A 54,281-nucleotide genomic window follows, 5' to 3' on the forward strand; every position below is an offset into this window, starting at 1 on the left:
GACATTTGTGTCACGAACAAAGTGGATGGTGAGCAAAGGTGGTGGCCACGTTTTGGAGCAGCACCTGGGTTTTGCAGATGGCTATGTATTTTTGTGAGGATAAATCCAGAGGACACAACATAATGCACTGCAAAACGTCCTAAAACAGGAGAAATGGTGAAGATGCACTGTCCCAACATTGGAAGACTATTTTTAACTGTTATACACACAATGTTTTAAATAAAGAATTTGATATTTTGTAATTAGTGTGTCTGTTTTAATTGAATGCCAGTAGTACCTATGTAGAGTAAAAATAAAATGAATTCTACATAAAAATGATCAAATCTAATGAAATTTATATTAAAATGATTGAATTAAAAATAATCAAATTCATCAGTATACTACTGTACAGTAATTTACTGTAAAACAGTACAGTTTGCAACTGTAAATCAAATACAGTTTGCTACTGTAAATCTTAATTCCAGTAACTTACTGGCAACATGAAAGAATGAAAATTCTGTCGTTAATTACTCACAGTCATGTCGTTCCAAACTCGTAAGACCTTCGTTCATCTTCGGAATACAAATTAAGATATTTTTGATGAAATCCGACGCATGCGTCATAGTACGGTCGTGAATGTGCATCGAAGACTGATACGGAAGAGAAGAAGTTGTTGAATAAATGTACTTTTGTTTTCTTTGCACACAAAAAATATTCTCGTAGCTTCATAAAACTGCGGTTGAACCACTGATGCCACATAGACTACTTTAGCGATGTCCTTACTACCTTTCTGGGCCTTGAGGTCTAAATTTGAAGTTGAACTAGGGTCTTACGGGTTTGGAATGACATGAGGTTGAGTAATTAATAACAGAATTTTCATTTTTGGGTGAACTATACGTTTTATATCCGCTGTCTGTTAGAATATCTACAAGGTTGCAGTGTTGAGAGAGAGTTTCTCTCTTTGTACAATGCTGGTTTGTGCTCTGCTTTTTGTGTCCGGGGAGGAGACGACAACTTGGATAACTCCAAGGTCAAGGATCATGACCTCCATCCCGAGTCAATGCATGAAGTGTCGTCTGATTTTAAAGACTCTCTGGCCCTCACATTCTCTGTGTGACAGTAGAGCATGAAACAAGTGTCTCTCTCACACACACATAATTAACCTGAACCCGACACCAACATTTTCATTGCTGACAGAAAGACAAACCAGAGATGCATGAATTATGAGGATGTCAGGACAGGCAATGCACGAGCATGTACTGGAATGTATGTGCGCGTGCAATGGAATGATTGAGAAATGCTGTGATATCTGAAACTGATTTCACAATGCATAAATGCTCAAACTAAAATGTTATCATGGAATGACTGATGCACAGCCTGTGCGCAAATCATTTGATTCCTTAAAACTCAGGTTTAAAGGGATAGTTCAACCAAAAATTAACATTGTTATCATTTACACACCCTCATGTTGTTCCAAAGTTGACTTTCTTTTTTTTGGTGGAAAATTTACTGAATATATAGTTAGGCGAATGCAATACATCATGACTCACTTTGATGCTTAATAAAGCACCCCAGAGTTTCGCACCTAATTTTCCAAGTGCTTTCAACAGTTTTGGTGTAAAAACTCTTGCTATATTTGATCAGTTTTAACAAAAAAAAAAAAAATCCTTATCTTTTATTTTGTTGTTTTAATGCTAGTTGGCAAACCAATGAAAAGGAGCATTTCTTCAAGTCTTAACACATTAAAATGATTTTCCCCATTCTTCTGCTAAATGAACATGTTATTAATTTAGCAGGGGAATGAGAAAAATCACAAGAAAATCATGCTATTGTTTAAATGTTTTGGGGTTGGTAATATATTTTGATATTTTTGAAAGAGGTGTATGCTCAAGGCTGCATTTATTTAATCAAAAATACAGTAACAATATTGTGAAAAAGTATTACAGTTTAAAATAAAATTTGTATATTTTAAAATGTAATGTATGGCAAAGCTGACTTTTCAGAAATCATTGTTTCAGTCTTCAGTGTCACATAATCCTTCAGAAATCATTCTAATAGGCTAATCTGATGCTTAAGAAACATTTCTTATTATCAGTGTTGAAAACAATTGTGCGGTTTAATATTTTTGTGCAAATAATTTGTTTTTCATAACTCTCTCTAAAACATCAGTACATATTCCAATGTCTTTCCTCCAAACCCACGGCCCCCAGTGAATCTCTGCTATAGGTTAAAGACCACAAATAGCTGCCAAGTAATGTTTGCCCTCAGTTTCTATTCAAAAGACAGAGAACACACACAAACACAAAAGAATTTCACTCCCTTTGAGCGCCACACCAAACAAACTGAATGGTGATGTGAGAGCCGAGGCATTTCTTTCATATCTGAATCCCATAGAGGTGTGCAGTGTGTGTCCTTGGGGCCGGCCATGATCTCAATGGCTTCTGGGGCCTGCTATGATGTGTTTGTGTGAATGTATTCACGAGCATGCAGCTTCTGTTTGTGCTGGCACATGTGTTAATGAGAACGCAGTGTGTGTGTCTGTGTGTCCATGACCGTGCAGTGTGGGATTTCGGTTTGAATGGAGCGATGAATAGTGGATTATGCTGAAAGAAGAGAATTGAGAAAGAAAAAGAGGCAAGACAGCGGGTGAGAGCAACAGACAATATAGCCACCAGCCCACTTCCTGTTTTTAACTGATCAACCAAGCAGACAATTGCACAGCGAGATACAGAAAGAGAGAGATCAGCTTGTCAGATGTCCTGTCTCGCTTTTCTCTAGCTGCGATGAGCATTTAGTTCCAGACGGTCTTTGTTAAGCTTCAAAAGCAGATAATTAAACCATTAACCATAAACCATCTGGGGCAAGGCATCACCTCTACATCCCCTCGTTCTGCCTTTCTCTTTTCAGGACGTCCCCTTTCTCACCCATCACCATTTTCCTTCCCTCTCTCTTGCTCCTCAGGAGGCGGCTAATTGAGAACACATTGGTTTGTCTTTGCTGTGGTTGTTCATTCTGCCTACTGATTTATTAGAGCGAGGGTCGCTTGACAGGGCGGTAAGTGAATCGACGGGTGTTAGCTGGTGAAGGAAGGGGTGCATCTTTTTATGATTGACCTTTTTTATGTTCCATTCTGTTTTAATCCTCTCTGGCTTTCTCTCTCTCTGCCGTTCTCGTCTCTGCCTTGTTTGGGTATCTGAACTGCTGAAAGAAATGTGTTTTTGGGGGACAGCAGCGAGACATGATTGAGAGAGATGGGAGCCCACTAAACAGGCACCAAGCCAAATCCAGATCTCTGTATTTTCTTACAGATTTATCATAGCTGACACCAAACTGCAAAAACACCCTGCCAGGCTTTAACTTCACCCAGAGATTGTGTCATACTATTTCCTTTTATTTGCATTTATACTATTAGTCAAGTTTCTTGCTCCTAAAGCAGTAGTAATTTACTTCATAATCATATTCCAACCTCTCTCTGAACCTTAGAATTAAACTCCCTTTGCATGTCAATTGAATATAATTAGTGCTGCCAAATATAACTCCTTCAATAACTCCTTTTGCAAAGCCTGTGACAAAACTACTAACATTTCACACCGAAATTCATATTGAGCCGTTTTTGCAGTCTAACTTCAATAAATGGTCTTGATAGACTTTTTGAGTTATGTAATAAATTTTTCATAGTACAATAAATATAGATGATCTGATATTAAAATTCTAGCCATACAGAAAAGTCAATCATCATTTTCATGTTATGACTGTTAACCTCTAAATGGCAGATATTACAATTCTTTATTATTTTGTCTAAATAAATTAAAAATAAAATACTACAAGGTATTCGTTTTAAAATTAGGCATCACAACATTGTAATGCATCGTAACGTGCGCACTGTTGGCGTTGACAGCAGCGCGGATTGATAGAAATGGAAAGAAAATAGTGCCGATTAAAACTGAGGTATGAATTTTGTTCGGCGTGTTTTTTGTGATGTAAATTATTCAAGCTTTGAAACGCAAATAATTTTTTCACGTAAAAACGCACAGTTTTGAGGCCCCGGAAACTAACCGGGAGTACTATCTTGAAAAACTTCCAGCGGCCAGAACTCTGACCAGGGAGGTGACTAAAGGGTGGGTCAGTGTGTATGCACTATAGTGCTGGTAAGGATTGCATACAACTTCATGTCTTAAATGGGCGAACTAACCCTTTAAGATTAAACGAAGGCAAAACACTACAAGCAAAACTGTTGTTTTTTTTTTTATGCACTAGTCAATGTTGAGAGTTTATGTTTTCGACTAGTCTTTTAGACTACCTAGGAAAACATGCAAAGTATATATTATATATACAGTATATATAAGTTTTAATTCACATATTTAAGTTATTTTTACAAGACAAATAACAATTAAATATCCAGTATTGACCAATGGCAATACATTTTAAAAGATATATATATATATATATATATATATATATATATATATATATATATATATATATATATACACACATACACACACACACAGTGGGTAATGGAAAGTATTCAGACCCCTTAAATTTTTCACTCTTTGTTATATTGCAGCCATTTGCTAAAATCATTTAAGTTCTTTTTTTTTTTTTTCCTCAATGTACACACAGCACCCCATATTGACAGAAAAACACAGAATTGTTGACATTTTTGCAGATTTATTAAAAAAGAAAAACTGAAATATCACATGGTCCTAAGTATTCAGACCCTTTGCTGTGACACTCATATATTTAACTCAGGTGCTGTCCATTTCTTCTGATCATCCTTGAGATGGTTCTACACCTTCATTTGAGTCCAGCTGTGTTTGATTATACTGATTGGGCTTGATTAGGAAAGCCACACACCTGTCTATATAAGACCTTACAGCTCACAGTGCATGTCAGAGCAAATGAGAATCATGAGGTCAAAGGAACTGCCTGAAGAGCTCAGAGACAGAATTGTGGCAAGGCACAGATCTGGCCAAGGTTACAAAAATTTCTGCTGCACTTAAGGTTCCTAAGAGCACAGTGGCCTCCATAATCCTTAAATGGAAGGCGTTTGGGATGACCAGAACCCTTCCTAGAGCTGGCCGTCCGCCAAACTGAGCTATCGGGGAGAAGAGCCTTGGTGAGAGAGGTAAAGAAGAACCCAAAGATCACTGTGGCTGAGCTCCAGAGATGCAGTCGGGAGATGGGAGAAAGTTGTAGAAAGTCAACCATCACTGCAGCCCTCCACCAGTCGGGGCTTTATGGCAGAGTGGCCCGACGGAAGCCTCTCCTCAGTGCAAGACACATGAAAGCCCGCATGGAGTTTGCTAAAAACACCTGAATAAGATTCTCTGGTCTGATGAGACCAAGATAGAACTTTGGCCTTAATTCTAAGCGGTATGTGTGGAGAAAACCAGGCACTGCTCATCACCTGTCCAATACAGTCCCAACAGTGAAGCATGGTGGTGGCAGCATCATGCTGTGGGGGTGTTTTTCAGCTGCAGGGACAGGACGACTGGTTGCAATCGAGGGAAAGATGAATGCGGCCAAGTACAGGGATATCCTGGACAAAACCTTCTCCAGAGTGCTCAGGACCTCAGACTGGGCCGAAGGTTTACCTTCCAACAAGACAATGACCCTAAGCACACAGCTAAAATAACGAAGGAGTGGCTTCACAACTCCGTGACTGTTCTTGAATGGCCCAGCCAGAGCCCTGACTTAAACCCAATTGAGCATCTCTGGAGAGACCTAAAATGGCTGTCCACCAACGTTACCATCCAACCTGACAGAACTGGAGAGGATCTGCAAGGAGGAATGGCAGAGGATCCCCAAATCCAGGTGTGAAAAACTTGTTGCATCTTTCCCAAAAAGACTCATGGCTGTATTAGATCAAAAGGGTGCTTCTACTAAATACTGAGCAAAGGGTCTGAATACTTAGGACCATGTGATATTTCAGTTTTTCTTTTTTAATAAATCTGCAAAAATGTCAACAATTCTGTGTTTTCTGTCAATATGGGGTGCTGTGTGTACATTAATGAGGAAAAAAATGAACAAATGATTTTAGCAAATGGCTGCAATATAACAAATAGTGAAAAATTTAAGGGGTCCGAATACTTTCCATACCCACTGTATATGTATGTATATATATATATATATATATATATATATATATATATATATATATATATATATATATATATATATATATATATATATATATATATATAATTTTATTATATACACCGATAAACAATATATCATGCATCCCTACTAGCAGAACACCATTTTACTATTACATATTCTAGATGGTGAAAGAAACTCTTGAAATGCAACCAAAAACGGAATGTATTATTTCATACATGACATTCTCAGTAGAGGAAGATCTGAGATTATAAAGATACTATTCAGACAGTAACATTCCAGAACCCACTTCAAGATTTTAGTCTCCTGGGAAACTATAGTTTAATGACACAACACCTCATGAGAGCGAGAGAGAGCAAGAGAGAGCGAGAGAGAGAGAGAGAGAGAGTGTGTGTGTGTGTGTGTGTGATGGGCCCCTCACTGATCAGAGTAAAGCGGCACTACACGAGCTGATCGAGTAGGAGTGATGGAGGTCTGGAGAGGGAAGAATAATCGGGGCTTTTTTTGCTATTGAAAAACTGGCAGATGAGGAGGGATGGAGTGAATGAGAGAGAAAGGCTATGAATTCAGTTGAGAACCTCTTGACTAATGGTGAAGTGTGTACATTAGGTGGGTTGGTGTGTAGAATCAGGCTATAGAAACATACAGCACATGTGCAGTCTGACACTGACCGATAGCATTTAGAGAAAAAAAACAACTTCAGAAAGCCTCGGAGACCCTCAAACACAGTCTTCTAGTGAGCGCTCTTCTGAATCGTGCAAACATTCCAACACTTCCTACTAAAACAACAGAGCTGCTACCGTTAAGTTTTACAAAACCGTTAGAACAACCAATCACCAACTTCAACCCAAACTCCCATCTTACTTTATCACAGAGCAGCAGTGAAATCTGGGAAATTTTATCCTAATAGACACTAGAAAACATGTTTGCAATAGCTACTCATGCTATTTCTGCTGTATGCAGCATGCAGATTTTGTTCAAGCATGAACAAATTCTAGATTTGCCTAAACAATATAAATATTAATTCTTAATATCATGTTATATATGAACCATTTTAACATGCTTCTAATTCACGACTATTATTTGTAATAATAACAATAGAGATTAAAAATATTTATATTTAAAATATATTTTTATAAATAAAATCTTAATTATCATTATATGAACCATTTTTAACATTCTTCCAACTAAATATTTTATATTTCAAATTGGATTTAAATTACAAAATAATACTCATTCCTGACAACTAGATGCCTGAAATGCTGCTTCACTTTTTCTTTTTTTTTTTTTTTTATAAATAACAACAGAGTATGTTCTGTGCAGAATGCAGCATACTAGTATCTGTCAGGATAATAGGATAATAAGAAGCTGGGATACATATTACTTATCTTAAGTACATTATGTGCATTGTAAATGAGGGCTGAAGTTAACAGTTCTGTAAGCAGTGCTTCGACTTCACCAGCCATTCATTCTGAGAGCTGTGGCCATTTAAATTGGGATTATAGTGTAATTCCTGCAGATCTGTGATCAGGAACATGTGGCAGACATTACAGCCGGCCCGTCTCTGTTTGTTACTGTGATTATAGTCAGGCCTCTGACTGAAGGGAGATTACGTTTACACACATTAGAAATGTTTTCAACCTAAAAACTTTTAAAATTGTACAAAGGACTTGAACTTGAACGGTCTTTAAATATATGCAGAGAACTATGGGACAGAATGAGCCATAACACATGCTGTGGGTGTCAAGAGCTTAAAAAATTCTGGATTCACTTACGCATTAATATGGAGCTTTGGTCAAAATCAGAAATGCATACCAAAAAGCACCACCATTGTTTGTTTAGATAATGGTGGTAAGACGTCTGTAAATATGATGGGACGTGAATATGGTAATCATGCACTGCAATGGTATATTTATCAACTATTGGTGTTGCCATGACATACCATGGTAGCCATCCCTTACTTTTTTCTGTAACGGGCATGTGGGGACAATGGGGGGGGGGAAATAATCAATGCAAATTTAACTGCATCATGGTTTATTAGATCCAGGGAGTTTTCTAAATGCTCTGTCTTTGCTGCCGTCAAAATATTTAACTCCAAAACAACACACACAAATACACATAAGACAGGGTTGGTGCCAGGGTGAGGATTAAAAATCTGGGCTGGCAACCAAAGTCTTTGGTTTGAACCCTAAACTACAGAGTTGCTGAATTCCTCCATCTCCCTCAAGCACTCATTTAATAACTAGAAACGGACACAGCAAGACATATCCTACCTTCCGGCTGTGTAAATATAAAGAGAAACTCTGTCATGTATAGCCAAAAACATCTAGTATTGGATAAGAAACATCCTCCGGACTGAGAAAGAGATATGGGAGGGAAAAACATCCCACCACAATAACCGCTCAGCCTGCAGGGGCTCACCATGAAGCCAAGGGCAGACAAATAAGTGAGCTACTGACTCAGTTAAAACAAACAGAACAAAAGAACCGCTATTAATGCAATCATAATTACACAAACACAGAAAATTCAATTCGTATATCAAGGCAGGGTTTTTATAGTCTGGATAAGGCTGGTCATAAAGTTTGTTTTATCCTTGATGGCCTAGGAAGCGACGTATGCATTTCAAGGCTGCATTTGAAGAAGGCTTTGAAATGGGACAGCCTTAATTGCTACACTGTGATACATTCGGTCTTCGAATGCAGCCTGCAAAGGAGGCAGCCTCTGAATTGGGACACAGTCAAAGACTGAAAAAACAATACATACTATGTACCATATTTGAAATCTTTACTGTCTATTCCATGTTTACATGCTATTTTTCATAATAGCCAGGATTCAGTGTACTTTATACTAGTTTTCTATTCTGAACATAGTCCAATTCTAAGTGAGCATATACAAAATCAGACTGTTTGGATTTTATTCTTTTCTCACTGGTGAACATCAAATTGGTGAATTGCTGGATTTGTTGTTGCTTGCAGAACACACACACTGTTTCAGCACCCCGTCTCACCCTAATGCCCAGCCATAACACTCAAACGCTGACAGGAAATGTCACTTCTTTATAAGTGACCAAATATTCTCCAGCTCCATCACTCCCAAGAAACAACAGTTACATGGCAAAATGGTGGAGCAATGGAATGAGAAAATGACAGAGGACGGCAGAGAGGAGAGTCACTGGAATATATAGGTGTTGGCCATGTGTGTTTATCTGAGGGATGGAGGGAGAAAAGCGAAGCACAAGAGAGCGTGTTAAACACATTTCATCAAGTAAAGTGGCGACGCTATTAGCTCAAGTTGTTTGGTGACAGTTTTGCCCTTTTTACCCAGTTTACTCTTTGACCGATCACCTCCCCTGCCAGGGGCAGCTAATGGACTCATCCATTACTGTGACAACTGAGCAGAGCACTGCGGACCGGCCCACGAATGGAAGCATGGGGGAGGAAAGGTGAAATGAATTAATGGTTTTCAGCAGCATGCTAATTACCCCAAAAGTCTATTAGCCTCCGGCCCCCTGAACACATAAACACAAACACACTCTTCACACCCTGAGCCTGTAGTAATGTTTTCAGGCTTGCACAAACTCACACAACGTATCACTCACATCCCTCACACTAAGTAGTATCGCATTTCCTATCCAACACACTAAATCACAAGCAGGTGGAAATGCTCTCGTTTAATGTCCTTTCACTCTAATCCCATCCAGAGCCTTCTGTCTAAACACACTGATAACCACACACGAGCAGCCCCACTACTTGTATACTCTTTCATTAATGGGTATGACTTGGCAGTTCTGGCCCTCCTCATTCACCCTTACCACTATCTATTAAACAATCTCTCTTTCTCTGGATTGGACTATTTTACAGTCTTTTTACCCTTTTGCTCATTTTCCACATTATGCCAACAGAGACCTGGGGACTTCATGCGAGTCTGCAGGGAATTTAGTGAGACTGAAGAAAAATAGTTTTTAAATATATATATATATATATATATATATATATATATATAGTACTGATAATGCAAAACTATTACTAATTGTTTCCGGTAACTGAAATGAAATAAATATTAAATGCTGTATTTATAAACCACATAGGTTTTCCTTTTCAATATTTATTCAGGATTCAGTTGACACTTGTGTTAACAACTTTTAAACATTGTCATTGTTACCTACGACTATAACCAAAACAATTTAAAAGTGATATTCATTCATTAAAATAAAATATAATTAAAAATGCAACAAACACTATAATAATATATAAATAATACTACAACAACACTGCTTTTATATAGCTCATTGTTTAATATTTCAGACTTCAGAAAAAAAGTCTTTTGGCACTGGTGGCATTGAACTGACTTAGTTTATATATGATGGACAATGACAGACATCCTATTGAAACAATGCAGAGGCAAGCAAATATTATAGTCCAATAAATGATCTAACAGCCAATAAATCAATAAAAAAACGTGAAAATCTATGCTAAAAAATAAATTTGTTTTCTTTTGGGTGGGCACCCATTTGGATGGACACTGACCACTACTCACACCTTTACTTTGGGCCTGTGGTAAGGTGAGCCAGTTTGTGTTGTTTCCTTTTTCTAATTAATAGGTGAAAACAAAACAGAGCAGAGCTGTTTATCAGTTTGAAGATCTACTTTAAGATAAAAATTAAAAAAAAACTTATATAAGACTAATGTCCAAAAGCAACATGAACCAAAGTATAACAAAGATGTCTGAAGGATTTAATTTATGCTGTATTACTTTGCCAACTCAAATAGATTCACTGCTTCAAGCTGTGTTATACTTATGGCTGTTGATTCAACGTACCCCAGGCCTACTGGATCTTACCCAACTCCCAGCATTCAGATAACTTTCGTGTTTTCGTTTAGTTGTCGCATCACAGCTCATGAGAGCACCAACTAAGCTGTGGCTCATTTTACCCCAGTGTGACCTTAAACCTACTCAGATTTTTCTCCCTACTTCCTCTAATCTGCTTCTGCTTTTCATCTGCTTTTCACCCCCTGGCAATGATTTTCTGCTTTTTGGGTGTTTGTGTTTATTCTCAAATTCTGCTTTGCTCTTTAATCTTCCTTTATGAGCATGTCGTTCAGCATCTAGGCAGACTGAGACAGAGAGTAAAGACTTTTAATGATATTTGACCTGCCTAAGACCCAGACACCTACACCAAACCTGATCAAAGGGGGAATAATACAGAGCTTTCTTTCTTTCTCCCTCTCTCTCTCTAAAACACACACACACACACACACACACACACACACACAAACATACAGTGGCAATGGTCTCAGGTGACCTGTTGTGTTCTACTTCTTTCTCTGTGGGTCATTAGCAATGCAATCTTAACAGGATATAAAGCAATCTGCCCCCTGAGACAGCCAGAATATTGAAAATCCACATGCTATAATTGGCCATAAAACACTGTAACATAAAACTGGCTGGTGTTCTACATGCCACAAATGGCAAACCAGAATACCTAATAATAAAATAAAAAGCATTATAAACAAAGTTCATGATAGAAACACAAGAGCTAAATGAATCTGTCAAAGAGGATTTGGAGATTAAGTGTTCAAAGGACAAAAATATTCCAAACCTATGAAACAAAGAAATCTTTGAGGGAAATACCTTTCTTAAGTGGCTGCAAGTGAAATGGACACGAGTCTTTTAGACATGTGAGCTGGTACAGCTTTCACCAAAGCAGTGTATAGGCATTGGCCAAAATAAATATCACACATTTCTGTCTCGTATCATGTTTATAAATATGGAATGTTGAAGATCTCTATAGATACATTTCAGAAACTAGAAAATAGCTTTTTGTTCTTCTCTTCTGCTTTCCATCCTAAATGTACTTTTTTCATAATCAAACTAATTTAAATCTACAAATGATCACCATGTATTTGTATTTAAAGTCAAACAGGTTTGATCTAAAAATATTGGCAAGATCATTACTGTCCATTAAAAACAGCGAAGAGTAAACATCTCACAAAAGAGAGTGAATGTTCAGATATTGACTCTAAAAAGAGAAGTTCAGTATCACAGTACATGAGCTCTGATTTCTAAACATAATGATTTCATCCTTTGGCATTTGACCCCTTATTTTAGCAGTGCTAATTTAACATGGACTGGTCTGTCCCCTAGTGGACAGTGACCTGTATAACCTTTAACTTCAGCTTCAGTGCAACATTCATGGACATCTACAGTTTTGGCAAGAATGTCAAACACAATATGTGCAGACAAAAAAAAAGCATCTGATAAATATTTTCATATGCGTTTCTGAGAAATGTTGCATCAGTTTAAATGTTCTTTAAACCACAGAACGATGTTGAGGAAGCAGTCAGACTGAGTGTTGACTTTAGACAGCGAATGACCCTCATCACTGTACCACAATAACCTGAGGGACAGACAAAGAGAGAGAAAAAGAGAATGTGTGTGATAAAGACAGGAAAAAAGAAAGAGAAGGCTGTACACTTCAAAATAGTGATTAGTGGTTGACTGCAGTGGGTTTTTCAAAAGCAAAGAGCAAACATTGCCAAATGAAACCAATATTTATTTAACTTAAAACTTACTAAAACAACATACAGTTTCATAGATTTGGGGTCAGTAAGATTTATTTTTTATTATTAAAGTAATACCTTTATTCATCAAGGACGCATTAAATTGATTTTTTTTTTTATGATAGACATTTGTTACAAAATATGTCTATTTCAAATAAATGCTGTTCTTTTAAACTTTCTATTCATCAAAAAGTCCTAAAATATTTTAGAATATATTAAAATAGAACAGTTATTTTAATTTGTAAAAATATTTTTTTAAATGTTACTGTTTTAACTGTATTTTTGATCAAATAAATGCAGCCATGGTGAGCACAGTCGACTTCTTAAAAAAATCTTTCTGATCCCAAACTGTATCATACTCTGCAAAAGGAAAAGTTTATTATCCATTGACAAGGTTGTTGTAGATGCCATTATTGGCCAATACCAACAATCCCAAAATGTCCAAATTTAATCAGTCTAGTCTATCACTATAAGTAATATCAGTATAATATGGGTGTTTATTAAATGCAGGTGTTTGTGTGTGTACCTGACAGGTGTATTCCTGCTCTTGAGTGCTCTGTAGAGCTCCAGACCCTGGTGAGGTGATACTCTCCTGTCTCTCCCACCCAACATCAACAACACAGGAGCACGGATCTAAACACACATGTACACAAACCATATTAAGATTCACTATTTAGATATTAAGCTTATGCTACCCAAAGAAATACTATATACACTAAATCACTATTCCTGTGTTTGTGTGTGTATGAGTGAGTGTGCACCTATCTGACCATATTACGGGGATAAATTTGTACCCAGAAGTGAGTTATACCTAACAAAGCCTCCCAAAAACAGCTTTTGGAGATGTTCTCCTTTGTAAAACAAGGGTATAAAATAATAGGTTTGTTTTTTTAGGGGTTTTTTTATAAATGTACACGTTTTTCTGTTAGAGTTAGGGTTCAGTATTTATAACTAGCTGTGTATAAAAATAGAAGTCTATGCAATGTACACATTTAAATTAGGTTAGTAAACGTGTGTGTGTATACCTGTGCAGCGTGTATTATGGGTGACTTCTCCAGCATGGAAATGAGGGACTGTGATGTGGGCAGCCGGTCAAAAGCATACTGAATCCCCACAGAGGAATATCTCCTGTAGGGACAGCATAAGCACATAACAACATTGCAGTCACCTTCAGCCACTGCAAACACTTTTTCATCTTTAATAGCAGGGTTATTAACGAATGTAAATGTTAGTGTGTTACCAGTCTACAATATCACTGGTTCCAAGCAGCGTGGCTGCGTTGATCACAGGGTTCCTTGCTGCACAAGCTCTGTAGAAATCTGGATACTGACCAACCAGGTGGCAGGCCAGAAAACCACCATGAGAGCCACCCATCACTGCCACCCTATCAGGATCAAGGGTCGTCTCATTCTGCAAAGTGCACAACACTGCCCTCTGGACACAAAAAAAAGACAAATGAGCTAATTTTTCCTCAATATGCACACATTATTTGTGCATATACACACATGAACATCTTTGACGTCCTGACTGCCAACGTTTCCAAGTAGAGACTCTATGCCATCTTGACCAAAACCAGTGGAGCCCCTGTAGTTCACTGTGACACACAACGTCATACTTTAAATCAGTGCTCATTCTCTATTTTTTTGTTGTGACAGGAACTAGAATGCCACATATACACCCTACCCATCAGAACAGCAAATCCCAGTTTGGTTAAAGCAGCAGCTGTGGCGTTCCAGTCAGCAGCAAAATGAGCATGAGGACCACCTGCACAGACAAATACTTTACTGATCACTCACGTCTGAGAAATAATGACGTCATGAACAAAAAAAATAGTCAGTCTTACCATGTATATTCACCACTAGAGGACTTTTCCTTCTCTCTGGAAGATTGTATGGCTTCAACAAAATTGCTCCAAAATTCAGTCCAGCTATATAAAGTAGAGTGGAGGAAAGAATAAAATCACAAAGAAATATTGCTGGTAGCAGCTGTAAATCTGATGATATATCCATCTTACTCACAGAACTGATGGTTCTCCTCTTGAGAAGGGGGTGTGATCAACATGGGCTGCCAATCAAATCCCTCATACACATCTGCTCCGCCCACATTACAGAGGTGCATGTCCTCAGCCTGATCCACTGATGAGAGGAAGCCAACTTTCTTCAGAAAACAAACAGTGTTACATGTAACAGTTTCTTCAGTGACAGATGACTATTATAGAAAAGTGTGTGCATGTGTGAATGGTTGTACCAGGCAGGGAGGTTGATTTGGAGATGAGCAGCTCATCATCATCAGGTCTTTTTGTATTGTCAACAGCTGCACGCTTCCGAAATCATCTACCAAACACACACACACACACACACACACACACACACAGAATTAATGACTGTCACAATTGGCAAGAAACATAGTAATGATACTGACAGTAAAGTGACTAAATGGCCTTAGAATATCTTTCCTCCTTACGGAGTCAGAGAAGTCATGACATCACTCCATATTTACACTACCTAGTCTTAGCGCATCCAGTCCGCACGCTTGTGTGACTCTTCCTGTGGTTCTGTCAACTGAGAACACTGCCTAGAAGAACAGATGGTGCAAATCACAAAATCGTAACACTAAGGCCCAGTTTCACAGACAGGGCTTAGACTAAACCAGGATTAGGCCATAGTTCAATTAGGACATTTAAGTAATTTTTATAAACATGCTTAGAGAAAAAAAAAAAAAAAGACATTACTGGGGTTCATCTTGAGACAAAACAAAGGCACTGATATATTTTAAGATGAGTGCAAGTTTATTTCAGTTGAAACAGCTCAGACTTACATTTTAGTCTAGGACTAGGCTTAAGTTTTGTCTGTGAAACCGGGGGTAAGAATCAGAAATTCAGAATCCACACAGTGCACAAATGGGAGATATACAGGTTTTCTATGCAAGATATTTAACAGTGTCCCAATTTTTTTTCTTCACTATTTTGGTCAAGCACTGGTAATTTTTGTGTATGTGTATTAATGTTTTGTTTACCTTATTGTTTTCACAGGCACTGCTAAAGAAGATTCTCTCATTATCTGCAGACCAGCATTGAGATGGCAATGATTCATATACACCAGCAAACTGACCTGTGAAGGGACATGACATTGCACCTATGTCCACTGTGAAAAGCGCTATACAAATGAAACTGACTTCACGTCACTCTTCATTGTGTATGCATGTGTGTTTTCATCCAAGCACCTTTTTCTGCTCTCCTGACCACATCTACTAAGACCGAAGTGCTTCTGTTCTTCATGTCATACTACAAGACATAAAAAAAAGAGACAAAAGAGACAAAAAAAAAAAAAAAAATTGAAAGTAGTCTAATAAATAGTCTGATTTTAGGTCAGTAAGATTCATCTTATTCAAATATGTCTCTTATGCTCACCAAGGCTGCAATTGTTTGATTGAAAATACAGTAAAAACAGTAAAATTGTGAAGTATTATTCACTTTTATTTTAATGCGTTTTCTTGGCAAAGCTGAACTTTCAGTAGCCATCTGCAGTGTCACATGGTCCATCAGAAATCATTCTAACATACTGATTTGGTACTCAAATACATTTCTTATTACTATCCATTTTGAAAAAAGTTGTGCTCCTTAATATTCTTGTGGAAACCATGATACATTTTTTTCAAGGTTCTTAATGAATAAAGAGTTCAAAAGAACAGCATTTATTATGAAGCAATTTGTGTATGATATATTGAACTGTATATGTTCTCACCAGCATCATTCTCAGGCACTGACGATGTGGTCCAAACACCTGTCCCTGCAAGTATACGATCCAGCACGTGTCTGGACTCATTTGAGGGCTTGAAACAGACACACCTTCAGCTGACAAGCACTCTGGCCAAGACAGGTCATATTGGACAAAGAGAGGTTACAGGACCTACAGTTCTAGTTTCACAAAACTGTATACAAAACTGTATACCCTCCTATAAAGATATTTACCACAGTTTCCTTTCATATCCAGGTAGTAGAGAGCCGATCTGGAAAAAGAAAGAAAAAACAGAATTAATGATCTAATACAAGCATCTTATTAAACACTAGCACTTGAGAGATTGTGAGATTATTACTGAATCAATAGGAAAAAGGAAAAAATGATAGCCGTTGAAGCTATCTTTAACTCCGCCCCTCACCTACGATTAGAGCAGAATGTCAGGCCCAGTCTGAACGGCTCATTCCATTGGCCCACAAACACCACGCCCCTCCCATTAGGTGCCCACAGAGCCTTAAGAAAGAACAAGGAATATTTTATAATTCAGTTGAATTTGAGATTGCTGATATAACATCTACCATGTATGGCATAACATAATTGATTATCCATTAGACAAATGAGAATTGTAATATACATCTGACTCACCTGTCCTGGTGATATATGAGGAGGGATGCCAGCATATACGATAACTGCCCCTTTGTTGAGATCAGCCACACACAAGACAGGACAGCTCTTACCCACCAGACCTTCACCCCAGTCTTCAACATATATGTTCTTATCCTGAGAAATGCACACATGACTTCTTCAAAAACCTTGAACGCATATCTTCAAATATCTAGCCATAACGGTTACTGTATGAAAGCATATGTGGGAGAAGACATTTCACCTGTTCCTCAAGCAACACTAGTCCACCATCCTCATTGGCTGATGCAACTGATGAATGCGCTGATGGCTCCACCCTCTTTTTTTCAGCTACATAGAGCAACTTTTTTTCACATGGTGACCAGGCCAGACATGCAAACTGAGCTAATGATACACAAAGAAACAAAGTACACACAATCAGACAGATATCCTTAAACAAAGATCTGGGCTCCAGACTGAAAAAAAAGACCTGAAAGCCACTGACTACTAAAAAGAATCATTAGTTTCCAAATTACAGAATGACTCCCCACATAAATGTGTATCTTCAACTACACAACCATTCAAAAGTTTGGGGTCGGTAACATTTGTAAATATTTTTTTAAATAAGTCTCTCATGTTTAACAGCGCTGCATTTATTTAATCAAATATACAGTAAAACAGTAATATTGTGAAACATTATTTCCACTTAAAATAACTATTTTCAATTTCAAAATGCAAGTTATCTTGTGATGGCAAAGCTAAATTTTCAGCAGCCAATGCTTCAGTCATCAGTCATATAACACTGTATGACGATTTGGTGCTCTAGAAACATTTCTTATTGTTATCAATTTTGAAAATAATTGCTTTGCTTAATATTTTTGTGTAAACTGTGAAACATTTTTTGAAGATTCTTGGATGAATATAAAGTTCTAAAGAACAGAATTTATTTATATAAATTATATATGACTTTCTTGTCAATTTTGATCAATTTGATGCATGCATCCTTGTCTCGTGAACCTTAAGTAGACCTCAAAGTCAGTACAAGTTCTTGGTTCATTTCTATTAGACAGTTACTGATTTGAAACCCCTGGTGGACAACCCCATGGACAACAAAAAGTGTTTCTTACCATCTTCATACACTTTTCCATGTTTATTTAGAGCTGTAAGGTCCAAACTTTTCTCCAGACCATTTTGGCCCCAAACCTACCAAATTAAAAAAGGAGGATTAAGAATCATAAGTTAATAATTCAATATTTAAATATCAAAGATATCCATTACCTCCACGTACTGATGTCCTGCGTCCTCCCGGATGACAGCTTGCAGAGTCCCAGAAGGAGAATGGCTGCTGAGCAACCTGAAAGTGAGAGATGCATTTTGATGACAGGTATGTTGTTTACTTGTAATCTCTTGAGATACATGAATATCTGCATATCCGAATATCTGCATCTCCTACTCCTTCTCTATGTGTGAGCTTGTTCCAGACGGCAGCACATGCTCGATTGTGTCGTGTTTACACAGTAAAGTCCATCTCTGAGAGAAACGCCGTTTCACCCCTCTCTCCAAATCACACTGACTCCAACCTGCAGAGAAAGAGAGTTGAAAAGCAAGCATCATGAAGTCATATAACTAATTAAATAGAGAATGCACCATAAAACCACATAACAGGACTCTCCAATATACTTACGGGTCAATATGGTGATACAACGCTTTTCATTGGCAGTGTCCACCAGCTCATCAGCGACCACAGAGGCAGATATGGGCACTGGAAACCTGATACAGTGTCTGAACAGATCTCTGATTTCACTCTCCATTGCAATCTGAGACCACAAACATATACACTGAGTCAACATAAACAGAAAACAAGCATGAACCTGCCTTTCTTGTGGGCTCACACTGTAAATCAGCCCATTTCTGACACTTTAGAGTCCACTGACAAATATGAACTCATATATGAATCATATAAACTACTTAAGTAAGTTACTATCTCACGTACTATAAACTTTCCTTTTTCTTTTTTTTTTTTTGTATGTAACGTTAACGAAACTAATTAACAAATAGCTAGAGTTACACATTTAGTCACATTTAGCGATATAAAATAACCTATTTTTATTTCACTGGTGTTTCTAACGCTTTGATAACGATATTACGCTTCCAGTGAGCTCACTAAAAAGATGTATTCTGTCAATAATAAAGCAGCAACACGTTAAAAAAAGATTGTGATCAGACGTTAAAAAGTAGCACCGTTTACATTTGCACCTTAAAATAGATGTGGGTCAGCTGGGCGCAAATGAAATCTGGCTAAAACAACAACAACACAGACGCCACCGCAACGCATGTCACCAACAATAATCCACACCGGTCCAGTGAATTGAAGAGGACCGTCGTGACAGAAAAGTGAGATCGGAAAAAATCGCTGGAGTGTCGGTGAGAGCCGATGTTTCATCCGCGGACAAAGCACTTTCGGTGCGGACGCATCCATTCTGAGGCCTCTGAGGGGGGTGTTTCGGTTTATTCATCACACTTTCGACACTGTGATCTTTATTTACCTGCGTTAGTTTTGAAGAACTCTTGTGTTTACGCATAATACGTATCCATAGTATCATGTACAAAGTATTGGGTTTTGCTGTGTGTAAAATCACGTAATAATGTCCTTTCGTTTCCCGTCAGATTTAAGATATTGCGATTCCCTTTTGGCTGTATAAAGAATGTCTGCAACGTTTGTTACTATTTATCTTTAGATTGAAATTATTCAGGATTATTATTCATATTTATAAAAATTATTTATATTATTTTCCTATTATTTAAATATGTATAGAAGAAATATCTGAGACAAGTCAACAATAAAGGAATAGTTCCCCCATAAATCTGTCATTTACACACCATCACTGAAAACCTGCATGTTTGGAATAACATGAGACTAAATAAATGATGACAGAAACTTTTCTGTCAACCAAACCCCTTTGACATAAAAATATTTACCCCTGACATTTTAAGTTAATATTTTGATAATTTAACAACACATTTGCACATTCACAGTCCTCTGATGTCAGTAACTGGTCACATGACATGTAGGTAAACAAATAAATTACTTACTCGCTTTCTATTTTGTTTTTAATTTAACTCACAAACTCAATGCAGTTCCCTCATAAACCCTGCTCTAAAGAGTAAAAAATCTGCGAAACCTCCCAAAAGATGAACTTCTCTCACCTTCTGTTGTTGTCGCAAAGGGAGTCTCTGTTGTTTTGGGTTTTTCACCTGAGCAAAGGCAGGTTTCTCCTGGTTTGACACTTGATCTGGGTGCTTCCTTCTTAAATGCACCTGCAGATTCTTCCTGTGCAGCATTAAACCACAGAATGGACACAGATCTTGTGCATCGGATCTGGATTTTTGTGGGAGGGTGCTTTCAACAGATGTGTGTCCAGAGAACATCTCATTTACCAAAGTCTGTATGGCGACATCAGCCTCTATAGGATGAGGATTGGCAGCAGAATTTGTCTCTGTATCATTATGATCCACTACAGAGAGATCTGCCACTGAAGGATCTCCTTCATCCACTGGGGATATAGTTGGGTCATCTGTTCTCACCTGCTCCTCCATAGTCCCTCCTTCACCTGAGACTAAAGAGAGTAAGAATATCAAACACTCTGATCAGAGGACATGGATATGCACAAGACTCACTGCATTTCATAGTCTTGTTGTCAGCCAGACTGACAGAGAATCAGACTTTTGGCTGGAACACACTGCACGATAAAACAATAGGCTTTGTATATGTTTACATAGAATAACTGGACATCATACAATAAATGACTGAGGATCACAAATGACCAGACTTTCAAGCCGGTCTGAACGCCACAAACGAAACATGCATGACAATTGAAAACAATGTACTCTAAAATCGACTCAAATTATCAAACATGATTGAAATCCTGTGACTGGATGGAATGACAGCCTAAACTAATTTTGACTAAAATCATTTTTGTCACTATGATCAAATAATCACTGAATAAAAATATGTTTAAATCTGTGCCTGATAGTACTTAGGTCATTTGTCACATTGTAAATGAAAGGTCAAAGTCAAGCAAATTGCATTATGTAGAATATTTTCTGTTTGATGAGACTCACCTGTGGAGTTTTGGTCTGCAATCTCTGAATCACTGGGTCCCTGGCTCACTGTCTCCTCACTTACAGCCTGCAACAGCACAGGGTGAATAGAGATTTGTATGTTTATAATATCAATTTCTACAGCTTGTCACAAATTTTGACACAACAAGGCCCCAAAGATTCTTCCAGTCTTCAGTGTCACATGATCCTTCAGAAATTATTCTAATATGCTGATTTGGTGCTCAAGAAATATTTATTATCATTATCATGCTAAATATAAGCATTATTTATGTTTTTTAAACATTTTACTAACCTCAAACTTTTGAATAGTAGTGTATATAGATACATAAAAAAAGAGAAAAAATAAACTTACTCTTTTAGGGCACAAGTGTTGCTCAATGTTTGCTTTTCTTCTCCTGATTTCCTGAGCATCTTCAGAGATCAGATTCTTGTGTCCTTCACCGACAGGCATCTCATCAGTACTGCCAGCCTCAGATGCAGTCAGATGAAGATCTGGTGCAGGTGAACTCTCACCTGATTTCAACTCCACAACAGTTACCTTGGGTTTTTTGCTCTCGCACATGGCCAGGTGTTTTAGAAAACCATCTTTCCTCATAAAAGTGGATGTGCAGCTGACGCAGTGAAAGTGTGGAGCAGTTCGGCACTTTAAATGACATTTAAAAATGAAGAACTCTAGTGAAAAAAAAAAGGAAAAGGGTCCTCTGTTAGATATCCATTTGCTTCTATAAAATTCTATGTTTCAGTAAATTTTAATACTTGATTATTCTGTTCCTTCATTTATTCTTGTGACTTCATTCATTGCCTGGGATACTTTCAAGTAAAATATATACATTTAAATGCTTGTAATTTCTTACACACATTATTTAATACTTGCCCTTGTGCCTTATCGCTCTTCTTCTGTGACCTTGTAAATGTTTTAAACATTTGCTTTTGATGGTGGGTTTGAACATTTCAGGCCCACAGAAAGGACAGTGGTACAAGGAACAGCAGTCCTCACATCTCTGGAGAGATGGCTGCTCCTCTCCTCGCAAAATAGTTTTGTGTAGCTATGAAATACAAACGGGAAAAAAAACATCCACACCGTAAAACACCTTAACGTGTCTCCTGATGATAGGCATTTCAGACAAGCATTTTGTACATGAAAATCTTACTTATTGCCTCATTATGAGATTTTAAAAAGATAAACAAAGTATGACAATTACATCTGCCTACACCAAATCTATCTGAATCTGCATTCAAAAAAGGAATTTCAATGTCAAAATCTTTAAAGTGTCATTTATAGCGAAATTAGTGTCATTATGTGGCCAGGCCCAAAATATAATACGGGGGAGAGACAATTAATATTTTACAACACAAACGCTCTGAAATAACGGATCCATTGACGGACTCCTCCAGCCACGGGCCGATTAGCAGGTCTGCAGCTGGTCACGTTTTGACGCCGCATCAAACTGTCACTCACCTGTAGCGTTATAAACTCTGTATTTTGATAACCTTGCTTGTTCATTCATGACACAATGCGAGTTGATAGATCTGCCCTTATTGTTAAGTATGCAGAAATGTTATAATTTACCTCTGTATGTTGACTTGTATGGCTGAACATTTTAGCCAAACTTGCTATGAGTGTGTTTGGTCTAAAATCTCGCGAGATTACCCACAAAAGGAGATGGGCAGAAAGCGTTTCAAAATAAGAGTTACAAAACATGTGCATGACCCTAATGAAAGTTACTTATAATGGAATATAATAGCAAACGAACAATAAATGTACATGTTTAAACTGACTGTATCAAACAACACATTTTAACGATATGTAATCAAATAACCAGGCTGAGATTTGTAGTGCAGTTCTAGTCATCACACTTTCCTCATAATTTGTTTTTAATGAAAGCCATGTCTTACTACAAATACATTTGTGTCTGTCAAAAAGACTTCCAACTCTGTGAAGGATAATTACATAATTTATTTTGTGTTTTGTCTTCCAAAATCCTGCTGTTGCATACAGTACATTTGCTTCAAAGAAAACTTATGACATGGTTTTTCATATTTCAAAATAAATTCAAAAGTAATGTTGAAAGCATGATCTAAAAGGGCAGACACGAGCTTTCAGGGGTGAAGGTACAATGATGTAAGAACCATAGTTGACTGCATCACACTGAGCCAAAAAAATAAAAATAACCTTTTCAGAAGATCAGTAGAATTAATAACTAATAACTAACTCTGGCAACCTGCAGTCAAAGATGTATTTTCATTTGTTTGCATCAGCAGATCATAGGTGCATCAGCATAGTCCACTTATAAAATGCATATAGAAAAACTACAAAGAATTAATTTTTCTTGGCCTCTTTGTTTGTCACAGATCTGTAAAAAGTTGATGTTTCAATAATAAAAATTCTCTTTTTCCAAAAAACACTTGAGGAGGTAAAACAGGTTTCAACAGAAAAGCTGAATTCAGCCTTACAAGAGGTTGTTATATTTCATGTTGGTTTAATTGTAGGATTCCTAGCTTTCACAATGTGATGTTAAATAAAAACACAACACCGCATACACACGTGTGCACACACCCAGCCTTTCACACTCACACTCACTCAGACAGACAGTCACGCATGTCCATTGTCAAGTCACTGGCTTGGCAGTATGTCAAACTATAATTTCAAGTGAGCCGTGGGGATTTTAAGGATGTAGTGTTTCTCTCTGTCGCCTTCATCCTCACATCACATCGGCACGTTTGTCCCTCACTTTGTTCCTTAATTTAGTCCGGGCTTTGAATGCAGCAGAGTTAAACAGATGCTGTGAAGAGACAAATTAAAGTTATATAAATATGCACACAAAACCTTAATGAATGAAACAGTTCTGAGTTAATTTGCATTTTATGGCAGATTTTGACAAAATCAATTGAATCTGACTTAAAGCTGCAAAATAAGACTTCTTCATGTCAGTGTCACTGTTATTTATTACATTTATAAGCGAAAGGTTTAAGATTACCCTCTCTGTGCGGGAGATCCTGCTGGCTTTGACAGACGCATCCAGGATGAGAGGAGGTCCAAGTCCAAAAATATCCCTCAACAAAGGATTAAACTACAAAAAAAAAAATAAGACACAAAAACTCATTGTAACAAACACTACAGAACAGTGGTTCTCAAACATGGGGCGGGGGCCTGTACAGTGTGCTCAAAAAACCTCAAAGGGAGCCTCAAGATGACTTTAAATGATTTAAAACAAGTAAAAAAAAACCCACTAAAATAAGGAACAATAACTACAAATGGTCTACAAAAACACAATCTTAAAATACCATAAGTATTTTATAAAGAATATGTTTCTAGTAATGACAAGTTCTAAAATTTATTACAGTGGAAATTGAGAGCAATAAATACTTTTAAAATCTTTATCCAGTAAATCACTAACATCACACAAAATCATTGGTAAAATCTTGTGCATAGATTCAAATATCAATTATTTAAATGACTTAATTGACTGGGGAAAAATCTGAATTTTTATAGTACTACAGTGTTATTTATGCCAATCATGATGACAACGGTGAGCTGCAATTGGTCCTCCTAACCTGTAAGTGGTGTCTGACTCCAGACTCGAGCACTTCCTTAAAGGCATCATAAATCCTGCGGCGCATCCAGCCATCAATGTAGATGGCCTCAATCCCAAACTGAATCTTCTCCTCTGTGAAATCTTCATTCTGAAAATAGGAGGGAAAGTTTGGTCAGATGTCAGTATATTTTTAAACCATAATCATCTAAAACAGTCCTGGATCAACTTGGCTTATTAGCCCTGCATGCAAAGTTGCTATAAAATATTTGTATATAATAAACTGACATGTTATTTAAAAACAAAAAGGCATGACTTGTGGTTCTCCTTTCACCTCAATGTAGTGCAGCACCTCTCTGAAGACTGAGCGCTGTTTCCTGCGGTCATTTTTAGCACGATGTTTGTTTCCATCAGTGGCCAGGTTCTTTAGACTGTCACACAATGCCTCGCAGTCCTCATACTCAAACTCCTGAAACACCACACATATTACGTACACTGCCATCGTCCTGACACTCAAACCTATTCAGCATTACACAACACACACCTGATCAATGTCCCGTCCCAGTTCATACAGCAGGGCGATGGTCTCTCCCACAGCAATCCTGAAGTTCACCTCACTGCTTTCTAAACAGGCATGTAGACGTGGCAAGTGGCTAAAAGACAGACAAAGAGATAGATTATATTACAGACAAATAAGTCTATCTATTCAATCTGGGTGTTGTCACATGGCTTTTTTCTCACTCTGATGAAAGCATTACATAAAATATTATGTCTTTTGTATTCACTGTGGTTTAGATAACAAAACCTTTTTGGATTGTGGCTTTGTAACAACAAAAAGGCCCATACACTATAAAAGTGAAAATACAAGAAAAAAGAAGATGTGAAATAATAACCAAAGCTTCACAGAAGAATGGCAAACATTTTGGTCATAAGACCACCTTCAATGCCTAATTACTAAATAGCAGGTCATATTTACATTTAATTTAGCAGACACTCATCCAAAGTGGCTTACAAATGAGGAATACAAAAACAATTAATCTCAAGGAAGCAATAACATGAGAGGTGCTAGCAATACAAAGTTATAGAATAATAGTACAAGCTAGAACAAGGAGGGATATAAGAAATAATGAGAGCATAAAAAAAGTAGTTTTTAATTGTTTAAGTTCTTTTTTACAGATGTTCAGCAAGGAGATGTGGGTAGATTTGTGGGTCCAAACATTATCGAAACAAGCATTGTAGTCCTCAGTAAAGTTTTGTTTCTCTCGCATTTGCTTTTCTGTTGTCCTTTATCACCTTTATAGAGTGCAGGCCATTATTTTTTTTGCAACCTTTTGCCTATTTGGACAAAGATGTGTTTTTTTTTTTTTTTGCAATTCAAACTCACTGGTTCAGAATGGTGTTGATACGTGATGCAGGGCAAAGGGTGCAAAGCAGAGCCCAAGACTGAAGGGCGGCGCTATGGAGCGCAGGGATCCCGGCTTTGACAGACGGCAGAGTGCCATCACCCAGGGGATATGCACCCACAAACACACTCTCCAAATGACCAATAGATTTTAGCAGGTCCTGAAAAAGACAGGAGGAAAAAGATAGATGATACTACTACTATGAACATGCAGATCTATAAATATTCATATGAAATTTACAAGAGCTGATCATACCTCTGCGTCATCTGAGGCAGACACGTAGCAGCACATACCCAGAGCTCGAGCGCACTGACAAAAAGTGAGATAAGTAAACAATCCCATCTTAAGTGTTAATGGAATCAAACAAATAAAGGTTTATAGACATATACTGAGGCATCAACTTACACTCTGTCGAGCTGACAGGCTGGCACAGCTGTCAATCAAAATGGAACTGAGGACGGGGCGGAGTATCTTAAAGCCCTCCTCACCTTCAACTCCACCCCCGAGCTGCACACACAAGAGAGCGCACACTGTAGCAGCAGCAGCCTGCTCCTCTCCTCCACCTAAAGAAAAAGACACTTAATCAAGTCAGTTTATTTGCAAAGTAAGAGAAATCAGTCTTGAAATTTGATATAATATTTTAAAGGGTTTCTCCACCCCAAAATTAAAATTGTATCATTAATTACTCACCCTCATGTTGTTCCAAGCCCGTAAGACCTCTGTTCATCATTGGAACACAAATTAAGATATTTTTGATGCATTCTCAGAGCTGTCTGACCCTCCCATAGACAGCAATGGAATTAACACGATCAACGTCCAGAAATGTAGCAAGGAGATCAGTAAAATAATCCATGTGACATCAGGGGTTCAACCGTAATTTTACGAAGCTAGGAGAATACTTTTTGTACGCAAAGAAAACAAAAATAATATATCGTTTGGTGCGTCTGACACAGAACAGCATACAGTTTGCGTTCAGTGGTTACTTTCCAAAATGGCGCTATGGTGACACGGAGGAGACGAATTGTTGAATAAAATTGTTATTTTTGTTTTCTTTGCGCACAATAAGTAATCTCGTAGCTTTGTAAAATTACAGTTGAACCCCTGATGTCACATGGATTATTTTACAGAAACTCCTTGCTACGTTTCTGGACGTTGATCGTGTTAATTCCATTGCTGTCTATGGAAGGGTCAGAGAGCTCTCAGAATGCAACAAAAATATCTTAAATTGTTTTCCGAAGATGAAAGGAGGTCTTACGGGTTTGGAACGACATGAGGGTGAGTAATTAAATGACAAAATTTTCATTTTGGGGTGGATTAACCCTTTAATATAAAGTAATTGGATATAATGCAACATTTACTTTTGGACCACTGCCCTCAATCAAGTTTTATTTTTTACCCTATATGATAAATTTACAGTTTGCTTTTGAAAGAAGAGTGGTAATAAATTTCTGATAGCTTTGGAGTGTAGAAGCACGCAGACTAGTTTGTTTTTAGATCAAAACTCATGTTTTATTTTTGCCTTTCTTAGTTTTATTTATTTATTTTAATTCTATAAATGTTATACAAGTTATCTTTTGTGAATAAGTAATACATACATGTCAGAAACTAAGTACAAGCACTGTAGGAAAAATAAAAAATAAATAATCTATAAATACTTTTTATCCTTACAGAGCTTGTACTCTTACATGTATGGATTACTTACCTTTTTTAGATAACTCTCCCTCTCTCTATATCCAGCAGATTCACTTCAGTGCTCAGAGAAAACAAACACATGCAAGACTGCAAAACCGGTCTCTGTGCTCTTAGTTGTAACAATCTAAAAAGTGTCCCATTGACTTTAACTTTGACATGTGTGAACACAAAAATTAAGTCCTAATTCCCACCTTTCTTCAAGCTCCTTTCCAGACAGTCACTGATGGTGAAACGTCTCTCTAACAAAAACTCATACAGGACTCTGGAAGAAAACACTAAGCGCAGACTTTCTAGTGCAGCCAGACGGGTCTTAGCACTGAAAAACATATAAAAGATAAGAGTGAAACAGCTGCAAAGCTCATTTAGTTTTCAGTAACTGTGTGTGTGTGTGTGTGTGTGTGTGTGTGTATGTGTGTCTGCTTGCATTGCTCACTGCTGCGTGTCAGCGTATTGATACCTTTTGTCCATCAGATTGTCAATGCATTGCTTCAGTTTGTCTTCTGTTTCTTCCTGAGCAGTTTGTTCATCTACCACCTCCCCTGCACAGCACAGAGAGTCAGTGTGTGGATGGGTTTTTTTTAGTTTTTACTTTTTGCATGATATATATATTTGTGATAAGGTTTGTGCTTGTATGATGGGTACCTGTGCCCTCCTCTATGACTGATGCACTCTCACTGGCACTGCTGCAGTGACTGAGAACCTCCGATGCCAAATCATCATCACTCACACCAGACTCGCCTCTCACCCCATTTCTCCCTAAAACAGTGAGAGAAAGACATGATGAAGAGATACACAGTAAACATTAATTTAATGGTTTATTTAACTAAAGGATGGGAATGATCATATATTAGTCAGATGGATGTGTTATAGAGCGATTGTGTGTTTTAACTGTCCACAAAGTTCACACGTAGGATTGCAAAACCTTAGTTTTGGTAATTTGAAGAGTCTCCAATTGACTTTAACTTAAAGTGTGACTATACAGAAAACCAAATAAAAACCTCTTTCACGCTCACATATTCACTTCTCAGCAAACCAGCAACCCAGAAACCTAGATCTCTGAATTGGGTCAAAGTTCACTGTGGCCTCTCTCAAAGACATACATACATACATATAAACACACACACAAAGGCCCACCTGCTTCCCCCTGAGGTAACAGCAGACCTTTAGTTCAACATGAAAGTGTCAGTAATAGAAACATGAGGATTTGTAAATAGTATGCTTAAAAATGAAAAGGTAGTGAATAAAACAATTTTGATAATTAAAACCAGGAAGACAGATTAAGGTGGAGAAATATCCTCTCTGCACTGATCCACTCTGGATCATGAATCTACCGAATCAGATCTTTTCAGTGATCAGGTTAATCTGTGAAAGAGAGGTCATGCAGTTCATACATTTGAAAAGATTCAATCAAACCTTTTCAATCTATTGTGTTATATTTAAAACAGCCTAATTAGATATCGTCTAAAATGATATGATAAGTTTGATTCAATCATGATTTAACTCGATTAGTCTGCAAAGATGTGACTCATTTGTAAGTTGGTCTGCTTAACATATCTAATTGTTATCTAAGTCTGTTATGTTCACACATTTATTTGATCACAAATATAGTACAATCAGTAACACTGTAAAATATTATTACAACTTAAATATCAGTTTTCTGTTGTAAAATATTTTTGAATTTATTCCTGTGACGGCAAAGCTGAATTTTTAGCATTCATTATTCCAGTCTTCTGTCTCACATGATCCTTCAGAAATCATTCTAATATACTGATTTGGTGCTAAAAAAAAACATTTCTTATTATCCATGTTTAAAAAAAAAAATTTTTGTGGAAGGCATGATGCATTCTTTTTAGATTCTATTTAAAATACATAAATGTCTTCACTATCAATTTAATGCATCCTTGATAAATTTAAAGTAATAATGACCCCAAACTTTTCAAAAGCAGTACTAGTAAATATAAATAAATGACTAAACAAATGTTTCAAAAACTGGTTCACTGATTTGCAGATTTAAGAAAAAACTAATTCAGAATAAAGTCAGAAGACCATTATAGAACTAAAAAGGACTCAAACTAAGAGTTCATCAATATCTCATCAATATGAATGTGCCATCCCAATAGACATTAAAATGGCAGTACCAATACATGCATCAGCATAACAAGACATATCAGCAGGAATGAGATGGGAAGCAGCAGTGCATTCAGCAGAGGATGAATACCATGTGGAGGAGGGGTCTGGAATGGTCGTAAATTTATAAAAAAACAAATCTGAGACAATCAACAGTAGCCTCATACTTTGCAGAGTCAAAATGTGGATAGAAACAGTTAGTCCAAATATTTTGACTGAGTTCCAGTACTTTCCAGAAGCCTCATCACTCAGTAGAGCTGAACCTGCAACAGACTGGACACATGTGATTCCCAAGCAGCAGGGGGGACTTTAGTATTTAAATTCCACCATGAAAAGGTCAAATGACTACTTTTGTTAAACATCCCAGTTTCTCTATGATTGCTCAAAGAACAATGAATGACAACTTTAGCTACCTTAGTGAAAAAGCTTCTTGGCGAGACAATAACAGCCTCAAATCATAATGATTAATGATTTCCAGTTTAATAGAGGAGTAAAAAGGAGCACATTTATGGTTTAGTACCAATGAAGTAGTAGTTGACCTTTACTGATGGGACTGTGGATGTACTTTTGACCAAAGAAAAAAAAAAGTTAGGAAACACTGATCTAGAAGTCTGCTTTCACAAAAAAGCAGAAGTGATAGATGCTTCTAGGGCATTTTGGTTCTCGAGTCATGAAAGGCATTAGACAAATGAGAGATGTAAACAAATACACATGAATGCATATTCACATGCAGTTCATTAAATATTAATGGGGTGAGAGGCATGAGGTCACAATCAAGATCAGGTCACGCTACCTGCACGTGACAGGGCAGTCTTTGACAACTGCAGCTGAAGCACTTCCTGTCGAAGTGAGCCTGCTCAGTGAACAGGAGGAAGAGACAGATTAAATCAGGTCTTATATCAGATCAGTTTGACTTTTCAAACATTTAACTGTAGGACAAAGCCAGCTGACAAGAAATGCTACTCATGCGCTTTGAAGTTGCCTCAAATGACTCTTCCAAAGGTGCGTTTCCCAAAAGCAAATATGGTCGCAAGTTCAATCGTTACCAATAGAGTTCAATGTAACTAACGACCATAGTTAGCTAACTATGCTTTTGGGAAACACACCCCTGTCAGTCTGCTTTTAGTCAGGACCAGTCCATTTTTCAACTTGTCAGAATGAGAATTCACCATATCCACAAGTGCAGCTGTGAAACCACCTGAAACCAGTTAAGACCAGCAAACCATCGTAGGCTGGTTTAAACTGTTTTTTGTTTTTCCTGTTTGTTTTGTTTTCAGCATGACATTAACATATAAGTTCATTAAGAAAATTTGACAGTCATTCAGAGAAATAACTCTTCAGCACTGGCAGCAGTAAGTCCCGTCACAAAAGAGACCCGTTTTTGCCATGTTTGCATTGAGTATCATCAAACACCGGATCTGATTTGACTGGCGGTACACACGCACGAGGAATGCGTGCTGACGCTGCACGTGATGAGAGTCTGCGTGTGAACTTATCAAAACCATTTTCTTTTTTTAAACGGAAACCCAATCTTCGTATTGAGACAAATAGTTGAATGCAACTTTACTAATTAGTTGAATGAATCGTATCTAATCATGCAGCTCGCGTGAGTGGCTCGGGAAGGGAAGGTTTTCGCGACTCCGTGACACTTGGGCTAAATATACACGAGCAGGCATGAGCTTCACCTGTCATGCTACAGACTGAATAACCCTGACAGTCAATCACTTTGCTTCTATCCTTACTGCTAATATAAAGAGCAAACACGGTTTCTAAAATAATCATTGTTAAGTATTTTGCATTCAAGTTTTTAGAAGACTGGCGCTTAGGCAAACTGTATGAAATGGTTGCAGCCACATCAGCAAGACCAAATCAAAGCTTTAATGCATAAGTTCCATATTTTTGCTTGAAATCGTAAAGTAAATAAATGGAGGAAAAAAATAATCATCAAAAACTCAAGTTTACAGCTGCTCTAAAATGTCACCCAAACAAGCATGGCATGTAGTCGTATTTTTAAATGTTACTTAATTTTATTGTTTAAGCATAACTATGCCATAATATAGTGAGGTTTATGCTTACAATTCAAAAAAATCTTTACCAATGGTTTCAAAACAATAGTTTTAAGTAACGTTACCGACAAATTCTATGAAATCAATTATTCGCAATTATGCAAGTACACTGATCTTGTTCTAAAGATATGTTGCTGGAAGAAAAGACAAAACTATCGCTTGGTGATATTTTGTCGTGTGACCATGTTTAACTTATATAGTCTGTGACAGCAGGAGGTGTTAAACTCACCCTTACTCGAACTGTTCCCACCGCGTTTCCCCTTTTTGCTTCGTGGCATTCTGACAGCCGCTCCAAAACACCGAAGCCCAAAAGAAACAGATTGTACAGAACAAGAAGCTGAAGACAGTCAACAGTTTATCAGCAAGAAGAAGTCCAGCCGAGAAGTCCTTCCCAGAGTATCAAAATACTGTGATCTGTGCAGTTTGGCCCCACGCTTTAGGCACCACCAATGAAAGGTGCGCCTCGCACCGAAATCAAAATACTTAGAATTCAGCCTTAGTTTTAGTATTTATTATCTATGGTTGTCCCCAGGTAACCGATATCTAATGCCAGGTTGTGATGGTAAATGTTTTTGGAAATGTTTGGGACGGAGTATCGTGCACGTTGCTGCTCCAGATTCCACCATCTTCCCATCGGTAACGGCTTGCACACACCCGGCATGCTCCTCCTCTACGGCTCACACAGCAGCAGAGAACTATGGGTAATGTAGTTCGCTGTATGATTCCGACTGAGGGCCTCTGCGAGAGACGTAAAATTGAGAACTACAATTCCCACAATGATCAGCAATTCAGAACTGTTTGGATTGCTCAGTCTGCAAAAAAGTTACAGCTTTATAAACTTTTCTGTGTGAAAACAATAAGGACGCTAAACAGAACTGTCATTATACCGCGACTTTTATGCTGCTAGTAATTCTCATTGAGTGAGACGGTGGTACACGTGGCCGTCAGGTTTATCAACACCGGTCATAGAACCCATTCACTCTTTAACAAGTTAATAATTCACTAAACAATACTTATTTTACTATTTATTAACTAAACAACTATTACGACTCACCATAATACGTTACACGCAAACTAAAAATAGCCAAATTTAGTCTCTGCCAATATAGTCCAAAATCTAAAATGTTATACTTAAGTTAAAAACTTTATTTTAAATCACAGCCCACAGTACAAACACAAACTACCAAATTGTTGACTGCTGATAAGTGTATATACTTTAAAAGTCTTATTTTGGGGAACAACCAATCAAGTAAAAGTTTATAAAATTATATAGAATAAATTTAATTATTTAATCACAGCCCAAAAAGAACCATAAATGGAAATGTTCTTTTGGACAGAAAGACTTCAGTGATGTGGTCTAAAGCTAATGACATTAACAATACTACAGCATGACAACTGAGAAATTAGGCACTTTTCTAAAACAGTTTATCTCATTCAGATTAGCTTTGTTAATTATTTTATCATTGTACATCATAAAGTTATGACACTAAAACAGTACACTGGCATAAAATGAACCAGGTATGTGGCAAACTTATTAAAGGAATCCTAGTCAGTAGTCTTTAAAACAGATGTCACCTTCCCACACTCAAACTAACATTTTAAGTGCTCTATGTTAGACACGGACACACACACACACACACACACACACACACACACACACACACACACACACAGACAGCAAGTGCTCCTTTCCCACATCCTGAAATTCCATTTGATTTGAATTTCTAGTGAAGTGGGCAAAATTTTGTGCAAAAAACAGAATGTCCTGGAATGTAATTTAAATGGAAGTAAATTATGTTTGTGTTTAAAGTTTGCATTATGGAATGCTCAATGTTGACGTGTCTCTCAGGCTTTACATAATCTCTAATGTTGGTCTCCATTCCAGTGGGAATCCAGTGGCAGTGACCTCCACTGCTAAATACTACCAGACAGATTTACGAGAGACCCTCTCATAAACACAGACGCTTTTATGATCATTACGTCTACTGGCCCATGTAGTACTTGGTGGGCACAAATGGCATCTTGCTGACCACTGCTGGCACTGCTTTCTTCCTCACTTCCACCTGGATAGATGTGCCCACTTTACTGAAGCCAGCTTCCACGTAGCCCATGGCAACATTCTGTTTGAGGCAGGGGGAGGGGCATCCACTGGTGACCTCACCTTAATTAAAGTAGAGTTTGGAATGACATGAGGGTGAATAAACAATGATTTTGAATTATTCTGTTAAACACAAATGCGTTTGTTACCTATAACCCTGCCATCAGATGACAGGATTGGTGTGTGCTGTCTGACAGGTGGTCCAGTGGAGATCACTCCCACTCTCTTTCTCTGAGTCTTTGCCTTTATTTGTGGAACAATGATGTCAGCACCAGGGAAATCTTGTGCCTGACGACGACGCTTACCTTAAAACACACACAAATACATTAGCATTCAATATACATACATGGGAAGTGATATTAAGTCTTGACGCACCTATAGTCCAAACAAGACTTGCTTCCACAGGTGTGGTGGTCTCATCAATGTCATTGCCGTATAGACAAAGTCCCGCCTCCAGCCTCAGACTGTCTCTGGCACCGAGACCAGCGAGTTTCACCTCACTATCGGCTAACAACTTTTCAGTCAGGGAGACAACATCTCCACTTGGTACTGAGATCTGAATAAATCATATGTAAATACAAGAGCATAAATGTTATAGACATGCTAAAAAAAATAAAAAATAAAAAACACACACACAAACCAACCTCCCAAAAAGAAAGTTTAAAAAACTAGCTAGTTTAGTTAATTTTATTATTAGATAATAGACTCATCTATCATACATATCTAACAGTTATTACACTGTAAAAAATATGAGATTTGTGCCTCTAATGATTTATCACGAGACACAAAAGTCTGGAGTCTGTAAGATTTTTAATGGTTTTAAAATAAGTCTCATATAATCACCAAGGCTGCATTTATTTTATCAAAATGCAGTAAAAACAGTAACATTGTGAATTATTATTGCAATTTAAAATAACTGTTTATTACTGTGATTGCAAAGCAGAATTTTTATTAGCCATTCCTCCAGTCTTCAGCGTCACATTATCCTTCAGAAATCATTCTAATATGCTGATTTGGGGGCTCAAGAAACATTTACTTGTATTATCAATGTTAAAACAATTGAGATGCTTAATATTTTTGTAGAATCCATGATATATTGTTTTCGTTGATGAATAGAAACTTTAAACAAACGGCATTCATTTGAAATAGAAATCTTTTGTAACATTATGTCTTCACTGACACTTTTGACCAATTGAGTGCATCCTTGTTAAATAAAAGTATTAAGTTAAAAAAACTCAAACTTTTGAATAATAGTAAATCATTTCAGTATAGTTGTCATACATTCAGATGGAGATCACACACCTCAACTCCATCCTCCCCTGTATATCCGCAGCGTGTGATCCTGCAGCCCCGGATGCCAAACACTGGGGTCAAAACACTGGTCATAAAGGTCAAATTCCTGAGGTCATCACCCACACCTTTCTGCAGAACCTGGGCCATTGATGGGCCTGCATACACATTAATGAACATATAATAATTTCCTAAACAAATGCCCCAAAAATGTACATAATGCATTTAAATAACACACACACCAATGTATTCTAAAAACATAAAGCAGGAATGTGGACAGTATAACCATGCAAGTATACCACAGACCCATGACTTACCCTGCAGAGCAATGAGACTTTCATCCATGAACTCCAAATCTACATCATGACCTGCTGCTTTAAACTCCTGCAGTCTGGCCTACAAACAAACACACATACATTTGAACAAACATGCGTAAGCAAATAAATATATACAATAAAAAATTATTAACAGACCTACTGCATTAAAAAAAGTCAGATTTTCACACAATAGTATGATTAAAAATAACTGGAAATGAAAAATGTTAAGGAATTTTGACGCCCCCTTGTGGTGTTTAATGGGGTTAATATTTTCAGTCATTATACACAAATATTTGAATGCCTGATCAATCAGAATCAAGTAAATGAATATGTTTAATGATCATTAACTGTTACTGGCCTGCATATGAGCAGAGTCTTTGTCCGCACAACCAGCATTGGAGACAACATACAGGTAACCCTGATCTGTCTTGGTCACAATCAGATCATCCATGATTCCTCCTTTAGTGTTTGTGAAGAGGGAGAGAGTGCCCTAGGAAAAGAAATGTTATTTTTGATGACTAAAGCATGTTTTTTTACTAAAGTTGACAGTTATTAGAACTCTCTCTGTGTGGGTGTGTCTTACCTGGTTGTCTTTTAGTTCAGCGATGTCTCCAACAATCAGAGACTCTACGAACTTCACTCTGTCTCTACCAAAGACTTTAGTCTATGAGGAGAAAACAACGAATATTTAGTAGACACACTTATCTCAAAATAATAAACAGCCTGATGTCGAATTTTAAGTTTTTTACTTAATTTCAAAAACATGTATTGGGTCAAAACAAACCATATGAATTAGTCTACATACAGTACATTATATGTCTAAACACTGACCTGCAGCATGTGACTGACGTCGAAGATGGAGCAGTGCTGGCGTGTGTGCATGTGTGAGTTAATGTGACTGTCTTTGTACTGCACAGGCATACTCCATCCTGCAAACTCCACCATCTTACCACCCTGAGCCCTGTGGAAGTCATACAGCGGGGTCTTCTTGAGCGCCACCTTGATACAGAGAAAAATCAATTCAACTAAAACCTGTTGTATAAAGTTCATATTTATATAATACAGTCAATAATATAGTTAATAATAATAATAATAGTAAAACAGTACAGTACAAATGTATAGCTTTCATTTTCATGGTATATTATATGTTGTTCAGAATCACTGGGGGTTTAATGAGTAGATTCTGTAATAAATAAGATCATGTGTGTGTTATTAAATCAGCTTAAGGTGCTGTGACCTTTGACTGGCTCCTACCTATGAGTCCGCCCACTTTTATCTCCCATTAGCTATTTACAGTTTACGAAACCAGTCCAAAGTCAACTAAGTAGTCTGAATGAGAGGCTAGAACACTATCTGATCCACTGAGAGAGTGTGTTTGAGGCTTGATCTTTATTACATCAGGTTTCACACACTCAGACAGGTTTAGGAATTCAAGAGAATTCAGTGCCTTGTGACTACCAATGATTTAGTCTAATTATTTTATCACTATCATAGACATTATTATGTAGTTTAAAAAAAAATCATATTAGGTGAGAGATTACAGTTTTAATTCATTTGTAACACCACAGGACCATTGAAAATGAACTAACAAAGGAAAAAAGACTTTAAAAAAAAATCAGAGCAGTTGCCGAATCTAATATTTACAATTTCGCTTACAAGAAACTCATAATCTGCGCGACTCTGCGTGATTTCTACGTTACAGGGTGTTCTCGTTTTGCTAGGTGAAGTGAACATTTTTAGGGAGTAGTGAACACTGCGTAGGAACAACATGAATCGGACCGCAGCTTGTGTGTTTCAGTGATTCACACACAGTCAAAGCCGCGAGGACTCTGTACGGATGGGCGCTCTCGTGCTCTTAATTAGCGCAGCAGCTCGAGCGCACAGCGCGGCAGATGCCCGTGTTTCTCCTGCATGAACGACACCATGAGCCATAGCAGAGCACTAGATTCAAAATCATCTCAGTAGTCAAGGCATTATACTGAAATGCACCAAGTGAAAACTTTACTTTCACGAACTTTGCAGGAAATTATCTTTAGCTTTTTGCAAAGACTTCGGTTTATTTTAGGTTGTTTAACGTTTGCATAGCTTATGATGTTTTTAACGATCCCAGTTCCGTGCATACCTCTGTGGAAACTTGCCTATCCTGCCGCCCCGTTGCTCCCAGACCGACAGTCCGCGTGGCTTCCCTTGGAAGTCGGTTACAGAGTCCGTTTGCAAAAGCCCGAGCGAGCATTTTACCTTTCGTTCAGTTTCACACCAGTTGTTCAAAAGCCCAGCGCAGGCACTGACAGCTCGGTTGGACTCGACTCTCACTCTCGTAATTCTGCTTTCCCTGCAAAACAAGGAGCGTAAATTCAGGGAATCCTGGGAAATGTAGTTGAAATGCCTAACGTACACGTGCTGTTGAGCAACTCCCCACAGCCACTTCAACTAAATCCTCCGACTTTCCTTTTAGACACGCAGCACAAAAATGAAGGATGTGTTTTGTTAGGAATATAACAATTATTTTAGTACTTTCGAGGAACAAGTATTTGGTTAGAAATTACGCTTTTATCCAAATAAGTGACTTACATTCACAATACATTTAGATTTTTATCAGTTCATGCATTTACATGAACAGATAAAAATGTGTATTTTGAATGAAGTGTAATTAATAAAAGCTATAAAAAAAATCCAACTTTATAATTTACTGCCTCCAGTAGTCTGTTTACAAATAATATGATATGAAAAGAGGAAATATTTTTTTTTTACAAAAGGTGTTTACAGGAGACATTTTAATCTACTTGTCCTCTATATTATATAGCACTACTAAACAAACAAAAACAAAAAGCAATATTTTCAATTCTTTCATATAAAAAACTGATCTCAACAACAAAACTCATAATGAATCTTTAACTAGTCATTTAATATAACAAGTCAGTATACACTAATTTAATTTTCATGAACATATAGTAACACTTTGTTCATATTTCTTTGTGGATCGTCATAAGAGCCTAATTTTCGCGTTCAGTATGAGGTCTTCGGTCGCTCGAGAATCGGATAACGCTGGTCGCACTGTGTGCAGTTTTGATCCACCAAAAGGAACCGACTCATACGAGTCATTCATTCAGGAGTCGATCACACATAATCTGAAAAAGAACCTGTTCTCGGTTCCCAACGCTAGCTAGCTTCTAAACGATTTCGCTTAGTTTGTAAGAAAAAGTAAAAAGTTTATGTCGTAGTTTTTATATTACCCCAAGACAAGTTAAGAAATAATGGAAATAAGAACACATTCCTTCTGTTAATCTGCATATTAAGCCATTTTCTTCCAGTATCAAAGTTTTAATTCCTGTATCACAATATACACAAAGTCTGCATGTAACTGAATGATTGTTTGGCCCCAAATCTATAAATAACAGTTCTTCTCGTCCATGAGGCAGCAGCTATTTTGGGTCTGGGGATTTTGAGCTGTGTTTAGGGGTAGAGGTGCCAGGCGGACGAGACGGACACAGATCGCTTCAGACCGTGAGAGAAGACCATTCGGTTTCACTGCGTTTTCTATAGTGTTTATCAACGACAACGACACGCACAGACGTCTACTAGCGTTTGATGAAAACACAATCTGAGGGTAAGTAGCCTATACACGGCCACAGGCATCAACAGTTAGCCACTAAGAAATCATTTTCAGTTAAGTTAGTGTGTATTTGGGCCATAGTAGAGACATCTAACAGTTGATATGAGATCACCTGCTTCTGATTTTACTTCAGTCTATTCAGCCAAAATTCATCTGAGACTATCACCTGATTTTTATTTTTATTTTTCCGTTTTTAAATGGGATGGGATGTTTGATGCATGAAGTGCACTGTTTACTTTCTTCATCTGAGATATGTAAGGGGCTGAAAAGAGTTTTTGGTGGTGAACAGTACCAAATAAACAAATGTCCATGTTTATATAATCACTGCTGTTTCCAGACTTCAACTGGTTTTCATTCATGCATCAAAGTTGGCATAATGTTTGAGATAAATATAGCTGTTCAAAAACAACAGCAATATAGACATACACTTATGCAAATGCAACACATTTTACATCAATAAATATGTGCTTTAACTGTAAAATGTAATATTTTTTTCCCCTTAATTTAGCATCCAATCATTAAAGGATGGGGATGGGAATAGTTATTTAGTTATATTTTTTTTTTTTTGAGGAATAGTTCACTCAAACTTATAATACTGACATAATTTATTCACATTCATTTCATTTAAAAACCATAGGACTGACTTTCTTAATGGAAACGCAAAATGTGAAAAACTGAAGACTGTTTTCCTTGCTCTGTCCCATGGAATTACAGTTACTGGATGACCTAAATTTCAGTCTGTGTCTCACATGAAGTTATCATATGGTTTGAAAAAAATTATCCTTTTTTGAAGTTTAAAAGCTCTGGTCTCCATTCATTGCAATTGCATGGAAAAGTGAGACCAGTACAAAATTTCTTCTTTTGTATTTCATGAAAGACAGAGTCATAAGGGTTTAAAACAACTTGAGGAGGAGTAAATATTGATTTTATTTTTTTTTTTTAATAATTTTTGAATCTTTGACTCAGGTTCGCATTCTCTGTCTGTTTGTCAGTGGTGGGAGTGATCATGAAGTCCACTCCTTCTCCTCCTCCAGCGTTTGTTCGTGTCAGCGAGCGAGACCTGACAGAGATTGAGCTCCATTCCGTCGACTCCATCAATGACCTGCACCGCACACACTCGGAACAGCACAGCAAAGGTATTTCATCATGTCATGTACATCATGTCTGACTTTAAAATCCTCATTGGTTTCTATAGCACTCTCACCCACTTCTCACTGGCAGGTGTTCAGCCAGCCCGTCCACCACCTCCTATCTCCAATGGGAATTTTCAGATGCAAGATCAGGGAGTTGTTTATCAAACAGGTCAACCAGTGAGAAGGCCCTGTGTGAGCAGACTGAATGACATATGCACTTCCACTAGGCGGCACTATTTTTTAGCATGTGCAGCCATTATTGCCTTCCTCCTTACTCTCATTCTTATCTTCAGTTTTTTAGGTGAGACAATCTGTTTGTTAAAGCTGAAATTCTGAAATTAACGTTTTAAGGCTAAACTGAAAGAAATGTTTTGGCTTCAATACAAGTCACAGTCCGTTCACAGCTTTTGTGGCATAATCTTGTTTCAATGCTTTTGCGTTCTCTTGCAAAATAATCACATTCCCAGTTGTTCTCTCGCAAAGGTATTGCAGTCCCCCAACAAAACTTTTTGTTAAGTTGGTGTTCCCTTGCAAAAGTGTCCCGCCGAGAAACTTTGCATGCTTGTGTCAAAAGTAACATAGGGCCTCCATAAGCGTTTTTGTTGTCATTATTGTTTCCACTTGCTGTGGTAATCATCATTATTCCACTGATGCTGTTGACTGAGCTTTTTTAATATATTGATTCCAAAACATTCATTTGGAGGGCCTGCGGAATTGTTGTTTTATCAAATAACGTGTTTTCTGTTATTAACCCTCCAGTCCAGCAGAGCAGTGCTCTCCACACACTTTTGGAGATGGTGAAACAGAAAAAGGAAACCACTGAAGAAATCTCCCAACTCTTACAAGAGCTGCAAAAGCTGCACATCAACCTCACAGAGCAACGACCATAACAAAAAATCATTCTATACAGACCCACAGGTGAAACATTACTGCACTGTGACAACACTGAGAGAAGATTACCGATTACTTCACATCAATGTGTGATTCTATGTCTTAAAGGCTTCTATTACTTTGGTGGAATCCCTTATCTTGCTCAAAAACATTCACTCAGCCTCCTGATTTTTGTGCAGTGTAACTGGAAAATAATGTATTAATGGACTTTTCACCAGTATTGTTTTGTACACTTCTATGGTTACATACTTTTTGACTTGCTATATTAGTTTCACTAAAGCAAATGATAATATGAAACAACACTAAGAAATATGGAAAGAATGTGAATAATCATACTTGTTATTATATTTTAATTCATTGCTATTACTCCTACAAACATTAAATTGTGCTAAAAATATTGTGAATGTGCAAGAACATTCACTATGGTGAGCTTTTTTTGACTGATTGCTGAATGATTGTAAATAATTATATAGACTAACATTCTATTTAATAAGAAAAAAAAAGGAATTTTAAAATAAGAATAAAAAATAAATATAAATGAAAATGTTCTTACATTTTGTGGGGTCCTGGTTTTATTGTGAAAGATATACATGTGCGCATTATACCAAATTTAAAAAAAAAAAAAAGTCCTTTCATCAATAAATACAACAACTAGCTTCCTGAAATTACTTTACCTTTTCCACTGTGGGGTTATATTGCAACAATCTGGTTCTGGAAGTAAAAATCCTATTCATTTTCTCAACAGGAAGTTGACATTACACATGATTCTGCAAAGAAATCTCCACCAATCAGAGAATCAAAAGCCAATCATGATAAAAGATTTCTTAGGGCTCATCCACACCCATAAAGCAGTGCGAATAAAATAACAGTCTTCATATGCTTACACTACTTTATTATTTAGATACACTCTTTATTTTGTTCACTCTTGTGCTCTGGCCTTTGTTCGATTTTCAAATGCTTATTTGCTTCAAATCAAAATTTGTAATGTGATTCACCAAACCAACACAGTGAGTAGCTTTGATAACAGTGATAACTTTTTCAACAAAGATGTTTTAAAAATCCCCACAGTGAAAATGAATGAAAATCAGAAAAGCATATCTGTTCTTAGGAAATTCTTTGCTCGCAGTGTTCTCCTCCCCATCCTTCGTAACAGACACACTTGAACTTTGACCTCATGTCACTGAGAGGAAGAGCTTCATGGGTACCATGTATAGAGATCATGTAACCTGAGTGAGGGTCCCGTCGAGCGCAGCGTCCCTGGTTGTTACACATTCTCTTACTGCAGTTCCTCACACCGGCCTGCAGGGCGGCGACATACTCTCCTAATTCTGAGCTAATGTAATCACGCAGGAGAGCGCACTGCCGCTGAAGAAGGACAGAAATGTATATTATAGCTGCAGCAATGAGTAACAAGATATGTGCTAAATCTAATATTGAATATTATGCATTTTCAGTTTGTGTACTGACAGCGTATAGACTTATCGAGAGCATTGGTAAATCCAGACTATATAAATCCTCACATATAGTTAGGCCTACTGACCTTAGACTTTGCAAAACTCAGCTCGCCCCATAACACGACTCCAGCGGCCCCTAAAGCAGCACTCTCACCTAGTGTGTGCTCCAAATCCGTCTGAAAAGATACACATATATGATACAGTTTCACAGAAGAATGTAGTTTTAAAAGTCAGATCAGCCTGAATTAAGACACTCTAGCTTGAAACATAATCGATTAATGTATCTGAATGTTTCTGTTGTTATTGTCAGATAAAATTAAAACATTTATGTTAATTGAATATTAAAATCAAATAAAATTATTAGATGAAGAACTTAAACTAAAAGAAAATTAGAAATGTTGCCTTGGCAACCAAGTGAAATAAGTGTATGCTAAAATTACAGAAATAAAACTAAAACTATTAAAAAACATTTTTTATAAAAGAAAATTTGCTAAGGATTAAATTTAACATGATATTTTAATAAATATTAAATAATATTTTATTATTATTAAAAAATGTTTTTAAAAATGAACTTTAATTGACTCTATTGCCCCCTTGAGAAAGGAGGTTAGTTACCGCTACAATAACAAAAAATGCATATTTAGTAAGTACAGACCAAGAATTTGCTAGCATGATTCTGAGCTAAAGGAGAACCAACCGCTTAAAGGCGAAGATGAGGTGTCTGTTCTGGGCACAAGCTCAGAACTAAACCCCTCCTCTTTCAGGATCTATTCTGGGTGGAGGTGAAGAGCCCACTAATGCATGATAAGCCTGGAGCTCAGAACAAACACGATGTAAAAACACCATGTGGAAATTGTCAAGAGGTACCTGATTCAGAAACGCCAATGTGTGTGTGAACGCCACTCTGGCATAGGGAAAAACAGGAAGTGCTTCAGTGCCAGGTGAATGCTGGGATGCCACTCGGAAGGCCTCAAGTACACGGTGTCTCACCATGAGTTGAGCGTGTACATGTCCGGCCAGCTTACGCCACAAATAAATGCTGGGATACAAGGCGGTAGAGTGTTGCCATAGAAACGCCAGTCTGTCATTCAGAATCTCTGTTCCATTGTGGCACTGCCCCGTGTATCCGCTCTGCCCTTGGCCTTGATTGTTATAACAACTGGGAAACCCATAAAACCCCCATAATCCCTCTGGGCAGAGGCGAACACCAAGGCGCAGAGTCTCTTCCATAAACAGTCTTGCTCCTAATTCAAACTCCGCCTTCGCCTCGGATTTCACTTCTTCCTCTGACATATCTGGATGTTTCCACCTAACCAGCTTTTTGGAAATTTTCCTATATACAATTCTTGTCCCGAAGTTCCACATCCATATGGGCTGCCATGCTTCCCAATCTAGCACGGCTAATCCACTGAACGTGTGTCTCAACACTTCATTGATCTGCGCCTCAGCCAATGATAGGTGAGCCTTCAGGGATCCTTGTTGAGGCAGGCCACCATTGACCTTTGAGCCTTGACGGTTGATGTAGGGATAAAGACCCAGACGGCGCTGATAAAATATGCTCATATTTTGACCCTGAAATCTCTGCTGTGAGTTATGAATGATGTTGAATTGGCGCAGCGGCAGGGAGACTCCATATCGACGCTGACACCGAGCAGTAGGTATATTCCAGATCACTGAAAAGCCACGTCTCCCGATGACAGACTCCATCCCCTCAACCATATTCTGAACAGGGTTGATGGGAGACAAAATGACTGACAGGGCTAAGGTGAGGATGGAATGGGGAATAGATGATCTCAGAAGCATGCCTATGAAATACACGCACAAATTAGTGACATACATTTAAAAAAGCAATTTAATGTAGAAATAAGTGTACTTTTCAGCTTCCTATTATTTGGTTTATACTGGGGGAGTTGAGGGGATGTCCTGTGTTCTAAAACTGATTTGAGATATACCTATGATTGCCTGATCACTAGGGGTAGGCGATATACCGGTAGACATGATTAACCGGTAGAGATTTTGGACTATCGTTTCTATCGCGGTTACACACTCATGTGACGCTGATGTGCTACGTGGTCACGAAAACATATTGTTTGCACACGTTTTTAAGCATTGTGGTTTAAAACAAGTGATTTTAAGTCACTGAAAGGCAATCAGCAGCGAAAGAGAACTTATTTCGCTATATGAATGTGCTTTCTGAGAAACTGTTTTTGAGCGCTGTCATAGAGGCGTGTGCACGTGAAGACAGTATTGAGCTGAGTTATGTTTGCTGATTTATAGGCCTTGAACAGTTAAATACACACATTTGTATGTGTCAAAATGCCCATCTTTGCAAGTATCCTCGTAAACAGTAATTTAGGTCTTAAGTGAAATCAACAGCTGAGAACAGTGCATCTCAATAAATTAGATTGTTGTGGAAAAGTTAATTTATTTCAGTAATTCAACTCAAATTGTGAAACTCGTGTATTAAATAAATTCAATGCACACAGACTGAAGTAGTTTAAGTCTTTGCTTCTTTTAATTGTGATTATTTTGGCTCACATTTAACAAAAACTCACCAATTCACTATCTCTGGTGAATCACACTATCTAACAAATTAGAATATGGTGACATGCCAATCAGCTAATCAACTCAAAACACCTGCAAAGGTTTCCTGAGCCTTCAAAATGGTCTCTAAGTTTGGTTCACTACACTGTAAAAAAAATTCTGTAGTTTTTACAAAATAATTCTGGCAGCTGTGGTTGCCAGAATAATTCTGTAAAAAATACAGAAAAAAACTGTAAACACATTTACAGAACAAAACTGTAAAATTTACAGTATAAAACTGTAATTTACAAACAGGGAAATTTGAATGTAAACCACTAAATTAAACACACACTGCTATTAAAATCTGTTTTGTACCTTTAACATACTGACAACCACCATAATAAATAGAGGTGGTAAAAGAGAAAGCCACATGAAGAATCAGTTAGCTTCGCCACACGCAGAAGTATATACTAATATATAGAAGGTGCACAGGGTCATTCATGCAAATACAAAACACCATCATGGTAACACACATGATACTTAAATAATGCAATAAACTTTCATTAAACAACAGAAGATGTAACATAAAGCCCAAATGTACATAACTGATAACAAAAACTATTAAAAAACATGATTATTTAAACAAAATACTTTCAAATGTGGAGTGTCACGCAGGGAATTCTGGGAATATCAGTTTACAGTTTTTGACTGTAAATTATACATTGATTTGTTATTTTTACTTCTAAAAACTGTACAATTAACAGCATTTTACTGTAAAATTTCATGAAATGTCTGGTTAGATCTTTTACAGTTTTCCCCTGTATATAGTACAGGAACTCACTGTTAACATATTAACAGTTTTTTTCAGTAGCGTTTTTACAAAATTTTACAGTTAAAATTACACTTATTTTTTACAGTGTATGCTACACAATCATGGGGAAGACTGCTGATCTGACAGTTGTCCAGAAGACAATCATTGACACCCTTCACAAGGAGGGTAAGCCACAAACATTCATTGCCAAAGAAGCTGGTTGTTCACAGAGTGCTGTATCCAAGCATGTTAACAGAAAGTTGAGTGGACGGAAAAAGTGTGGAAGAAAAAGATGCACAACCAACCGAGAGAACCGCAGCCTTATGAGGATTGTCAAGAAAAATCGATTCAAGAATTTGGGTGAACTTCACAAGGAATGGACTGAGGCTGGGGTCAAGGCATCAAGAGCCACCACACAGACGTGTCAAGGAATTTGGCTACAGTTGTCGTATTCCTCTTGTTAAGCCACTCCTGAACCACAGACAACGTCAGAGGCGTCTTACCTGGGCTAAGGAGAAGAAGAACTGGACTGTTGCCCAGTGGTCCAAAGTCCTCTTTTCAGATGAGAGCAAATTTTGTATTTCATTTGGAAACCAAGGTCCTAGAGTCTGGAGGAAGGGTGGAGAAGCTCATAGCCCAAGTTGCTTGAAGTCCAGCGTTAAGTTTCCACAGTCTGTGATGATCAGCAATGTCATCTGCTGGTGTTGGTCCATTGTGTTTTTTGAAAACCAAAGTCACTGCACCCGTTTACCAAGAAATTTTGGAGCACTTCACGCTTCCTTCTGCTGACCAGCTTTTTGAAGATGCTGATTTCATTTTCCAGCAGGATTTGGCGCCTGCCCACACTGCCAAAAGCACCAAAAGTTGGTTAAATGACCATGGTGTTGGTGTGCTTGACTGGCCAGCAAACTCACCAGACCTGAACCCCATAGAGAATCTATGGGGTATTGTCAAGAGGAAAATGAGAAACAAAGGACCAAAAATTGCAGATGAGCTGAAGGCCACTGTCCATACCACCTCAGCAGTGCCACAAACTGATCACCTCCATGCCACACCGAATTGAGACAGTAATTAAAGCAAAAGGAGCCCCAACCAAGTATTGAGTACATATACAGTAAATGAACATACTTTCCAGAAGGCCAACAATTCACTAAAAAAGTTTTTTTTTATTGGTCTTATGAAGTATTCTAATTGGTTGAGATAGTGAATTGGTGGGTTTTTGTTAAATGTGAGCCAAAATCATCACAATTAAAAGAACCAAAGACTTAAACTACTTCAGTCTGTGTGCATTGAATTTATTTAATACACGAGTTTCACAATTTGAGTTGAATTACTGAAATAAATGAACTTTTCCATGACATTCTAATTTATTGAGATGCACCTGAATATGGGGAGTTCTTAAAGTGACAGCAGTCGAAAATTCCTGCTGTGTGTAATTTATGTTAATCAAACAGCAAAAATATTCTTTATTTTGTAAATTAAACGTATGTGTAGTGTTTTTGTACCTTTGATTATACAATGTATGTAGCATTTCTTATTTGTTCTACTGTAGGTTTTCTTATTTAATCGCTGACTTTATTTATTTATTTTTTTAAATTAGGCTAGTATTAGTTTCTTGTGATATTGACACTGGTGACAAGAATTTCTATTATCAAAAAAAAAAAAAAAAGATAAAGACCTTATTTAAAGTGAAAATAACTGTATTGTATAATTATATACTATAATGATATATCGTTACTGCGAAATAAAATTATTCATATCGTGATATCAGATTTTGGTCATATCGCCCACCCCTACTAAAAAGTTTTGTAGTAGACCTACAAAAATCATTTGTGAGATAGACTGCAGGGCCATTTACAAAAGATTTATATTATTTCAAATACATAAACTCTTTATCCATCAAAGAATCCTGAAAAAAAATGTATCATGATTTTGGAAGTATCATGCGACACTGAAGACTGAAGTAATGATGCTGAAAATTCAGCTTTGCATCACAGGAATAAATTACATTTTAAAATACAAAACTGTTATATTAATTTTCAAAACATATTTCACAATATTAGTTTTTACTAAGTGCTTAATTAAATGCCTTGCTGAGCACATGGTTTTTTTCCACAAGCATTAAAATTATTGACCCCAAACTTTTGAACAGTAGTGTATATTTTAAAAATCAAAAGAAAAGAAAGTCCATGGAAACAGTATGCATCAACTACCCCATCTCAAATCTGATCCTAAGAAATGACAAGCACAACACTTGAGTGATATAGAAAGTTTTTTATTTTGATAAACCCCTTTAAAAGCAGCAGATATAATCTCAGCAGTGACATTTATTTTATAGGGGCGTGACAAAGATTTACCTTTCAATGATTAAAAAAAAGAAGAAAAAAAGTCAATAAATAGTAGTTAAAACACAAGGTAAACTTTGGTATTAAGGCACATTCAGATTGTCACAGTATTCGAGTCAATACAGTTCAGGTTTACGAGATCCTTCTTGTTCCTTAAACACTATCTGTGAATCCCTGAATAATTACAGACAGAAGGAGTATAGCATGAGTCTCAGATGTCCTTGTGCATCCAGAAGATGGGTAGCCCTCTGTTGTCGGTGTACGGCGTTTGCTCCAGAGTCTGATTAACTGGAGCCAAGGATGACGGAGGACAAGGAGGAGGTGGAGGAGCAGAAATAGGGGGAGGAGGAGGTGGAGCGGAGAGTGGAGGAGGAGGTGGTGGAGGAGGAGGAGGAGGAGGTGGTAAAATAGAAGGTGTAGATGGTGCAGGATTGTTAAACTTAGCATCACTGTTCCTCTCTTCATCCTCGTTCTCTGCGCTTCTACAGAACTTGTGCAGCAACTCCATGGGCATGAAGGAGGCCAGCGTCCCGACACTTTGGACAGGTTTGGACAGCACAAACCCCAGATGGGCGTAAAAGTGTTGCTTATCATGGGTGGTTAGGCACAATCGGGTACAGCCCCGTCCTTTGGCATACCGTTCAACCCCCTCCATTAGGATACGGCCGTAACCCTTCCCCCGTAATGTGCTGCACACCACGACTGATTCCACAAACAGACTACGGCTCCCCAGAACACGGGACAAACGGGCGTGGCCTATTAGCTTCTCGTCCTGACTCCGCCTCTCTCCACTCAGCAACAGGAGACACACCGGATAGCTGTGGCTCGACTGACGGAGCGAGTGGATTCGTGCCCCCATGCTGCGCTGCCACTGGGCATTGAGTAATTCAGCACACACTTCCACAAGGTCCCAGCGCTCGTGAAGAGGTTCGATTTGAACGACTGCGTAGCTGATGTCACCATCGCACCTGCACACATGCCAAGGGCTCGGGGTCAACAGGGGCCAATAAGTGTCGTTTTCATTAACACCTGACTGAACAGCTCAGAAGTCATTAGCGTGATGTTCTTCATTCATTTGGGATAGTTTATTATTTATTCACCCTTATATCGTTCTAAACCTGTATAATTTTCTTCTGTGGAAGAAAAACAAAGATATTTTGTGAATATAATAAAACGTTGTTTTGGACCCCATTGACTTTCATTGTACTTTTCAAGTTTTTCAAGTTACTTCTTTTGTATTCCACAGAATAAACTTTATACAGGTTTGGAACAATGTGTGAGTGAGTAAATCAGGAAAGAATTTTCCTTTTAAAATGACTTTAATAAAAATTTACTTTTTCCTCCCTTAAGAGCCACGGAGAACAGAAGTGGAGTATCCTTCAAAAAAAAATTACTATTTTTTTTTTTTACAGTTAGCCTACTTCTGAAAATTTGCTGCAACGGCTGTCAGTTGTTTTCAACACCCAACAGTTTTCATCACCATCACTTCCACATGTCATTTTCACAGGCAAAAGCTAGATTAATAAAAAGGTAGACTGACATTGTAAGTAATATCCACACCACTGAAGCAACAAACACTTATATAAATAACAGCAACAGTCTATTTCGTGAGTAGTTTTTCTTCTCATAGCACATATAATATATAAACTTTTTTTTATCTGTTGAAGTTAAAATAGCAGAGGAAGCTGTGGTGTGAGTGTGTGATTCCTGCTATACCACATGGACTTCATGCTAATGTGAAATATAGTTTAGAAAATAAGATGACCGAAGACACAAATATATAAAAAAAATACACAAGTTCAGTTTAAACATGCATAGTGACTCACTAGCTTAAAACATCTTTGCGTTTACTTCGCATTTCCTGTGTATGTGTGAACGCAAGTGAATGGAGCACGAACCTTAAAGAGATAGTTCGAACAAAAATAAACAAAATCCATAATCAAAATCACCCTTATGTTGCTTCAATACTTTGAAAAGTAGTAATCAAAATACTTTTTTGTATGGAATGTATACATTGTATGGGAAACAACTCTGAAATATTTTTCGAAATATCTTCTTTTATGTCCCACAGCAGAAAGTAAGTAACACAGGTTTGGAATCACATAAGGGTGGGTAAATGATGACAGAATTGTAATTTTTGGTTGAAATATCCCTTCAAGTCTAGTAGTCATCTGATGTGTTTTTTTGTTTTTTGTTTTTTAAATGCACCTATAGAGCAGGATGGGCAATGATCAGTATGCTAAAATAAAATATTATACAAGTAATAACAAACTTTCATTTTACACGATATTTTACATTTCATTTTGCAATCTACAAGAATATTGATAGATTAATACACAAAAAGAAAAAATGGTAGTTGACCAAGTGGACGAGGTTATGAGTATATTAATTTTTACTGGTTAAGACACTTTAATTATGAACAGAACCACACATATATAAATAACATGCATTTCTCCACTTCTCTAGCTTGCTTTCTAATATAGTTTTCTAATAAACCCCAGAATTTAATATTGATGCTTCCTCTTTTGTAAATCACTTTAAATAAAATTATTTGCTAAATGCATAAGCGTAAAATGTAAATAAATGATAGTTTCTTTGATAAAATCAAACACAGAACCATGACTGGACTAAAGGATGAAAACTCAGATTTAGTGTGCCAACATACACCATAACCATAAAAACAACAAATCTACCAAATGTAAATACAAAGAAAATTGCAAAAATAAAAATAACCAGCCTCACCTGCAGCGCTCACAGAGACAAAACTGCCAGTTGATGTTTCAAAATTGTGTGTCATGCAACTGAGGGTCAAAATCAGGAAACAAGAGACTTTTAAGTGTTCTCTTTCTTTGTAAGCTTCCTTTAACACTGGCCTGGGATCAGTTTAGTTCTTGTATTAAGTACTGTTATTTTGGTGTGGTGAGGCCGGTTCTCTATCAGTCACTAGAGCAAACAGTTTTCATGCCTTTACCAAGCCAAGTGTGAAATGCTGATGTGAAGTGTGTGGGTTTTTGAGAAGGTTGCGATATAATTGTTTGCAGGCCCTAATATGGAGAGACACATTAAAGCTATTCAGAGCACTGTCATTTAACTTCTTCATGGAAAAATTGGATTTAATGGCCATTTTGTTCTTGTTTTGTTTTCAGATTAAGCTGAATTTTGTGATGCATGTTTCATTCAGACTGATCACAGAAACACATTTTCTCTGCCTCAAGTAAAACTCAAATGTTTGAGCCATTCATTCGCTGAAGGCCACGCCATTCTTTACCAGGTACCGAACAGAGTCCGATTCAACATTTCTAAATATAGTAATAGCTTAAGAACGGTCATGTGTTTATAAAAAAACGAATTACTAAAGATTTGTATCTTTAAAACAACATTAACAGCATGCCGCAACACTCGAGCACAACACGACAGACCGCAAGTCAGAGAAGTGATCGGATAAACGAACAAACACAGCAAGTAGTTACGATTCCCGTTCAAATACGTGTAAGACACGCATGCAGTTGATTTTGGGTTCAGTTTATATGAGTTTTTAATCTGTGATACCTACATGCTGATAACTTTATCACTGTCGCAGCAGCTGTCTTTTGAATCTCCCTCTTCTTCTAGTGGAGCAGATGGAACAGCGCGAGTCGATTTACTGCCGCTTACTGGACATACTCAGCTCTTACAGCAGCCTACATGAGCACATAATCTTGTACATTCTAGAAATACTGTAAACCTGCTATTCTATGTGACCCTGGACCACAAAACCAGTCATAAATAGCATGGGTATATTTGTAGCAATAGCCAACAATACATTGTATGGGTCTAAATTATCGATTTTTCTTTCATGCCAAAAATCATTAAGATATTAAGATGTTACAAGATATTTTGTTCCTAGATATTTTTTTCTTAACGTAAAAATATTAAAACTTAATTTTTGATTAGTAATATACATTGCTAGGGACCTCACTTTCTCAGTATTTTTATTTTTTATGCACCCTCAGATTCCAGATTTTCAAATAGTTGTATCTCGGCCAAATATTGTCATATCCTAACAAAACCATACATCAACGGAAAACTTATTTATTCAGCTCTCATATGATTTGGACCCTTATGGCCCTGGTTTTGTGGTCCATGGTCACAAATAACAGTGATGACGTCAATTTAAGTCAGTTTAATAAACAGATTTTTTTTAATTTTAAATCACTGAATAGCTCCAAAACGTTGGAGACGCAACCCCTACTTTACAACAGGGGAAAAATGTAGGCCTATTTATTTCACACTTTAGATAAATATTTTAAACACTTTAAATACTTTTGTGAAGTATTCAATGTCAAAGTTTAAGATTCAATTACGTATTACGCAGACGTTAAAAATCCTGTAAATATGAAAAAAGATCAGCCTTCCGTGATGTCTTCATGGTGTGACGTCATAAGGGAAATTTAAAGCATTTAAAAGACGCGAAACGACTCTTTGTGACGCAGCAGTATAAACCTCTCTCCTCGCGGCGTTTCTCTGCAGGAAACTGCTTCTCTGCGCTCCGGTGTGCCTCGAAATGTGAAGTCGGTGGTACTGTGGTGGGCTGTGGGTAAGCAGGGGGGCGTGTGGAGTCGTAAATGATTGATGTGGTGTAGTGTGTCGTGTTGTGTGGTGGGGTGTGTGCCACAGTGATAGACAAACGATGGGCGGGGTGGTTATATTCTCACTAATCAAATGAGATTAAATGGTTTATAGCATCCCCACCCGACCCTGCCCTTCACAATTAATGCTTGTTAATCACTGTTAACACCTGCTATAAACCTTATACGATAAACCACATGACAGAAATCAAATACATATTTAAAATAAAGAACATAATGCCACGATGGCTTGCAAAATGCTGTACATTAAATGCCATTATGTCATAGTAAACTCAGCTGAAACTGAATGATTCTTGTAACAGTCTTGATTTAAACACTTCATACTCGTGTGAGACGCTGAAAAAACAGTAAGATGTGATGTAACATTCAAAGACTTACATAAGCTAACAATTAAAAATATCACGCACACACCGAATAAAATAACAAATAAATCTTCCTCAGGCATGCTGATACATTATGGAAATAACTACATTTGTTTCAGAAGTTTTAGAAATGGTATAATTTAGCAGTGGCTTGTGCGAATTTAGCAAGCTGTGAAATTTAATATACAGTACACAGCATAAATAAGTAGGCCTACACCCCATCTGAAACAAATTCAGTAATTTCTCCTTATATAGAATACATATTAGGCTTCCTTGTAGATATAATGTTCAGGCAAGGTTGATCAAAAAACGTCAAGATTAATTAGGACAATAAGACTTCAATATAAGTCTTAAGCCAAAAGTGTTACAAAATAAAACTACATCAAAAATATCTAAAGGCATTTTTTTTTTTTTGATCAACAGATATATTGAACCAAACCATTTAATGTTACTACAAATATTACATATAGCCCATTTAATCATTCTTAATGCTGAACAAATAGGTGTTTGTGAACATAATAGCAAAAGTAATACAGAAATTCCAAATTAATTGTGAGAAGTGCATTTTGCTAAGAAAAGGACAAGAATGCCAAGCGAAGTGTCTCAGAGCTGGTAAAACATTTCAAATAAGGCAAAACACAATTTAATATTTTACCCTCAGATAATTGTGGGGAAAAGTAAATGATAATCAATAAAGGTACATTTCCTTCAACATTTTTTTCATTGATATGACAACTACAATGTGTGGCGTCAATACTGCATTTAGAGTGGACTCTTCTCAAACCTCCGGAAGAATCTCAGAATTAGTTTTAATTACCAAATGTTACCAGTGGCCAGGACAGCAAAGATTAATTTA

The 54,281-nt window shown here is 37.3% G+C and overlaps 5 protein-coding genes across 15 annotated transcripts; 1 reads left to right on the plus strand and 4 right to left on the minus strand.

Moving 5' to 3' along the window:
• Positions 1-10,127: 10,127 nt before the first annotated feature.
• zgc:136971 (S9 family peptidase) lies at positions 10,128-22,822 on the minus strand. 4 transcript variants are annotated; one of them, XM_058784147.1, is made up of 26 exons: positions 22,710-22,822; positions 22,014-22,185; positions 21,492-21,811; positions 21,140-21,206; positions 20,225-20,634; positions 18,702-18,834; positions 18,471-18,597; positions 18,296-18,371; positions 18,145-18,220; positions 17,283-17,422; positions 17,042-17,176; positions 16,818-16,909; positions 16,630-16,667; positions 16,403-16,524; positions 15,882-15,942; positions 15,675-15,769; positions 15,164-15,233; positions 14,907-14,992; positions 14,678-14,816; positions 14,503-14,586; positions 14,343-14,423; positions 14,165-14,253; positions 13,900-14,093; positions 13,685-13,787; positions 13,186-13,292; positions 10,128-12,496 (listed from the first exon to the last, which is right to left on the minus strand). In XM_058784147.1, exons 1-26 carry the CDS (start codon positions 22,737-22,739, stop codon positions 12,394-12,396), a joined length of 3,150 nt encoding a protein of 1,049 aa, XP_058640130.1. In that variant the 5' UTR covers positions 22,740-22,822; the 3' UTR covers positions 10,128-12,393. The 4 variants fall into 4 exon arrangements, with proteins under 4 accessions (XP_058640130.1, XP_058640129.1, XP_058640131.1 ...); XM_058784146.1 differs by lacking the exon at positions 22,710-22,822 and adding an exon at positions 22,599-22,677; XM_058784148.1 differs by lacking the exon at positions 22,710-22,822 and adding an exon at positions 22,489-22,533.
• A 250-nt stretch (positions 22,823-23,072) lies between these two features.
• On the minus strand, positions 23,073-32,599 carry ifrd2 (interferon-related developmental regulator 2). Of its 2 annotated transcripts, XM_058784191.1 has the most exons (13): positions 32,190-32,599; positions 30,688-30,747; positions 28,410-28,523; positions 28,225-28,306; positions 27,959-28,083; positions 26,481-26,638; positions 26,331-26,384; positions 26,057-26,235; positions 25,217-25,325; positions 25,007-25,141; positions 24,695-24,823; positions 24,118-24,210; positions 23,073-23,922 (listed from the first exon to the last, which is right to left on the minus strand). In XM_058784191.1, exons 1-13 carry the CDS (start codon positions 32,236-32,238, stop codon positions 23,842-23,844), a joined length of 1,368 nt encoding a protein of 455 aa, XP_058640174.1. In that variant the 5' UTR covers positions 32,239-32,599; the 3' UTR covers positions 23,073-23,841. The 2 variants fall into 2 exon arrangements, with proteins under 2 accessions (XP_058640174.1, XP_058640175.1); XM_058784192.1 differs by lacking the exon at positions 30,688-30,747 and having other exon boundaries at positions 32,190-32,598.
• Positions 32,600-33,170: 571 nt separating this feature from the next.
• amt (aminomethyltransferase) lies at positions 33,171-38,032 on the minus strand. Of its 2 annotated transcripts, none has more exons than XM_058784200.1 (9): positions 37,804-37,940; positions 36,497-36,664; positions 36,249-36,329; positions 36,024-36,155; positions 35,666-35,744; positions 35,361-35,506; positions 34,434-34,614; positions 34,208-34,363; positions 33,171-34,121 (listed from the first exon to the last, which is right to left on the minus strand). In XM_058784200.1, exons 2-9 carry the CDS (start codon positions 36,608-36,610, stop codon positions 33,943-33,945), a joined length of 1,068 nt encoding a protein of 355 aa, XP_058640183.1. In that variant the 5' UTR covers positions 36,611-36,664; positions 37,804-37,940; the 3' UTR covers positions 33,171-33,942. The 2 variants fall into 2 exon arrangements, with proteins under 2 accessions (XP_058640183.1, XP_058640182.1); XM_058784199.1 differs by having other exon boundaries at positions 33,175-34,121; positions 37,788-38,032.
• On the minus strand, positions 37,871-53,160 carry hyal3 (hyaluronidase 3). Of its 4 annotated transcripts, none has more exons than XM_058784197.1 (5): positions 51,178-51,977; positions 43,624-44,561; positions 42,843-42,932; positions 42,529-42,667; positions 37,871-37,997 (listed from the first exon to the last, which is right to left on the minus strand). In XM_058784197.1, the coding sequence occupies exons 1-5, from the start codon at positions 51,230-51,232 to the stop codon at positions 37,975-37,977; spliced, it is 1,245 nt and encodes a 414-aa protein (XP_058640180.1). In that variant the 5' UTR covers positions 51,233-51,977; the 3' UTR covers positions 37,871-37,974. The 4 variants fall into 4 exon arrangements, with proteins under 4 accessions (XP_058640180.1, XP_058640179.1, XP_058640178.1 ...); XM_058784196.1 differs by lacking the exons at positions 37,871-37,997; positions 51,178-51,977 and adding exons at positions 51,989-52,115; positions 52,918-53,160 and having other exon boundaries at positions 42,178-42,667; XM_058784195.1 differs by lacking the exons at positions 37,871-37,997; positions 51,178-51,977 and adding an exon at positions 51,989-53,160 and having other exon boundaries at positions 42,178-42,667.
• Positions 39,022-41,765, plus strand: si:dkey-20d21.12 (uncharacterized protein LOC556245 homolog). Of its 3 annotated transcripts, none has more exons than XM_058784223.1 (4): positions 39,022-39,272; positions 40,313-40,414; positions 40,500-40,712; positions 41,171-41,765. In XM_058784223.1, the coding sequence occupies exons 1-4, from the start codon at positions 39,254-39,256 to the stop codon at positions 41,299-41,301; spliced, it is 465 nt and encodes a 154-aa protein (XP_058640206.1). In that variant the 5' UTR covers positions 39,022-39,253; the 3' UTR covers positions 41,302-41,765. The 3 variants fall into 3 exon arrangements, with proteins under 3 accessions (XP_058640206.1, XP_058640205.1, XP_058640204.1); XM_058784222.1 differs by having other exon boundaries at positions 39,054-39,272; positions 40,245-40,414; positions 41,171-41,762; XM_058784221.1 differs by having other exon boundaries at positions 39,067-39,272; positions 40,271-40,414; positions 41,171-41,760.
• Positions 53,161-54,281: the final 1,121 nt, after the last annotated feature.

The sequence above is a fragment of the Onychostoma macrolepis genome, chromosome 08 (genome assembly GCF_012432095.1).
Source record: "Onychostoma macrolepis isolate SWU-2019 chromosome 08, ASM1243209v1, whole genome shotgun sequence".
In the NCBI taxonomy this organism is placed as follows: domain Eukaryota; kingdom Metazoa; phylum Chordata; class Actinopteri; order Cypriniformes; family Cyprinidae; genus Onychostoma; species Onychostoma macrolepis.

What these genes read in the sequence shown, in the direction of transcription:
- ifrd2 (XM_058784191.1), bottom strand. Translation starts at nt 32,238, where the DNA reads ATGCCACGAAGCAAAAAGGGGAAACGCGGTGGGAACAGTTCGAGTAAG. An exon ending in GAGTCAGACACCACTTACAG is followed by an intron (nt 24,211 to 24,694) that starts GTTAGGAGGACC and finishes TTTTTTTTGTAG; the next exon opens with TTTAATCCTTTGTTGAGGGA. An exon ending in GGATCTCCCGCACAGAGAGG is followed by an intron (nt 23,923 to 24,117) that starts GTAATCTTAAAC and finishes GTCTCTTCACAG; the next exon opens with CATCTGTTTAACTCTGCTGC.
- amt (XM_058784199.1), bottom strand. Translation starts at nt 37,898, where the DNA reads ATGCTCGCTCGGGCTTTTGCAAACGGACTCTGTAACCGACTTCCAAGG. An exon ending in AAGTCTCATTGCTCTGCAGG is followed by an intron (nt 35,507 to 35,665) that starts GTAAGTCATGGG and finishes ATGTGTATGCAG; the next exon opens with GCCCATCAATGGCCCAGGTT. An exon ending in CAGGGGAGGATGGAGTTGAG is followed by an intron (nt 34,615 to 35,360) that starts GTGTGTGATCTC and finishes TGATTTATTCAG; the next exon opens with ATCTCAGTACCAAGTGGAGA.
- si:dkey-20d21.12 (XM_058784221.1), top strand. An exon ending in CTCGGAACAGCACAGCAAAG is followed by an intron (nt 40,415 to 40,499) that starts GTATTTCATCAT and finishes TCTCACTGGCAG; the next exon opens with GTGTTCAGCCAGCCCGTCCA. An exon ending in TCTTATCTTCAGTTTTTTAG is followed by an intron (nt 40,713 to 41,170) that starts GTGAGACAATCT and finishes TTAACCCTCCAG; the next exon opens with TCCAGCAGAGCAGTGCTCTC.
- zgc:136971 (XM_058784146.1), bottom strand. Translation starts at nt 22,643, where the DNA reads ATGAACAAGCAAGGTTATCAAAATACAGAGTTTATAACGCTACAG. An exon ending in TGGAAAAGTGTATGAAGATG is followed by an intron (nt 17,423 to 18,144) that starts GTAAGAAACACT and finishes GTGTATCATTAG; the next exon opens with CTCAGTTTGCATGTCTGGCC. An exon ending in ACCAGTGATATTGTAGACTG is followed by an intron (nt 13,788 to 13,899) that starts GTAACACACTAA and finishes CTGTCCCTACAG; the next exon opens with GAGATATTCCTCTGTGGGGA.
- hyal3 (XM_058784194.1), bottom strand. Translation starts at nt 51,232, where the DNA reads ATGACACACAATTTTGAAACATCAACTGGCAGTTTTGTCTCTGTGAGC. An exon ending in TGTCTCTGTGAGCGCTGCAG is followed by an intron (nt 44,562 to 51,177) that starts GTGAGGCTGGTT and finishes TGTATTTCATAG; the next exon opens with GCATGCTTCTGAGATCATCT. An exon ending in TGAGTTTTGCAAAGTCTAAG is followed by an intron (nt 42,668 to 42,842) that starts GTCAGTAGGCCT and finishes GTCCTTCTTCAG; the next exon opens with CGGCAGTGCGCTCTCCTGCG.